The 72089-nt window shown below is 41.9% G+C and overlaps 1 protein-coding gene and 2 long non-coding RNA genes across 4 annotated transcripts; 1 reads left to right on the top strand and 2 right to left on the bottom strand.

Annotated features, from left to right (window-relative positions):
- Positions 1–23098: 23098 nt before the first annotated feature.
- Positions 23099–46102, bottom strand: LOC119656904 (gametocyte-specific factor 1-like). Of its 2 annotated transcripts, none has more exons than XM_038063598.1 (2): positions 45857–46102; positions 23099–23540 (listed from the first exon to the last, which is right to left on the bottom strand). In XM_038063598.1, exon 2 carries the CDS (start codon positions 23532–23534, stop codon positions 23292–23294), a length of 243 nt encoding a protein of 80 aa, XP_037919526.1. In that variant the 5' UTR covers positions 23535–23540; positions 45857–46102; the 3' UTR covers positions 23099–23291. The 2 variants fall into 2 exon arrangements, with proteins under 2 accessions (XP_037919526.1, XP_037919517.1); XM_038063589.1 differs by having other exon boundaries at positions 45853–46046.
- Positions 46103–47073: 971 nt separating this feature from the next.
- On the top strand, positions 47074–48274 carry LOC119656836. The gene is made up of 2 exons (XR_005250105.1): positions 47074–48051; positions 48115–48274. It is a non-coding gene; the product is annotated as an uncharacterized LOC119656836 (long non-coding RNA).
- A 20073-nt stretch (positions 48275–68347) lies between these two features.
- LOC119647036 lies at positions 68348–69161 on the bottom strand. The gene is made up of 3 exons (XR_005248796.1): positions 69039–69161; positions 68850–68949; positions 68348–68793 (listed from the first exon to the last, which is right to left on the bottom strand). It is a non-coding gene; the product is annotated as an uncharacterized LOC119647036 (long non-coding RNA).
- Between the last annotated feature and the right edge of the window lie 2928 nt (positions 69162–72089).

The raw sequence follows: 72089 nt of genomic DNA, 5'->3' as shown, positions 1-72089 counted from the left end.
GTAAAGGAGACGCGGAGCTCCCGTCTGCATACCGACCGCTGTGTATGCTTGATACGGCCGGAAAAGTGTTCGAGAAGCTCATCAGGGGTAGACTCGCTGAAGCTATCCGTGCTGCCGGGGACTTATCCGCAAGGCAGTTCGGGTTTAGAACAGGGAAATCTACAGTGGATGCTGTTATGGAGGTCGTAGATACGTTTAATCGAGCCGGGGCACACAGCCGCCGATCTCGACGGATAGTGCTCCTCATAACGCTTGATGTCAGAAATGCCTTCAATTCCGTAAGATGGACAGATATGCTAGGTACAGTAGAGAACTCCTTTCACGTGCCAAGCTATCTCTTGCGGATACTGAGGGATTATCTGAAAGACCGCTCCCTGTTCTATGAGACGCTAGAGGGGCAGAGGAGGATGGAAATCACGTCGGGAGTAGCACAGGGATCCATCCTATGGCCGGAACTCTGGAACACTTCCTACGATAGCCTGCTGAGACTCGATATGTCCGAAGAGTCGCGCCGGTCGGTTATGCAGACGACGTTGCGGCACTTGTTGCCGGACGCACTGTTGAACAGGCGCAAAGCAGACTTGGCATATTGATGCGACGGGTAAGCGGATGGATGACTGCTCACGGTTTCAACCTTGCGCTGGAAAAACCGAAGTAGTCACCAGAAGGAGAATCCCGACCTTGTGTCCCATATCGATCGGCGAGTTGAATATAGGGTCAAAACCAGCGGTTAAATACCTTGGTTTAATGCTCGACTCGAAGATGAGCTTCTTCGGGCAAATCAAAGCAGCCGCGGACAGGGCTGCAGCAGGAGTCGCGGCCTTGAGTCGGCTAATGGCGAATGTCGGCGGCCCTATATCAACTAGGAGACGTTTCCTCATGGGAGCAACGCAGTCCATCCTTCTCTATGGTGCGGAGGTATGGGCTGATGCCCTTGACAAGGAGGTGCCTCGTAAACGCCTCGCGCAAGTGCAGAGGCGGGGAGCTTTGCGAGTGGCGTCTGCTTATCGCACCGTCTCCGAACCGGCTGTGATGGTGATTGCGGGAGTGATCCCCATTGCCCTCCTTGCCAAGAAGCGCAAAGCTATCTATCGCTGTAAGGGCGAAAACTTAAGAGAAGTGGTTGCCCGTGAAGAACGTCAACGCACCCTTAACGAGTGGCAACTTTCTTGGCAAAATGAGCCAAGGGGCAAGTGGACTGCGCGGCTCATCGAAAAATTAGACCCATGGTTGAATAGAAAGCAGGGTGAGATTGATTACTTCCTTACCCAACTTCTAAGTGGGCATGGAGGTTTTCAGTCTTACCTGCACAGGGTTGGGAAGGCGCGATCTCCTGATTGTGTGTTCTGCAATAGAGTGGCGGATGACGCTGAACACCCCTTTTTCTCTTGTGAGAGGTGGGACGGCCTCCGCCAGCAGCTTTATGCAGACACAGGGGAGCTCTTTCCAGACAACATTATCAGAGAGATGCTGAAGAGCGCTGGCAGCTGGAATCGTATTGCGCATTATGTTCGGGCTCTTCTTTCTACGAAGAAGATTGAACTCGACCGGCAGAGGGATCGGACGGTAAGGGGTTCCCTGAACTAACAACTCCCTTCCTCCCCTCCCCTCGCGTTGGTGAAAGGAATTCCCTGACTTGAAGCCTCCCAAAGCCGGGAGAGCGGGAGGGCTAGCCCGAAGTAATGTGTCAAACGGTTCCAGGCTAGTTCTCTGATGACAGGGAGGTGTTTAGTTGGTAGTCCGCCAGCGTACTGTTGCGGGAGTCCAACACTCTGTGCGTAAACGCATTCACCTACCCTACTCCCAAAAAAGACCTGCGTGTAGCCTTCCATATTTCGCGCTCTCAATGATCCTTCTTAGAGTTCGTTGACGGTCTAGCAAAATCTGAATTTCCAACTGCGCTAATAAAAAGAGCTCGATTACATCACTCCGTCACTCCTCGAAGTTCACCGCACTCGCTGTCGAATTCAAAGCTGCTGCTAAAGATGCATAGAGCAACACGATTCGCTTTCGTTCTTTTGCTTCCTGCCCCCTCGTCTCGTTATATAATTCGTAATTGCACTTCATCACGCTCACTTGTTCCTCCAGTAAATGGAAAGTCCGATTCTCCTTGGCATCCAACTCCGCCAGCCTGTCATTAATTTGCTTCTCATCTGTGGAATCCATAGTACCAAAGAGAGTCTTGCTAAGCCTCCCAATACCATCAAAGAAAGATCGCCTTCCACGCCGAGGGGTTTCTGTTACCACGTGGAGAAGCTGTCTCCTTTCGCTTTCCCCTTCATCCAGCCAGCGATGTAGGGTTGCTGCCAGAACTCCACACCTCGCGTCAATTCCATTCAGCTGTGCACATAGCCTGTCTGCATTCTTAGAGATGTCTGCCACCATTTTCCACGATTCGCTCGTATCTCCTAGTTGGATTTTCGTCAAGATAGACCATCGGGACGCGAAAAAATGCAAACGCCCTATCTCCTCAAACAGGGCTCCTGTAGACTCGACCTGCTTCACCTGTAGCATTCCGCCGCAAACCAATGCCCACCACCACGAAACTAGCAGCAATGTGCATGTGGCCTTATTTCTAACAGTTGTTATTCCTAATTTTACAAATTTCATATTCTTCCTCACTACCATCTACCACTAACTATTATACAATATTTTTTTTCTTTTCTTTTCCCTACTTATCTACTACTAACTACTGAAAATCTTACACTAATGGTGGGAGTAGCAGCAGCTGATGCCTGCAAAGAGAGAAAGAAACTCAATTCGGTCGTCTAAAGAGGGATTTATACAAATGAGAAACGATTATATCATACTTATTCACCGCAATTACAGCACCCGTCGCCAGTCCGCTTGCTTGCCAAGTTGAGAAAACTGTCTGTTAGTCATAGTCGACGAAGCAGATGCCAACCATCTGCGACCACCATCAAACAATTCAATAGATAACAATGTCTGTAGTCCTTCCTGGAATAATATCACATTAGCTAAATAAATCCCCGACCTTCCTGGAATAATATCACATTAGGTAAATAAATCCCCGACCTTCCTGGAACATTATCACCATGGGTAATAAAAGTCTTAACCCAAATAGTAATCACAGGTCATAGGGAAACATGTTTTGTATAGTTTCCCTGTGTTAAAGATAAGAACCATGGGTCATAAGGAAATATGTGTTGTATGTTTCCCTGTCGATTCATTAGTAAATAAGACGTAGTATTTAAGGAGGTGTAGAAACGGAGATCAGTAGCTCCTCGAGTACTACCAAAGCGTAAGCACTCTGGCCCTCGTGAATGAATAAAAAAGTATAAAACAAATATCGTTTTATTTGTTAACTCGTCCACCTAGTCAAGAAAACAACATTACTCATTTCACCTTCTAGGCATTAAAAATTCTAACTCTGTTCACGTGAACTCTTTGCAACTTCCCATTCACTAGAATGGATATACTTTCAGGAGAATGGACATTGACAACCTGGAATAATATCACATTAGGTAAATAAATCCCCGACCTTCCTGGAATAATATCACATTAGGTAAATAAATCCCCGACCTTCCTGAAACATTATCACCATGGGTAATAAAAGTCTTAACCCATATAGTAATAAAGATCACAGGCCATAGGGAAACATGTTTTGTATAGTTTCCCTGTGTTAAAGATAAGAACCATGGGTTATAAGGAAATATGTGTTGTATATTCCCCTGTCGATTCATTAGTAAATAAGACGTAGTATTTAAGGAGGTGTAGAAACGGAGATCAGTAGTTCCTCAAGTACTACCAGAGTGTAAGCACTCTGGCCCTCGTGAATGAATAAAAAAGTATAAAACAAATATCGTTTTATTTGTTAACTGGCGCCCAACAAAGGATTTGAACCTATCCTATTCCTTGATTAATTTTTTCACGGCAAAGTTATAGCCGGTATAAGAGAGAGTGTATAGTACATGTAATAATCGCATCGAGTTGCACGGTGTTATAGCAGTGATAAGTGGCATTCTGGCGAGTAATTAGAGACAGTTAAGTGTTAGTTATAGTTACCTGTGAAAATATGTCGATGTTAATCCTGTAAGTAAATTTTTTTTTGTAAAACCTTGTAGCTAATATTATCTACTTTGCTCTTATTTCTCTATTCTCTTTTGAAATTTCGTAAACTTCGAAAAAATGTCACTGAGCGCAGATGCCATTACTGACCTTATAACCCGAATCACTACGGAGATTGTATCTAAAATGCAACTCGAAGTGCAAGGGCAAATCAATGCATTAGCCATTGAAAGTCAAAAGATTTCAGCGGAAGCAGATGCCGCTTTAGAAACGCGATTTCAGTATGCATTCCAAACGCAAAAAAATGAATTATCTTCCCAATTTCATTCTGCTATTCCTTCTAAAGAAGTAAACAAGTCGGGAAACCGGAAGCTGGACGCTTCAGGTACGAAGGGTTTTGTGTATTTCTTAGTACGTAGCACGTAATATATCCATATATTATGTGAGAGCATCCACTTTCGGGTGATATTGACATTCATAGTCTTCAATTTTCAAAGAAGCAACAAATTTGAGGTATTACAACTTTGTTAGCAATAGTGCAATTTTCACCATACTTACACATGCTCTATATTATAGCCTATATCACTGCAAAATTTCATGGTACTAGGATGAACTTAAGGTGGGTTTCTAACCAATTACAAAAAATTGTAGGAATATACTATTATTAACTTTATTTAAACAGATATCGGCATGGAAGGTATTTCGGAGCCCAGGCACCATATAGTGGCAGCCTCCTGATTTTTTTCAGATTTTTCGGTTTGGTAGTTTCTGAGAATGGCCCCCTTAAAGAAGTGATCACTTTCAACCCCCGGCGCTCCCCACCCTTCCAACGAATGTCAAAACTAAGATCGGCTTTGAAAAGTACTAATCGAGACCTTTAATTTGATACCCCACATGACTATATTTGATGAAAAAAAATTTTACACCCCCCTTTTCCATGTATGGGAACCCCCCCTTAAATTCGACGTAAAAGGATGTAATTCACTGTATGCGTGAGCGTTCACAGTTGCCACCTTTCTACCAAATTTGGTGTCAATCGCTATAACCGTCTCCGAGAAAAATGCGTGTGACGGACAGACAGACAGACGGACAGACAGACAGACACACAGACAGACGGTAAACCGATTTTAATAAGGTTTTGTGTTTACACAAAACCTTAAAAAGTACGAAGATGTACAAATTAATGACGCTATTCCATGCGAAATTTCGCTGGACGTTGTAAAAACCGTGCCAGAATTTTCAGGAATAACTGAGAAATACCCCTCTTGGCGACAATCGGCCAAAGCGGCTATTAAGCCTTATAAGAGGTACGTTGGATCAAATCGATATTATCATTCGATTGCAATTCTTCGTAATAAAATTACGGGAGCAGCCGACAATGTCTTGTCTTCCTTTGGCACTCCTTTGAATTTTGAAGCTATTCTAGTTAGACTTGATCATACGTATTGTGATAAAAGACCATTGCATCTCGTAGAGCAGGAACTTTCAACTCTTCGGCAGGGTAAATTATCTATAGTAAAGTATTACGATACCGTGGAAAAACAGCTCACTCTCATAACAAACAAAGCGTTAATGCAATATTCCGAGAACCAGGAAGCATTGCAATTGCTGAATGAAAAATACAGGAGCGACGCACTGCGTGTATTTGTATCTGGATTGAATCGCGCAATAAGCGATATACTGTTTTCCAGCAGACCCGTAGATCTTCCTAGTGCTTTAGCGTTGGCTCAAGAATTGGAAATGAACCAAGAAAGGTCAGCTTTTGCTAGTGCATTTGCTGAACGAAAAACTTTCAATCCAATGCCTCGCAAACATTTTCCACAGTACAAGGTAGAGTCCCAAACAAAGAAACAGATTTCACCTCCTCCCGAGCCTATGGATATAGATCCATCATTTTCGAGATTCAATAATGTATCAAATTCTAAAAGAACTCAGAACAGGTATTCGACGACTCACCAACCAAATTTTAATACAAGTGGACCAAATAGAGTGTTCCACCATAACCAAGTGACAATTTTTTCCCGACAAGGCAAACCTAAGAATAAAGAATCCGGTAAAGACCATAAGAGATCACAACGTGCCAATTATATTAGTGCACAGAAATATGGATCAAAGTCAGCTCAGATTTATCCTAATGTTTCAGATGATAAACAACATTCAAATGTTACTGACCAACTTCATTTATTGAACACTAGCTCTCGACTACCTTTTATTGTGAAAACAGCAACTAATGGAAAAAAATTGATGGTACTTATTGATACTGGAGCTGCAAAAAATTACATCAAGGAACTTTCATTTTTGAAATCTATTAGACCAGTACAGAATCCATTTTATGTCTCATCAATTAATGGGTCAACCAAAAATTTCAAAAAAATGCACCATTTACATTCTAGGACAGGAATCCGAATTTTTCATTCTACCGAACCTGGTTGACTTTGACGGAATATTGGGTTATGACTTCCTTAAGGAAATCAGCGCTACTGTTGATACAGGTTCAAGCTGTATCAGACACCAAAATGGCGTGGAACATCTTTCCTTTATGGAGTGTGCTCAGGTAAATACCTTGAGGATGGATTATAGTAAAATTCCTGAAAAGGTTCGTTCGGAATTCAGATCAATCTTGAGATGTAATTCTAACGTTTTTGCTGATCCAAACGAAGCTCTACCATACAATGCGGCAGTAGTGGCTACCATTAGAACTATGATTAGTGAACATACCCATATCAAATGTCCACAAAACAATTTGTTGAGAACGAAATTGACTCCACGTTACAAGCTGGTATCATACGCAAAAGCCTATAACAGCCCTGTATGGGTAGTGAATAAAAAAGGTCTCGACGAATCAGGAAATCAGAAACAACGGTTAGTTATCGACTTTCGTAAGCTGAACGATAAAACTATTTCTGATCGATACCCAATACCAGATATTTCAGTAATTCTAGCTAACCTTGGAAAGGCTAAATATTTCACTACTGTAGATTTGAAATCTGGATTTCATCAAATACTCTTAGCAGAGAAAGATCGTGAGAAAACAGCTTTTTCAGTCAATAATGGGAAGTATGAATTTTGCCGACTTCCATTTGGATTGAAAAATGCTCCTGCAATATTCCAAAGTGCAATTGATGATATGATATGAAATAGGCGTACGTTGTCACGTTTATATCGATGATGTTATAATCTTCTCGGAAAATGCGGAAAAACACATTGAAGATATTGAAATTAAATTAAAAAAATTGCTTAACGCTAATATGAAAATCGCAGTGAAAAATCAACATTCTTTAAAAGCAGTATAGAGTTTCTTGGTTTCACAGTATCTCAGGACGGATTGAAAACATCTGTTGATAAAGTTCAAGCAATTCTTCAGTATGAGGAGCCAACCACTTTGCGATCCTTAAGATCGTTTTTAGGTCTGTCCGGCTACTATAGACGATTTATAAAAAACTACGCTTCAATTGCCAAACCGTTAACGGAAATATTACGAGGCGATAATGGAAATATTGGCACCAACCAATCCAAAAATAGAAAAATAGCGTTGTCCTCAACGGCTAGAGAAGCTTTCAATAAATTAAAAAAAAATCTTGGTATCTGAAGATGTAATTTTCCTTTTCCCGGATTTTAGAAAGCCATTCGAACTGACTACTGACGCATCTTCAGTAGTTATAGGCGCAGTTCTTTCACAGAACAGAAAACCAATTACTTTCATATCTCGCACCCTTAGTACTACTGAAGAAAATTATGCAACTAATGAACGGGAAATGTTGGCTATAGTATGGGCACTTCAAACGTTACGGAACTACTTATATGGCGTTAGTGATCTCACAATATTTACCGATCACCAACCGCTTACATTCTCCATTTCCGACCGTAATCCAAACACAAAACTTAAACGTTGGAGAAGTTTCATTGAGGAATTTTCACCAAAATTTTTTTACAAACCTGGCAATAGTAATGTCGTAGCAGACGCTCTATCTCGTCAGTACATTCAACACCTCAGCAACGATAATTCCACTGGGAGAACTTGCACAAACAGTGAAGTATCTTTTACTCAGTAGATACGAACCGTGTATGAACCGATAAATAGTTTCAGAAACCAAATATTTTTATCACTGGCAGAATCAACCGAAATAAAAACGACAGCACCGTTCGCCGGCTATCTCCGACACGAAATTCAATTTAAGGATTTTCATTCATTATATATGGTTCTTAAAAATGTAATTAACTATAATATTGTAAACGGAATTTATTGTCCGCTTGATGTGCTCGGAAAAACCCAAAACGAATTAGTGGAACTATTTCCATCAGTCCGATTTAGGCACACTACTAAATTCGTTATTGATCTTCTCAATAGTAACGATCAAGTGGAAACCATAGCTACAGAGCATGAAAGAGCACACCGTTCAGCAAACGAGAACTACCAGCAAATTTTAGATAACTATTTCTTTCCCAAGCTTAGGCAGAAAATTAAGGCTTTCGTGGGAAAATCTGCTGTTTGTGCGCAAGGGAAGTATGCAAGACATCCGAAGAAAGAGATGTTGACTCCTACTCCAATCCCCAACTACCCTGGTGAGATCTTGCACGTGGATATTTTTACCACAAATGGTCTTTACTTTATCACATGTATCGACAAGTTCTCTAAGTTTGCCATTGTAGAACGTATAGCCTCTCGATGCATAGTCGATACAAAGAATGTTCTACTCAAGATTGTTGGATTTTTTAGGAAACCAAGAATACTGGTTACTGACAATGAACCTTCATTCTGTTCTCAAACTATCGAATCTCTGATTAAAAACAAGTTCAACTTATCTCACTATACCGTACCTGCAATGCATAGCGTAAGTAATGGTCAAATATATCCATTCCATATCCAGTCCATTCAACACTTGCTGAAATTTCGAGAACTTTGAATATGGAGAACCACACCGATGACACTGAGGAAATAATATTAACAGCCGCCATCAAATATAATGGTTCAATTCACCCCGTAATTAAAAGAAGACCTGTAGACATCTTATTCTCCCTACCTGAAAAGGAAATTAAGGAAGTAAGATATCTCCTCCAGAAAGCTCAAGAGAAACAATGTCAAATCCAGAATAAGAAACGGGTATCCCGTGAATTCCACGCCGGTCAAGAAATATAATATTTGTTAGAATAGACAAACGGCGAGGAACAAAACTGACTAGGAGATACGTAAAGAAGATTGTTCAAGAAGATTTAGGGACAACTGTATTAGTTGATGGCAAAAAGATTCACAAAGATAATATTCGATAAAAATCTTTTCGGATTACTAGTCTTCACCACAACCAACGCACAACTATTGGACTTCTCAACGGCTATGCATATACCTTTCCGGAAGGGTAACGTCGCGATTTACCAAGAATTTATTTATTTAATACACACCGTGAACCTAACCGAATTCGAAGTAATCGCAGAAAATATTCAGAACTTTGAAAAGCTATTTAAAGTTAAAGAAGAGAAAGCATCTCTTGAAGCTGATTTTAACGAAATTACGAAATTACTAAACTCCTTGCGATTCCACAAACAAAAAAGATCAATTGATTTCATAGGCTCTGCATTGAAATTTATTACTGGCACTCCTGATCATAGTGACTGGACAATACTTCAAGAAAAACAATCTAGATTGCTTATAGCGGAAAATCAACAAATTGAGATCAATACAGAACTAACTGCAAAAATTAACGAATTAACCACTCAAACTAATACGATTCAACGTAATTCCATTAGGGTGGAAAATTCTGCAATACAACCTATTTCAACTAATCTCAAAAAGAAATGGAAGAGCAATAGGTCTATTAGATAATGTCGTCTACTCGGTTACTTTTGCACGCTTAAACATTGTAAATCCTATTATTTTAGCAAATTATGAAATAAGAGATTTGATTAATTCAAACGTTACTATTAGTCTAAATGATTTAATGACAGCCTCACAAGTTAAAGCCTATTCCGACGAAAGCATATTAAAATATTTAATTAAAATTCCAAAACTTGAGGAAATCTGTCCATTAGTAAAAGTTTCTCCCGTAGTTCATAATAATACTATTCTAAATCTGCTTAATCAGCATATCTCTACGCGTGAGTCAGGAAACCAAGCATTAAGAAATTTCAAAGAAGCCTTAAGTTTATCTATCTGGCAGATTTTCAGTAACGCCACAGCCACGTGCAACACCACGACAGCCCACCACATTTCACCAATTGTACAAATCGACGAGAATACAATACTCATCAACGACAACAATGCAAGGATCATCGAGAACGGTAGGGAGATGGCTACTAACGGAACTTTCCTCCTTATTCACTCGAATGACGTACACATAAATAGCACGCTATATCCAGTGGCATCCAAGAAGCCGACAATGGAACCACAGACACCGGCGTTTTCAACCTATAGAATTTACAAAAGATCGATCAAATGACAGACCAGTTTGAAGCGAAAAAAAAACAAAAAAAAAAATTACTGGCTTGCAGCTGCTATTTTCGGATTTACAATATTGACAATGACGGGATCAGTGTGCTACTGCAGGTACAAGCGCCGCGAGAATCATGAGGTCATCATACCCCCAGTCCAATTCAACAACGACGAGAGAATGCAGCTCATCCTGAAAATCATCAATAGCAACTTGCAACAGATTCGGGACGAATCTGCTTAAGAGGGGAAGTAGTCATAGTCGACGAAGCAGATGCCAACCATCTGCGACCACCATCAAACAATTCAATAGATAACAATGTCTGTAGTCCTTCCTGGAATAATATCACATTAGCTAAATAAATCCCCGACCTTCCTGGAATAATATCACATTAGGTAAATAAATCCCCGACCTTCCTGGAACATTATCACCATGGGTAATAAAAGTCTTAACCCAAATAGTAATCACAGGTCATAGGGAAACATGTTTTGTATAGTTTCCCTGTGTTAAAGATAAGAACCATGGGTCATAAGGAAATATGTGTTGTATATTTCCCTGTCGATTTATTAGTAAATAAGACGTAGTATTTAAGGAGGTGTAGAAACGGAGATCAGTAGCTCCTCGAGTACTACCAGAGCGTAAGCACTCTGGCCCTCGTGAATGAATAAAAAAGTATAAAACAAATATCGTTTTATTTGTTAACTCGTTCACCTAGTCAAGAAAACAACATTACTCATTTGACCTTCTAGGCATCAAAAATTCTAACTCTGTTCACATGAACTCTTCGCAACTTCCCATTCACTAGAATGGATATATTTTCAGGAGAATGGACATTGACAACCTGGTACGGGCCTCGGAAGATAGAATCCAGTTTACTAGATCTTCGCGTATCTTTCAGAAGGACACTATCACCAATGTGTACCTGAATAGAATTCATTTTCCTGTCGTACCCCCTCTTAGATACCCCCTTAGCGTTCATCAAATTTTCTTTCGCATGCTTGAAAGCAACTTGCAGTTTCCTACGCAGCTGCTTATGGTACAGCTGGTCATTGTAAACCGTCTCAGGGGTTCTCTTTAGACTACTCGGTATATCTCACACAAACCCGAAAAGAGTTTCCATCGGATACAGCCCCGTTCCAGAGTGGGGCGTGTTATTGTAGGCGTGAGCCGCCGTCCTGAGGTATTCGTCCCAATCTCCAGGTGCATCATCCAGGAAACATCTCGAATAGTTCCCCAAGGTCGAATACTGCCTTTCTACAGCATTAGACTGCGGATCATATGACGTCGTTTGCAACTTCTTCGCATTCAAAAGTTTACATAAAGACTTGAAAACCTCACCTGTGAAATTTGCCCCTTGATCCGTCACAATGGACCGTGGTAAAGAATAGCGACTAATTATTTCATTAAATAACACCTTGGCCACTGTATTAGCTTCCTGGTCAGGCAGTGCAACGAAATCCACAAACCTTGTCAAGTCGTCCACCATCGACAGAATGTATTTGTGACCCCTCGGGGTCTCAGGCAACGGTCCCACCAAATCGATATATATCTTATCGAATGGCCTACCCGATACCGAAGTAACCACCAACGGCATCCTCGTTTGACGATGATTCTTGTTCTTCTGGCATTTGAGACACTTGGCCACATGTCGCTGGACGTCTTTTTTCATCCCCTTCCACCTGAAAAACCTTCTGACTCTAGCGAAAATTTCACTGGCCCCAAAGTGGCCTCCGAACCGTGCATCATGATAGTCTCTAAGGACTAGCCGTACTTCCTCTGGACTCCTTATTTCCTGCACGTCTTGCCTCTCTCGGACCTTAAGCTGCCCTAACTCCTCCTTACCAGTGCGCTTTTCATCTTCTAATCTTCTACTTGCATCTGTCCTCTTGATCGCGTTACCACTAAGCAATCAGACCCCGGCTCTGCTGAGGCTTCTCGCTGTACCACCCTACTCAAAGCATCTGCATTCCCCATATTACGGCCCGGCTTATATAACAATTCGTAATCATACTCACACAACTTCTGTTGAAGCCGATGCATCCGGCTAGTGGTGTCTCTAGCCTTAGCATTCCCTTCAACGGCTTGTGATCCGTGAACAATTTAAATGGCCTCCCCAGGAGGTAACAACGGTAATTTTTTGTCGCCCATGTCAGTGCCAAAAGTTCTCGCTCAGAAGTTGAGTAATTCCTCTCCGCTGGGTTCAGTATACGACTCGCATACCCCACTGGCCGTCCCTCCTGTTCCAGTACCGCACCCAGAGCTTCTCCACTAGCATCTGTCACCAATGTAAATTCCTTATCGAATTGCGGATACGTCAAGACGGGCGGTGAGACTAGTTCTTTCTTCAATCTCTCAAAAGCCTTCTCGCACCCTTCATCCCATTCAAACTTCACATTTTTCCTCACCAGGCGATTAATAGGCGCGGCAATATTCGCAAAACCGGGTACAAATCTTCTATAGTAATTGGCCAACCCAAGGAAGGATTTTATCTGCTTGGGGGTTTTTGGCAGTGGGAAATCCCTGACTTTCTCTGTTAGTTTGGAATCGGGTCTAATTCCATCTTCTGAGCAAACGTGCCCGAAGTAAGTTATCTCCTTTCGCAGGAATTGATATTTCGCTGGCTGAAGCCTCAGCCTCGCTTCACGGAATCGTTGGAATATCTCTCTCAATTTTCGGTTGTGCTCGTCCAGGTTTTTGGCAAACACGACTACATCATCCAGATATACAAAGCATTTTATACCCTGTAAGCCTGACAAAACCTGGTTCAGCAAAGACTGGAAAAATGCAGGAGCAGTTTTAATACCAAAAGGTACCCTCTTAAACTGCAGGTGCTGGTACAAGAAACTGAATGCAGTTTTACACCTATCCTCCTCATCGATAAGCACTTGGTGGTACCCTTGCGCCAAATCGAGTGTAGAGAAGTATCTTGAGTTCCCAAGTTCATCCAAGATATCCTCAATCCGTGGCAATGAATATGACATAGGTACCACTTTAGTGTTAAGATCACGGAAATCTACACATAGGCGAAAAGTTTTTTCCCCGCCCTTTAACTGCTTCTTCGGTACCAGAATGAATGGGGAGTTGTACGGACTATCACTTGGCTCAATTATATCGTCCTCCAAAACTTTATTTATCTGCCGATTACATTCATCCCGATGAGCCTGCGTTGTCCGATACTGTGGCTTATTTGCAGGCACCACGCCCGGCAACAGGGGTATCGAAAAAGTCTTTACTTCCGTGTACGGCAACTTATCCCCAGGGAGTAGGAATATATCTCCATACTCCAGGCACAACTGAGTAATGCTATCCCTTTCTTCCTGATTAAGATTGTCCGATAACTCCAGTATCCCCTTTAACTGCTTAAGTCTATCCGTGTTCAGAAGTCGGCTCGGTCCTTCCTCCGACCGCCAGAGTTTATAGTCAGACAAATACCCGAACTCAGGCCTAAGATTCCTAAGCTTCACTTCCTTCTCATTCACGTTGATGAGCCCAATGAAAACCGTCCCATTCCGAGGTTTCATTACGGCATTACTTATAAATACACCCGGCACTACTTCCTGACGAAGACAAATTCGGGTCTCTTCAAACTCTACGGGTAACTCAACGATCCTTTCTTCCCTAGGACCTACCCTAACATTTTTTAGCTCTGCTTCCTCTCGTGTGGAACCTTCCCAGTTTTCAAGCTCCGACGCTACGCTGTTGCTGCTTTTTTCCGCCCTCTGCAGCTCTTCCATTGTTATTCCTGTATCCTCCGTCACAGCTTCCGCACTCCTACCGTGCAGCTGCTTCGAGCCTACTTGAACGTCCTTATTTCGCCTCTTTGTACCGACGCAAAATTCCTTTCACAGTCTTCATCCAACAATGACCGAAATACTCTCCCCTCCAGTTCGCCCTCGTCAGTTTCCTCAGTATCTGAGAAGAATCATGTACTCCACGATGCGTATTAACCTGTCCGTAAGCCTTCCTGGATACCGCTAAAATTCCTGAAATACAATCAATGATGACGCGCCCTCCTCAAAATTCCATCATATAGGAGGGACTCCTGGTTCTCAACCACATTGAAATCACAAATGTGCCATTCCGAACCCAGTTTCACCCGACCTTTACATCTGCCAAGTGTTTTCCTTTCTTCCCCAAACAGTCCACTAATCCTAATTTGCTCGGTTATATCTAAACCTACTCCTTTTTTATTAAGTTACACGCCGCCCATGTGTCTACAAGTAATAATAGTTTTGTTCTAATTCCTATATCAACGGGGACTTCAATCACTCCATCACAGTACACTTCAACTTCTGAAAATTCCCCTTCCTGTACCTCACTCTTCGTCTCATCTCCCCCAAGGACGGCTTCTACTCGTTTTTTGATTGGTTCTGTTCCGCCAGGTGCTTGCGCAAGCAATTCGAAGGGTCGTGATCCCGCGTAGCGCAAAAGTCGCAATACTGTGGCAACCCCTGCTCGCTAATATGTTGCGCCCCCTCATCATCCTGTAATCCTACAAAGTTTACGCTACGTCGACCCTGCTGGGAAGACCGGGGAGATTTCTGTCGAGAGCATTGTCCCGAGGTATGTCCGTATTTCCGGCAGTGAACGCAAAAAGGCTCAACCTGTCTCATTCCACACTCCCTTGCCCGAATTTCCCACAATTGAAACAATCTACAATTTTCCCTTTCCTGCCAAGGGGTGGTCCTGAACTCGACGAAGGACATTGCCGGGGATCCTGTCCAGCCGAGGAGGAAGAAGTGTTATTGTGACTGCTGACATTATTAGAGACCGGCGGGTACTGTGCAGATTCTAAAGGTGGCTTGTAGTTTCCCCCGGTCGTATATGACATACTCCCGAAAGGAACCCTGCTGGTAGCCTCAAAGCTACTTCCCCCATTTAGTCCCACCCTCAGGACTCCACAACGGCACCATAACCTGCGTGCAACACTTCAACGGCACAATAAATTTAACATCACACTAACTTTAATGGCACACTAACTTCCCCACTCAGTATTCACTCAATTATTCAATTATATAAATTATAATTTATGTAAAATTAGGAATGTAAAAACACTTACCTAATACCGGCTGCGCCAAATGTCGTGATCTCCACTTTCACTGTTCACTTCTTTTTTTACACTCAAACTCTTTAGTTCCGTTTCTAATCAAATTTTATTAATTATACTTAAATTACACTTACACTTACGTTTTCGTTACTCTACACTACTTAAACTTCCCCTACCTTTCGGGTTCGCTTTTACAAATCGACTAGTGCTTATATTTCCTTATGCTTGTTCTAGACCTACCTTAACCTACTTTCTTATTCTCATTTGCCGACCCACGATTACCTCAAAACATGATTAAGAGGTCAATGCTGTTATGCAAATACTCAGCATTTTACAACACAATACTGATCGACAAGTATGTTCCGCATATTTTAATACAAAGCTTGCACTTTCTATCACAATATCGATTACATACTTCTAGGTTGCGCCCAATGAGTCACCTCACTGTAATGATATGTATAAACGTGTTGTCTTTTCCCATATACTTTGCAGCCTTGCTTCGATGGACACTGTTTCGCTTCATGTAGATTGCATAGGCAATCGAAACATAATCTAAACGTTTTTGTAGATTGTTTAAATTTTGCGCAATTAAACAGTCAATGCTCTTCCTTTCACATTGGACATTGTGGGTCTTTACGTACTGAAAAGATTACCAACGTTGTTCACCTTTCTGCTAGTTTTTCCACCGACGTCATTATTGCTTCTAGCATAAGCGGTTCTTCAGAAATGTGAGAAGTTTTCGTAGTGTTGAAACTGCCTTTGACTGTCCGATTTGCTTCTACCAGTCTTTCGATGCTTCCTCATCAAATTTTTGGTTGAGGATAACAGCAGCTAATAGGGGATTGACTTTCAGTGTTGACAGAGTGGTCACCAACGGATTGGTTATGTCGTCGGTAGTCCCCAAATCTGTTGCACCATTTCATTGGAGATTGCCCTGTCGCTATCATATCGTTCAAAGAGCAGATCCCATGATGGCTGATAAATAGCTTCTGTAATGGTAACATGCCGAGCTAGCTGCCTCATTGCTAAGTGAATTACGCAAATGTTGTAGTTTTTGCACTGCATTCAGCGTCTCATTGTCATGTACCATGCATCTATATAGGTCCAAAATGGGCACCAGGACAAGTATTTGCCATCAAATGCCGAAATTTTGATTCGTTCGAGATCTCGTGCACTGGCGCCGATAGATTTCCTCCTGTCGATTGTTTTCACAGTCCTTAATCTTTTCTAAGAAAAGGGTGGCATAGTCCAGCACTATGTTCTCCAGTGTTTAAAATTCCTTCAAGTAAGTGATTCGACGATGATGAGTTGTTTGGTGTTTCGATGCTATCTGGTTCGGAGAACCAATGTTCTGATGAGATCAACACAAGCACGGAAAGTATTACAAAACTTGTTGCATTGTTTGGCAAAGACTGCTTTCTTGAGACTGTGTGTATAAAGCACTTAAATCTAAATATGAGAATGAAGTGTTTTACGCTGATGCGACAACACCTGCATATATGATTTTGGGACAAAATATGCTCTTGACGTAAATTCTTCATGGAAACGATAATATGCAATTTTTGTTGTCATGTTACACTAGCTTTCTAGTTTAGCATTTAATTTTGTGGAAATATGTGCAAGTGATGCATTTTATCGTGTGAACGTTAAAAGTACGTTAATTGAATAAAGTTAATTCTAATATGTGCGAACACCCATTGACTCCGCCGCTCATATAATTTCAGTACACTAAATTTACGTGAAATGCAAAATTTTGACCTTCTATAACTTTGTTGAACCATAACTTAAGTTTAAACTTCGTATAGTATATTACTGTCTATATTGTTGCCAAATGCATGAACTTAAGAGGGGTTTTCGGTTAAATTTGTAAAATATGGTAATATACTAGTATTATATTTTTGTGCAGATATCGAAGCGGGATGTATTTTGAGGCCTAGATTACATATATGTAGATGTATGATTGTGAATTTTGCTTATTTTTCGGTTGGATAGATTCTGAGAACGAGACCTGTTTCACATTTTCGGGTACATTTTTTGAGCCTACCTGCCTTTCAACCAATATCACAAATAAGATGAGTTTCGACATGACCATATTCTGTGAAAAAAAATTGCATTCTCCGTTCGCATGTATGGGGAGCCCCTTTCAAACTTAATGCAAAATGACGCCAATTACTATATGTAAATTGACTTACAGGACACACCTTTTCACTAAATATTATATTATAACAAGAGACAGAGAGGCATTGAATCGATTTTCCACAAGAGTCGATGGTAACTTTGGAGATTTTGTGCAGTTTCTTTCTTCATTTGTGTGTTTGAGGATGCACTCTAGAATATTGCAGTCAATAAGCACTTCCTATGCTTCGAGTGGTGTTTTCACTGTTTTTGCATTTCCTTTCGGGCCAGGGTAAATCAAAAATCAAATCTACAGTTTTGGTTCTTACCTCGTCTTGGTGGATCTGCAGCACCTGTACCCCTACTTTCCATAGAGATAATTATGATTTCTCTTCTGGCTCTTTTTTGAACTAGAATTTTCTTCAGAGTTTTCACTACCTTCTTCATCATCACAACATTCACTATCTACAATTTTAATATTTTCCACGGCACTTTCAGAATCAGTAAGGCGATACAAAGTTAATTAGTTTATTCATACAGTTAACTGTTGGTTATTGTTAAAAATAAAATAACTATAAAACTGAACGTCATAAGCTTTACGTGTACACTGCTCCACTGTCTGTGGGAATCTGACGGTGACTGCCTTAAAGCCAGACAAACACTAAAGACAACGGTTCATATTTCTTGAGGGAAAAAATAATTCACAGAAACATTTAAATTGCTGTCTGGGAGACCCGAGGGTAAAGTCTGAGAGTCCCAGATTAGATAATATATTAAAGAAATCTCCACATTTACGTATTGCAGTCCCTCGTGGTGACTGGTGTCTCCTTTCACAAGTATTGCAGATTTTCTTCCATTTTATGGGCTATGATGTCTTGCGTAATATGAACAAAAACTCCGATTTTAGGAACTGGTGGCTTTCGAAAAGCGCCTTCCTGAAATACGGCACATATATCCCTTTTTATTATTTTGAAGATTTTCAACTCTTACAAATTCTGCTGTAATTATGATTTTTAGGTCATTTGTCATCTTATTTCCTTAGTATAGTTTGTGTTGGTGGTCAAAGGGTAGTATAGGTCCCAGGGCGAAACGTGGATTGGTACCCACGATGGAGCATAAAACCTGGGAAATGCCTGCTGAACCAACACCAACAGCTCTACTTCCAAACCCTATCTCCACCTCCACGTGGTGACCGCTGGGAGCTCTTTCTTAACGAAAAGCTGCAGACGGAGAAGGATGAAGGCGAGTCTCCCGCGTCTAAAAACGGGACAAATTGTACCAACTGGTCCTCCAGGTTGGGGGTTGGGTAGGGCTGACAACCCTACACGGAAAACAACTTGTTACGAAGCCACAACAGGAGCCTCGGAAAGGACGGATTTTAAAACGACGGACCCGGCAACGAACACGGAATAACGATTTGCGCATTTTCTCATGGAACGTGCGCTCCCTGTACAGAGATGAAGCTGACGAGCAGCTAGCCCTAGTTAGCCAAAAAATGAAACCTGCTGTTATCGGCTTTGAAAACATAAGCGAACGGCTATGCACTCTGCGCTTGCGAGGCAAGTTTAGAAATATAAGCCTCATAAACGTTCATGCCCCTACAGAGGAGACTGCAGAGTCGGAGAAGGATACCTTCTACGAGGCAGTAGAACGAACCCTCGAAGCCTGTCCCAGATATGATATCAAAATCATACTTGGGGATTTTACCAGCCAAGTAGGAACCCGTATTCAGGCGATACGTTGGCTCCCATAGCTTCCACGAAAAAACAAATGATAACGGACTGCGGACTATTCAATTAGCAGGGTCACATGAAATGGTTGTTGGAAGTACCTGGTTTGCGCGGAAAGCGGTCCACAAACATACGTGGGCCTCTCCAGACGGGGCCACTTTCAATCAAATTGACCACGTGTTGATCGAACGCCGCCACCTCTCAGCTTTGATGAATGTCAGAACATATAGGGGGCCCAATATAGACTCGGATCACTACCTCGTTGGGATGGTGCTCCGAGCTCGAATAACAATACCACCTAGAATCCCCTCTGACAATCAGGTGAGAGTGAACACTGAAGCCATCCACAACACAACCCTTCGCGACAGCTAAAAGAGGGAAATGGATGCCGCAATAACCGCAGTCAACAGAGGACCTGGAGATGAAGCATCAACTAATGATCTTCACAACCACCTGAAGAACGTTATCATGGATACGGCCACAAATATACTTGGCCCCAGCCGCAAAAGGAGTCGGAACGGCTGATTTGACGATGAATGTAAGCTAGCAACGGAACGGAAGAATGCCGCATACCGAGAACGCGGGCACGCGCAGAGACTTATCACGAACTCCGTCGAGTGGAGAAGCGACTTCACAGACGGAAAAAGGAAGCCTGGGAGAACCAACAAGTCTATGAACTAGAAAAGTACAGGGAGAAACCACACTAGGCGCGGAAGTTTTACCAACAAGTCAGCAGGAAGAAGCCTTATACACCTCGATGCTCATCCTAACGAGACAAAGAGGGAAATCTGATTTCCGACAGAATGGGCATATTAGAGCGATGGGTTGAGTACTTTGATGAGCTACTGAACAACCAGAACATCGGCGAGTTGGAGGTCCCACCAACTGAAGACGACGGACAAATACTGCCACCACCAAGTTAAGGAGAAACAGTCCGTGCAATTCATCGGCTAAAAAATCATAAATTGCCAGGAGCCGATGGAATTACAGCCGAATTGGTTAAATATGGAGGCGACCAGTTGCACCAAGTGGTTCATCAACTTGTGCTGAAGGTATGGGACAGCGAATCAATGCCTGACGATTGGCAACGAGGCATTATCTGTCTCATACATAAAAATGGAGATATCACACAGTGCAGCAATTATAGAGGTATCACGTTGCTGAGTATCATCTATAAGATATTCTCCACTATCTTGCTAGGCCGGATAGCCCCATACGCCCAGAACATCATTGGCCCATACCAAAGAGGCTTCACTCCAGGCAAATCAGCAACAGATCAGATTTTCTCTCTGCGGCAAGCGATGGAGAAACTGTTGGAATATGGACAACAGTTGCACCATCTGTTCATCGACTTTAAAGCCGCCTATGATAGCATAGCCAGGGTAAAACTGTACACGGCCATGAGAGAATTTGGTATCCCGACGAAATTAATAAGACTGACTAGGCTGACCCTGACCAATGTGCGAGGCCAGATAAAAGCAGCAGGATCACTCTCAAGACCATTCGACATCAACAAGGGTCTACGACAAGGGGATGCCCTATCATGCGTCCTCTTTAACCTGGCCCTCGAGAAAGTGATCCGTGATGCCGAGGTAAATGCAAGAGGTACGATCCTCTTCAAGTCCACCCAACTACTGACCTATGCTGACGATATCGATATCATGGGAACAACGACCCGAGATGTACAAACTGCCTTCATCCAGATCGAGCAGGCGGCAATCGGCGCGAGATCTTGGGCTGCACTTCAATGAAGGCAAGACAAAATATATGGTGGCAACGTCAGCACCGAAGACGAATCAACCAACAACATCAAACCGCACTGGTCAAACAAAACACGAAGAAGAATAAGGATAGGAGAATACAACTTTGAGACCGTTGACAATTTCTCCTATCTAGGGTCAAAAATCACAACCGATAACAACTACGATGATGAAATCCGCGCACGGTTGTTGTTAGCCAACAGAGCCTATTTCAGCTTACAAAGACTGTTCCGCTCGAAACGTCTCACCATAGGGTCAAAGCTCTTACTGTACAAGACAATGATCTTGCCAGTCCTCATGTATTCCTCGGAGACTTGGGTTCTTAGCAAGAAAAATTGCGAACTCTTGGCCGCGTTCGAGAGAAGAATCCTCCGAAGAATTTTTGGCCCCCTACATGAGGATGGACGATTCCGTAGCCTACACAATGACGAAATCTATGAGCGATACCATGACCGTCCGGTTGTGGATAAAATCCGGCTCAATACCGGGATGTCTGGAGTTCCTTATTAAGGCAGGCCTAGACCGGATACCGGTTGTTGCGCCGTTGATGATGATGATAGTTTGTCTACATATTTAAAATATATAGTCTATCTAAAATAGTCTTGAGTATTAGATTATCATCGTCATTATTTTTGGTTAGCCCGCCATATTTCACTAGCTGCGGGTATTTGATTTTATTGATTTTATAATTACAAGCGCAATGACTAAGCTGTCTTTTTTCAGTGAAATGTTAGACTCTCTTTTGAAGGTTTTCGTTTCCTAGCTGAAGCTCTTTATTTAATAGCTAAGATTGAACATGAGTTTCTCCAGCTGGTTGAGATTTTCTCAAAGCAGTTCGCGTCCTTTTTCTCCAGCATCCTGAACTCTTCTCAAAGTTCCATAGGCCCAGATGGTCTACCATCTGGGGTATTCATTCCATTGCATGTGGCTGGAATTTATACCTGTTGCAACGTTCAGCAGTCTTCATATTGAAGTGCATGTTGTCACCTCGGATAAATTTCATATTCTTCAGGCATTAGCGCAACCTGGATGAAGTGGCGTTCTACAACTGGTATTGTTTGTGATCGATGTATCAACGAACGTCTCAAATCTAAAATCTACCGCAATGTCGTCCGTCCTGTCGCTCTCTATGTGTCTGAGTGTTGCCCGACTATAAAAGCCAATGAACGACGTCTTGTATTAAGGGGCAGAACATCCAGAAATCCGCCTTCGTTATTTTCTCCAACACCTGAAAATACAGTCATCGCAGCAGCATCTAGCTGAAGCTGTTCCGTGCGAAGATTCCCTCTCTGCTGCTATATTAGAGTAGCACATGCGGTGTTCACACTTTAAAGGAGGACGAAAACTTCTTTTGGGGGTATGCCCACTATCTCAAGCTGGCCGATGGATCGGCCACCCAGAGTCACACGGTAAAGGAATACAAGCTTCTCAGAAATTCGTGGAAACACTGAAGAACATTATTAGGAACCAATAGCGATGGCGCATAGGTGTATTTACTGTGTTATATCCCACGAAAGTAAGTAAGTAAATAAATGTTTAGGATAATTGAGGGATCCTAAGTCTACATCCACTTGATGTTGGACCGGACCAAATGGAGAGCAACTTACTCTCATATCTTTTTGGTCCACGGATCCCTCCTATATTTTTTGCTTGGGCGCCATGCCCCAAATGAGGGATCCGTGGACCAAAAAGATGTGAGAGTAACTTGCTCTCCATTTGGTCCGGTCCAACATCAAGTGGATGTGGACTTAGGATCCCTGACTTATCGTAAACAATAATTTAGCTTTAGCCTAGCTTAGGCTCAAACTATTGGCGGTTTCACTTGGATATAATTCCCACCCTTGGCGTGTTTTTCCGAATATATAAAGGAGCGTTTTCCACCTGTTGCCACTCATGGTCACGCTGCTCCCAGGGCAGAGGTGAGGCAGCGTCTGACGAGTTGCCTCTGCCCTGGACGAAAACGTTTGTCCCTATAAGTAAATAAGTTTCATTGACTGAGTTGTTATACAAGGATTACTTTATTCAGATATCTCATAACATCGGCACTATGAAATAACGTATGTTTGTAGCATTAATTTGGAAACATATATGTATGTATGGATACGGTGTGGAGTTTGCCCCAATCAATCCACATTTGAAAAATAAATATCGAGAACTAACTTTATTATTGCATTGCATGTATTGCTAGCTAAATGCCATCACTAGATGTGGCCGCGTAGAACTTCTCCATTTTAGCAGTTAGATAATCGTCACATATTTCTAAATGTTTTGCCATTCTATCGGGTCGAATCAAATGTGTAGCGTTGAATGGGCATGTTTGTAGAGGTTCGCCTTGGTAGTACTTTTTACATTTTATAAGGTGAGCGGGCATACGGAATCGAAGAACCCGATGTGTTTGATTGTATGGGCAAATTAAAAATTCGGAATCCATTATCAGCTGAAAAGAAGTTATTGCATTATATTTATGAATATTGCGTCAGACAATAACTAACTACATTTACAATTAGTTGACCAAAATGAAAAACACTTGCTACCAAGAGAGAATATTCTTATAATAAAAGAAACGTAAATGTAATGTTAATTTCTTATACAGTTTATAGCGACATCAAACATTGCGACGGGACTTTATAGCAAAGGAGCTCGCGACCGCGACAACCTAAGGAACCATCAAATTATGACAAGTGCGTAAACTTATACACTCAAAAATCAGTATTGAGATTATCCAAGAAAAAAAACTTCAAACGAAATAGAAAACTACTAAAAACTAAAAATCAATACTTAGTATGTAAGCCCTTCGCTTTGATTACAGCAGCCAAGCGTCTCGGCATCGAAGAAACTAGGGTTTTCATGTAGACATTCGGAATGTTGGTGAGTTTTACTGGTAATTGGCGTTCCCCGAATTTTCCTGTCTAAGTAGTCCTATACATTTTCTAAGGGATTGCAGTCCGGTGACTGAGGGGGGGGGGGGGGGGGGGGTCTGGAGGACTTTCGGGCAGTTATATAAGAGCCATTCTTTTGTGTTTTGTCATTATCTTGATAAAATTTGAATGTTGAAAGAATCCACAATGTTCCTGCACTGGAGTGTAGATTTTTTCTTAAAATTTCTATGTACGAGTCCACTGTCATGTTGCCATCGATAAAAACCAAACTACCTGCTCCTGACGCCACGAAACACCCCCACAACATTACGTTACCGCCGCCGTCCTTTCCAATAGTTACATTTTTCTGATACAGTGCCGTATTTGTTTATCGCCATACTTTTTGTTTCCTGTCACCACCAAAAAAGTAGAATTTCGACTTGCCCGTGAATCTGACGTTACTCAAAAATTCTTTTGGCATATCAGCGTACTTCAATGCAAATTGTAACCGTTTCTTTTTATTTACCTCACTTATGAATGATTTTCTCGCAGCAGTACGGGAGTTAAACTCAGCATTTTTCAGCTCCGGCCTTATTGTTTGGCTCGAAATGTTTTGCTTAATTCTCTCCGTTACGTACGTTGCGTCCTGGTGCGCTTATTTTTGGGTGTTTTTCGAGTCACTAAGTATGATAAATGCGTCCTCTTTAACCTGGCCCTCGAGAAAGTGATCCGTGATGCCGAGGTAAAGGCAAGAGGTACGATCCTCTTCAAGTCCTCCCAACTACTGGCCTATGCTGACGATATCGACATCATGGGAAGAACCACCCGAGATATACAAACTGCCTTCATCCAGATCGAGCAGGCGGCAATCGGCGCGAGATCTTGGTCTGCACATCAATGAAGGCAAGACAAAATATATGGGGGCACGTCAGCACCGAAGACGAACAACAACATCAAACCGCACTGGTCAAACACAAACACGAAGAAGAATAAGGATAGGAGAATACAACTTTGAGACCGTTGACAATTTCTCCTATCTAGGGTCGAAAATCACAACCGATAACAACTACGATGATGAAATCCGCGCACGGTTGTTGTCAGCCAACAGAGCCTATTTCAGCTTACAAAGACTGTTCCGCTCGAAACGTCTCACCTTAGGGTCAAAGCTCTTACTGTACAAGACTATGATCTTGCGAGTCCTCATGTATTCCTCGAAGAATAAGGACAGGAGAACTTGGGTTCTTGGCAAGAAAAATTTCGAACTCTTGGCCGCGTTCGAGAGAAGAATCCTCCGAAGAATTTTTGGCCCCCTACATGAGGATGAACGATTCCGTAGCCTACACAATGACGAAATCTATGAGCGATACCATGACCGTCCGGTTGTGGATAAAATCCAGCTCAATAGGTTACGGTGGGCGGGTCACTTAATCCGTATGGATGAGGATGATCCCACCCGGAAAGTCTATAAGGGCAATATCTATGGTAGAAAAAGAAGACGGGGCAGACCCTGCCTAAGATGGAACGATTGCGTGGGTCAGGACGCCAGACAGCTTTTAGGGATATCGAATTGGTGGACCTCGGCGCAAAACCGGGATGTCTGGAGTTCCTTATTAAGGCAGACCTAGACCGGATACCGGTTGTTGCGCCGTTGATGATGATGATGAAATATGATAAATCGCTTGTCATTTGCTGACAGTTTTGATGGTCGTCCAGGTGGCTTTACACAATCAATGCGATCTTCGTCTCTAAATTGTTTTAAAATTCGAAAAACGATAGCCCCCGCCATATGCAATGTGGACATTATTTCGGGGAACGAGATTTACTCTTTTCAGCAAAAAAATCACCAATTGCCGTTTTTCAGTATAAGTATAATATTACGCACAGCTCCCGGCATTTTAATTTCGCAAACAGATAAACCACTGGTTGAATACGAATTTTATATGCAAACTGATGCGACGAAAACATATACTGTACGTATGTGTTCAATGCACCCATGTCCATGGCCTTGTCTGATTTATCGATCAGTAATACCCATCACAAAGGTATGAATGCATGTCAGTCAATATTTGTGTTGTGTATATTATATTATTAGGACCTATGAAATATTTTTTGGAGTATTTTTTTTTATTTTCCGTTATTTTTCCAACTTTTTTGGGGACTTGTGATTAGTAATGCCCTTTCTTTTATCCTTATCACTTTCGCCACCTTTCCCTGATTTTTTACCCCTTTTAACGCCTTCAATTTATTATTATTCAAAAGACACGTGTACAAATTTGACAGCTCCCGGATAATTAGTTCGCGGGATAGAGCATTTTGAGTGAAGAAACTTTGTTGCTTTGAAAAAAGTGGATAAAAAGAAATTTCATGTGTTAATAAAGCATTGCTTTCTGGCGAAAAAAAATACTGCGGTTGTTACCGACGAAAACATCAAAGAAGTCCATAAAATAATTCTGGATGATCGCAGAGTGAAGTTGATCGAGATAACTGAGGCTCTAAAATTATCAGAGGAACTTGTTGGACATATTGTGCATGAGTGCACGGGTAGGCGAAAATTTTGTTCAAAGTGGGTGCCACGCGAGCTCACAATCAAACAGAACGAGTTGATAATTCTGAGCAGTGTTTAAAGCTCTTCCTCCATAAGAAAGCGCAATTTTTGCATCGATATGTGATAATAGACAAAACAAGGCTTCATTATTTCACACAACGAAGAATCAAAACGATCGTCATCTGAGTGGACTACACGTGTTGAAACGACAGAAAAGCGTACAAAGACGTAACAATCAGCTGACAAGGCTATGGCATCAGTATTTTGGGATGCGCATTGTATAATATGTTCATCGACTACTTTAAGAGGGGAAAAACTTATGAAGATTGGAATGGATGTGCTCAAATCTAAGATAGGATACAAAGACGAAGGAATGTTCAACACAGATGAAGGCTAATGCACAATGAGCGACTTGTGCTTCGGCTCGCTCACAACACCCAGAAATTATATTCAATGTCGTAGGGATGTACGCAGCCAAAGATCTGCGAGCATATTTTCTGTTAAGAACGTAGTAAAAATAAATTGCACTAAGTGTCCCTAAGTCAGAGTAGAATTCAATTATTATATATGAAATCGGCGAAACTAGCGTAGGTGAATTAACTATTTAGTACTTGCCACTTAAATAGTATCAACCTCAGTCATCAAAGTCAATTCATACAAATTTAATAAATTTAAAAAAACTAACTGCCGAAAGGGAAAAGCGCGATCAAATTACGAATGTTATGAACTGTCCACAAACTGCCATCTATTTTGTCTACGCAGAAATTCAATTTTCTCCGAAGGAGAAGGAGCTAGCGAGCGAGTCAGTGTTCATACGTGCATTTAATTAACTTCATTTGGTAGTTAGTTCGTGTTGATTGTGTATTGGTTGCTGAAAAGATATTCACATCGACGAAAAAGGTGTCCCGCAAAAGTCATCAAAGCTTGAATTTGTATACCTCAACGCACAATAGGCAATTGCGATAACTGTAAAAATGATCGGAATGAAAACGATGCACTTAACCTACCAAATTGAAGAATATTGAGAAAGTTTTGATAGAATTGAATAAGAACTTGAAAAGATAAAGGATATCGATTTACTCAAGGATGCAGGGTTGTTCATTCAGATGAAAATCGTTGCTTTATATAGTGCAGGTTGGTGGTCTTCGAAAAGACACAATAGGTAGTTCAGCACGCGAGAACGAAAGTTGAACTAAAATCTAAAATTACTTATTCGTGAGATGTGCTCGAAAATACAAATTTGTTGAGTTTGTGCTTTTTTATTGGATTCGCCAAAATTGAAATTCAAGATAATATAATATAATCCGTATTTCCCGCTGATTCCTCCAAATTTGCCAGCAACAGAGTTAATTTTCTTTATTTTGCACTCCCGATAATTGGTAATCCTGATATTTTGTACCAACTCGTCGAATTATCGGGATTCTACTTGTATATAACTTCCTTAGGGCGAGATGAAATGTGAATCTTTTCCTTTTACCTTTGTCGCATTCACAAACGGCATCGGCTCGTGTTGATCGGTTTCTCCATTTGCTTCTATCAAATGCCTGATCTGGATGCAATCGCGAGGCTTTGATAACCCCATACCATTGAAGATACGTCCCTCACAATTTTTCCACGACCGGTGCAGCTCCATATCGATTGCGGATATCCTCATTTCGAATATGGAAAAAAGGTGTCACGCCACTCATCATCATCATCAACGGCGCAACAACCAGTATCCGGTCTAGGTCTGCCTTAATCAGGAACTCCAGACACCCCGGATGCGCGGCGAGGTCCACCAATTCGATGTCCCTAAAAGCTGTCTGGCGTCCTGACCTACGCCAGCGCTCCATCTCATCCAGGGTCTAACTCGTCTTCTTTTTCTACAATAGACCCATAGACCCTTATGGACTTTCCGGGCTGAACCATCCCCATCCATACGGATTAAGTGACCCGCCCACCGTAACCTATTGAGCCGGATTTTATCCACAACCTGACGGTCGTGGTATCACTCATAGATTTCCTCATTATGTAGGCTACCGAATCGTCCATCCTCATGTAGGGAGCCACAAAATCTTCGGAGGATTCTTCTCTCGAACGCGGCGAAAAGTTCGCATTTTTCATGCTAAGAACCCAAGTCTCTGAGGAGTACATAAGGACTGGCAAGATCGTTGTCTTGTACAGTAAGAGCTTTGACCCTATGGTGAGACGTTTCGAGCAGAACTGTTTTTGTAAGCTGAAATAGGCTCTATTTGCTGCCAACAACCGTGAGCGGATTTCATCATCGCAGCTGTTATCGGTTGTGACTTTCGACCCTAGATAGGAGAAATTATCAACGGTCTCAAAGTTGTAATCTTCCATCTTTATTCTTCCCGTTTGACCAGTGCGGTTCGATGTTGTTGATTGGTTGGTTTTTGGTGCTGACGTTGCCACCATATACTTGCCTTCATTGATGTGCAACCCAAGATCTCGTGCCGCCTGCTCGATCTGGATGAAGGCAGTTTGTACGTCTCGCGTCGTTCTTCCCATGATGTGGATATCGTCAGCATAGGCCAGTAGTTGGGTGGACTTAAAAAGGATTGTACCTCTTGCAATGATCTCAGCATCACGGATCACTTGCTCGAGGGCAGGTTAAAGAGGACGCATGATAGGGCATCCCCTTGTCTTAGACTGCTGTTGATGTCGGTTGGTCTTGAGAGTGATCCTGCCGCTTTTATCTGGCCTCGCACATTGATCAGGGTCAGCCTAGTCAGTGTTCTCAATTTCGTAGGGATACTGAATTCTCTCATGGCCGTGTATAGTTTACCCTGACTATGCTATCATAGGCGGCTTTAAAGTCGATGAAGAAACGGTGCAACTGTTGTCCATATTCCAACAGTTTTTCCATCGCTTGCCGCAGAGAGAAAATCTGATCTGTTGCTGATTTGCCTGGAGTGAAGCCTCTTTGGTATGGGCCAATGATGTTCTGGGCGTATTGGGCTATCCGACCTAGCAAGGTAGAGGAGAATATCTTTTTGATGGTACTCAGCAACGTGATAACTCTATAACTGATGCACCGCCTGGTATCTCCCTTTTTATGTATGAGACAGATAATGCCTCTTTGCCAGTCGTCAGGCATTGATTCGCTGTCCCACACCGTCAGCACAAGTTTATGAACCACTTGGTGTAATTGGTCGCGTCCATATTTAACCAATTCGGCTGTAAATCCATCGGCTCCTAGCGACTTATGATTTTTATGCTAATGAATTACACGGACTATTTCTTCTATACTTGGTGCTGGCAGTATTTGTCCGTCTTCAGTTGGCGAAACCTCCAACTCGCCGAAGTTCTGGTTGTTGAGTAGTTCATCAAAGTACTCAACCCATCGCTCCAATATGTCCATTCTGTCGGAAATCAGATTTAACTTTGTCTCGGCAAGATGAACATCGAGGTGCGTAAGGCTTCATTAAGCTGACTTATCGGTAAAACTTCCGCGCCTGGTACGGTTGCTCCCTGTACTTTTCGAGTTCACAGACCTGTTGGTTCTCCCAGGCTTCCTTTTCCGTTTGTGAAATCGCTTCTCCGTATTTATGATAACGTTCTTCAGGTGATTGTGAAGACCATTTGTTGATCCTTCATCTTCGGGATCTCTCCTGACTGCGGTTATTGCGGCATCCATTGTAGGTGTTGCAGAGGGCTGTGTTGGGGATGGCTTTAGTAGTAACTCTCAGCTGATTGTCCCACTAGTCCAACATAATACCTCCGCCTTTTATAGTCGGTCAACACTCAGAACCATAGAGATAGCCCTCAGATCAGGCAGTCGATAGAGCCAAATTACGAAACCGATCACGACAAGCCGACCCCGCTTGTGAACAGGACAAAGTCTGACGGAAAAGAAGAGAACACTCAGAACCACAGAGAGCAACAGGACGGACGAGATTGCGGTAAATTTTAAATCTGAGACGTTCGTTGAACGTCAACCACAAAGAACAGTTGTGGAACGCCACTTCATCCAGGTTACGTTAATGCGTGAAGCAATTTCATAACGCAGTTCTCCATTGGCTGATAGCATTGACCCGAGATATTTAAATCGCCCAGTTCTGGGCAGATCACTGTCGCTGACAGTGATTGGACCTGTTTCATGGGGATCGCACATAAAAAATTCAGTTTTGTTTATAATAGATTCAATCTGAGACCGTGTTGCATGAGGCGATCATTCCATTTTTGGACAAGTTGCTCGAGATCATTTTTGCTATCAGATGCTAGGAAAACATCATCTGCATAAAGCATGTGTAGAGCGCAGGACGTTGGATGTTCCGTGTAACGGTGTCCATAACAAGAACAGTGTATAGGGCGCTGGACTTTGGATGTCCCGTGTAACGGTGTCCATAACAAGAACAAGGATGAGTGGTGAGAGAGCGGTTTTGATACACCCGCCACACTTCGAACTTTACTATTCGGATCATTGTAGAACAAGAATCCAGCACACGGGTTCCTCTGGTACTAAGTGTTGCCGTAGAACGTACCATATGAGTTCGTGTAGCACAGGATAGAACGTCTTCTGTAAATCTATAAATCCAATGTAAAGAGGGCGATGCTCTCACGGTATGGTTCCATGAGCAACTGCATGTATTGTGTCAGCAGTTCCGCAGCTCTTAACGAACCCGGCTAGATTCGCGGTTATTTGAACGATGTCGCAAATACAGTTGTGAAGAATGCTTTCTAAAATATCCATGGTATGGAACAGCAACAGGAGCCGACGATAATTTGAACATTCTGCAGGACCACCTTTCTTTTTCCATATTGAAACTGTGGCATTTTCTCTTCAGTCAGATGGTGTTCTGCCTTTCTGAATAGCCCGATTAAAGAATTCACTGAGCCAGAGTGTTGGGACCCAGCTCTTCGCTTTCCGGACCTCAGATGCGATGTCATCAGGTTCTGTTGCTTTCTCCGATTTCACTCGTTTTATTGCTTCCTCGACGGCCGGTAAGTAAAGTACCGTTCTTGTCATTCGTGTTCATGTCGGCCTCTGGAAGTCGATAAAGATCTCTTTCGCTATCCCGAGTGTCCAGTTTATCGTAAAAATTTTTGTAATGGACCGCTCGAGTGACAGCGATCGCTTTCTTATAAATTTGCCAATTGGCGTGCGGTTTATCGTTGACAAACTTTCATTTCAACATCGTCATTTCAAAGCCAATCATATCGGTTTATGTGCCGCTTGCCTGGCTTGGGTGGCCCCGAGGTTTGCAAGCGCCGTTTTGTGGACGGTGTCTTTAATTTGGTTCCACGATTCTCTCACATTCGTAATGGTTGGTAATCGCCTGATCGGCTTTGCAATCAGTGACGGTGACAAAATGTCGGCGTCTTATGAGAATTTAGTCGATTTGCGTTTTAATATTTCCACTATAAAATGTAGAAAGATAAGATAATCGTTTGATGAACCATGTATTCATAAGTACAACGTCATGAGTGTCCGCAAAATCGATTATACGCTCGCCAATTCCAATGCGCGCTCCAAACCCCTTTCCCCCATGGCTCCTATTAGCGTGTGCCTTTTCACCCACATGACGAACACAGAATTTGTTAGCGCTGATGAAGGGAACAGGTGGTTCCCGAAATATCGGTATTTGCAAGAATAAATATCCACACCAACGAAAAGGAAACAACAAGTTTTTTATTATTTCAATGAAGTCATGTTCAAGGCAGAACGAGGGTAGTTTCATTATTCCGCAAAACTCTCTATAAAGTTCCTGTCGATTACTGGTAATTTCCCTTTTAGGCCATTAATGAATAAAATAAAAATATTATAAACTGGCGGTGCTGTCTGGCTCCACGGGCAACACCTTCTCATTCTTTTATTGAAAATTCATGATCACCTTCTCCATCTTTTATTGAAAATTCCTGAACATTTCTGATTCTCCTTTTACAGGGTATGGAAAAAGCGTTTTTCTTTAGTAACTTTTCACGGCGAACAAATTTGAGGAGCCTACGGCCCAACGCAGACTAAAAGCGTAGCGGAACGCAACAGGTATTATTCAATGAAAACTTAAGGGCGAATTGGTACATTGAGAACGTATCGTAGCCCAGCATGATGATAATACGTGCGTATACTCAATAGTAGCAAGCTTTATGATGTCTGCAAAAATATGCCGTTTATTTTTGTTAGAAAATACTCTCCTTAAAAAGACAGTTGTTCAAGCGATTTCACCGGATTTTCTCCAGCAGCCGCATCTTTGGAGCTAGCCCCATGAAACCCAGTCTGCCTGCGCATTTAACCTCTTCCGTCCTTACATCACATGCTATGCAAATGGCCTGTTTGGACATCACGAGATTCTTTTCCGCCTTTGCATCAGCATGTTACTTACCAAATGGTATATTTGGCCTCGACATGACTTTCTTCCGTGTCAGCAATTCGCAGCGCAACAGCAGGTGTCGATTTGCCGCCGACAACCAAATTTATAATAATAAAGAAGTGTTATTGTGTTGTGTACAAGAACACTTTCAAAGCAATGTGTAAACACGGCAGGGTCAAACATAGGTGATTTTAAGAATAACGTTACTTTTAATTTTGAGTAGTTAAAAAGCCTCTGAACAGAGCTAAAGGGTTCTATCCGAGAACACTTTATTTCGCGCGGGAATTACTTTAACTCGCTTTTGAGATTAATTAAGTAAAAATTATTAATAAGAAAGAAATAGAATATTGTGCTTAGAAAATAAAAGGTTTGTTGAAGTGGAGTCGCGAGTGTTTTCTTTTACTTAAGCCAAGCCAATCAAGTAAGTATTATTCCTAACCCTTTTAGCGTTTTCTGTTTCAGTAGTGTTTGATTACCCCATCGTTCCGAAGTTAAGTTTCGGCAACCCGGAACGAGAGCAACCACGGTCCTCTAGTTAAACATCCAGGAGCTAGTGCGAGAGCTTGGCCAACGCCTAAGCAGGGTAGTTCACTGGAAGAGGCCGTTTAGGAGAATGCTGAAACACAGTGTTTGTCAAAAAGAAGAGAGTCGACGTATATCAAATTAATGAATTACGTAAAAATGTGGGGAATTTTCATTTGTATCCACAACTTCGAAGTTAATAATAATCAATTTGATGAATATGCCAGAATATATCCTGAAACTTTTGATTTCATACTAGCGAACATTTAAGGAGATATTAGAAAGCAGAAAGCAAACTTCCGTGAACCGATTCCACCAGAAGAAAGATTGATTGTGATTTTAAGGTGGCTTAGTCCTATGAACTGACAAAATTTGAAGGATGTGGAATTAAGAATTAATCAACTGTATCGGTAAATGTAAAGGATCGGGAAAAGGTCCTTTATGTTCTCTTGAAATATTCAGCTGATTGTGGTGTCGAACGAAAGTGGGATACACATTTCTGGGATTACAAAGTACCGTTATACAAAATGCTACTGTTATTGGTTTTCCCAGCTAATCGGAAGAACATTCCAACACATGGAAAAATATTATTTGCTAGAATTCTGACGAATAATGTATGGAACAATTCTTTTGTGTCTGAAACGTCAAGTGCTGGACACGCCGCTGCCCCGTATGAATAAAGCCTAATAGCGGCTACAGACGCGCGACCAAGTTGGTTACCAAGTTACGGTTCGTTTGCCACACACGCAGGAACCGATCCTGCAACTTCATTTCGTTGGGAAATCTTGAGGATTGCACATCGTCACGTCGTGAGGGTCATTACGATGCGAGATGTCGAAGAGTGCAAATCATTGCGTCATGAGCTTCGCTGTTGTGCGCTCTTTTATAGTGTGGCGTCGAATTACACACGTGCGTAGTCCTCCAGGGGGGTTTTAGGAAGTAGCAATGATTGGGAACATTTAAACTGAAATGATGAATTTTATTTTCAGTTTGAAAGCCATTAATTGACTACTTAGTTTCAATTCCAACGAAAAAGTCACAAGTCTAACGTGAGAGATTTAACTAATCTAAGCTAATCTTATCTTTAGTTCCGATAAGCAATGCATTCTTATTGGAATTCGGCATTAGTTTATTGGAACTGATATGTTACATTATTTGTGCATTCCAACATCTTATTTACTCTCCTAAATCTTATTGAGTGTTTGTGTTAGTTTCCGTAGCCCTATGTAACACTATAGCGTCGTGAGCATGTAAATACAAGTTTCGTAAATAAACTTATTATATATTTCCTATTTGAAAGTTACCAATTAATTAAAAATTTCACTTTTCAATATCTTGCGTTAGGCTTTTTACAAATTACCGCGCTTAATGCATTTTCCAGCTTAAGCGTAAATATTCCTCCGGTTTTTAAGGTTTCGTGTAAAACAAAACCTTACTTCTAATTGCCGACATACCTTGGGTTATCAGCAATTGTTGTGGCACCGTCGTTTTTGATACCAAATGCTTGTAAAGTAATAAAACCACCTTTATGAAAGAATTCATACGGCTTAGGAAGGTAATAATGCAGATATAAATATATGTGTCATCTTTCACCAATAGGTTAATTAGAATTTAGTGAATCAACTTCTTATTTTTATGTGCACATAATTTAATTTAATGTTAATAAAAATAAAGGAATTAACGGCATATTGACCCACTTGCTAATTATCCTATTTTAAATTGATTGTTGATATCGTGTTGCATCTTAGTTAAGTACTCTGAACTCCGCCATGCTATTAACATAGTATGCTGGTCCCGAGCCCAGGTAAAGGAGGAGGGTTTGAGGCAACGTACTCTATACTATCCTCAGTAAAATAAAAATAAAATGCTGAGATCAGGGAAAGAGATAAATAGAGTATAGTTGGAGATATTCTACTATGCTAAATCCTACCTGATCTCTCTTGGTGACAGGCCCCGCGACAGGTCGACCAAGAAAATGCATAGAATGTCGTTACAAACATGATGATCGGATTAAGTCACAGGCCTCGGAGAAATGCTAGGGCGTCCACCTCAGTCGACGCGGCAGGACAGGCCCCCGTCCTGTCGAGAAATGGGCAAGGGTTCTTGACGCATGGACGGCGTCAGGACGTAAGCAAGTTAGTCCGCACACAACGAACAAAACAAATACGTGTCTGCACGCTAAATGTTGGTACCCTAACTGGAAAGACCGAGGAACTCGCAAGAGCTCTTCGGAAAAGGTGCATTGACATCTGCGCTCTGCAAGAAACCCGATGGTCTGGTTCCAAAAGCTGCGACATTGAACGCGAACGCAGTAAAAATGGCTACAAACTTCTCTATTTTGGTCACCTACACACTCAATATGGTGTTGGCATTGCCATCTCAGAGGGTTTCCGTGATGCCATTAAAGAAGTCGAACGATTTGATGATCGGCTGATGAAGCTCACCATTATATCAGCTGATCACACTATTCACTTCTTCACCGCGTATGCACCACAGACCGGCCGACCTGATGCCGAGAAAGATGCCTTCTGGCAACTTCTCGATGAAAAGACTTGTCACGTGCCTGCTGACGATTACATAATCATTGCCGGCGACCTTAATGGTCATGTGCCATGGGGGAAAGGGGTTCGGAGCGCGCAACGAAGGTGGCGAGCGTGTAATCGATTTTGCGGACACCCATAACCTTGTGCTTATGAATACATGGTTCATCAAACGATTGTCTCATCTTCCCACATTTTATAGTGGGAACAATAAAACGCAAATCGACTATATTCTCATAAGACGCCAACATTTTACCACTGTCACTGATTGCAAAGTCGTTCCCTATGAGACCATCGCACCTCAACATCGGCCGTTGATTGCTGTCTTGCGAATTAAGCCACCGATAAAACGGCGTGAGGAACGCACTGGCCCGCCGCGCATTAAATGGTGCCGATTTGGTGAGAAGAACGAAGAAACGGTCTCACTCATACGATTGCCAACCATTACGAATGTGGAAGAATCATGGAACCAAATGAAAGACACGATCCACAAAGCGGCCTCTGCAACCCTCGGGGTCACCAAACCGGGTAAGCGGTACATCAACCGAGATACTTGGCTTTGGAATGATGATGTTGAAATGAAGGTCCGTGAAAAGAAACGTCTCTACCACAAATTTCTCGACGATAAAAAATCACCCAATTGGCAAATTTATAAGAATGCCAACTGGGAAACAAAGAAAGCAGTCGCTGTCACCCGGGCGAACCATTACAAAAGCCTTTACGATAAACTGGACACTCGGGATGGCGAGAGAGATCTGTATCGACTTGCTAAAAGCCGTGATGAACGCACACAGGATATCGAACACTTCTGTTGTGTTAATGACAAGAACGGTACTTTGCTTACCAACCGTCGAGCCGCAACGGATAGATGGCGAGAATACTTCGAGCAGATTTCAACTGAAGAATTTGCTCATCCTCCACTTCCACAATCATTGCCGACATTTGGAACAGTTCCACCAGTCAGCGCAACTGAAGTCGAGGAGGCAATAAAACAAATGAAATCGGGGAAAGCAACAGGACCTGACGACATCGCATCTGAGCTCTGGAAAGCGAAGAGCTGGGACCCAACACTGTGGCTCCGTGAATTCTTTAACCGGGTTATTCAGGAAGGAAGAACACCATCTGACTGGCAAGAAAGTACCACTGTTCCAATATGGAAAAAGAAAGATAGCCCAGCAGAATGTTCAAATTACCGTCCGATCCGGTTACTTTCCCATACCATGAAGATTTTTGAACGCATTCTTGACAACCGTATTCGCGAAATCGTTGAAATAACCGTGAATCAAGCCGGATTTGTCAAGAACTGCGGAACTACTGACGCAATACACGCTGCGCGGTTACTCATGGAGAAACACCGTGAGAAGCATCGCCCTCTTTACATTGCCTTTCTGGATCTAGAGAAAGCGTTTGACCGTGTACCACACGAACTCATCTGGTATGCTTTACGACAACACTTGGTGCCAGAAGAACTCGTGCGCTGGGTTCAATTGCTCTATCACGATCCGAAAAGTAAAGTTCGAAGTATGGCGGGTGTATCAAAACCGCTTCGTGTCTCTGTTGGAGTTCATCAAGGAAGTGCCCTCTCACCACTCCTCTTTGTCCTTGTTATGGACACCGTTACACGGGATATCCAACGTCCAGCGCCAGCGCCCCATCTGCTTTATGCAGATGATGATGTTTTCCTAGCATCTGATAGCAAAAATGATCTCGAGCAACTTGTTCAAAAATGGAATGATCGCCTCATGCAACACGGTCTCAGATTGAATCTAAAGAAAACTGAATTTTTGACGACCGATCCCCATGAAACAGGCACAATCACTGTCAGCGGCAGTGATCTGCCCAGATCTGAGCGATTTAAATACCTCGGGTCAACGCTATCAGCCAATGGAGAGCTGCGTTATGAAATTGCTTCACGCATTAACGCAACCTGGATGAAGTGGCGTTCCACAACTGGTGTCCTTTGTGATCGACGTATCAACGAACGTCTCAAATCTAAAATTTACCGCAATGTCGTCCGTCCAGTCGCTCTCTATGGTTCTGAGTGTTGGCCGACCATAAAAGACAATGAACGGCGTCTTGCGGTAATGGAGACGAAGATGCTACGTTGGACTAGTGGCGTCACACGTTTAGATCACATCCGAAATGAGGATATTCGCGATCGTTATGGGGTTGCACCGATCGTGGAAAAGTTGCGAGAGAGACGTCTTCGATGGTATGGTCACGCAATTCGTGCAAACGAGAATTCATTCGATAGAGCCAAATGGCGAAACCGATCACGACGAGCCGACCCCGCTTGTGAACGGGACAAAGGCTGAAGAAAAACAAGATCTTAGTTAAGTACTCAATTTCAAGAGGAAGCAAAGTACCAGTGTCACTATAATTTTTCATTTTCGGAAAATCCAAGGCAACGTTACAGGGTCCAGGTACATCGCAAACCCATTTTTTTAAATAAACGAAATTCCTATTTGAGCAACACCCAAACGCGGTAATTAGGTTTCGTTATTAGAGAACATACCACATATACCACACGGGAATTCCATCTGCACGGACATGCGTTGCTTCCTTGCCATTAAATAACCCAATAAAAAGATAAGGTAGACCAGGGGAATCACGGTTCTTTCAGGTAAAATTCCTTCAAAATTAAGGAAGCATTAACGTAAACGTGTATTCACGTAAACATCCTTTCTTTAAGAGTTAATACAAACATGTACAACTAATTAACGGTGGGAATAAGCCGTACGAAAGAACAATTCCCTTTCTTTTATAAAAAAGTACATCTATTATAAATCGGTTATTGTTGCTCAACTCATAGAATCTATTTCTGGAACAAATAAACAAATGGTTACATACATCTCCGAAACCGAAAATAAACGCTTTGAAATGGCCTTCTAAGCTTTGAATAAACGATAGGAGATCCTATTGAGGTACTAGCAATTCTCACATCTTAATTTAAATATATGTAGTTATGTCGCCACATTCCCTCGGTACGAATATAGTATACGACGGTGCCACAACAATGGTTTTCTACATATTGATAATTATAGCCGTAGGCAATATGAACTGGTATAGTATTGAGAATTTTTATTGCCAATGTAATTAAGTAATAACCGAAGTCACATTTGCACTTAAGGGGGTCATCCCGTGTGTCGGGTTTGAAAAATCGATTTTTTTTTTGTTGCATGAATTGTATCTATATATAGTGGAGAATATGTGGGCAAAGGGATTTTCCGATATTCCGAGTCCTTCAGAAATTACAGGGTTAAACAGGTAAGGAGTTTGCAGCCGCGGCTAGAGTACTCGATGAGAAAGAGCATCGAATCTTTTTTTGACCTGTTAGTTTTTTACCTGAGCCTTATAAATTTGAACACAGGTATAAATACAGTCGAACCTGGATATAAGGAATTGCAAGGGAAACTCACTTAAATTCCTTATAAACAAGTTTTCCATTTATCCAGTTTTCCTTATACAGAGGCTTTCAGCAAAAAATTCCTTTTATCCAGGTTTTTAAAATCACCTGGTGTATTTAGTATTACAGCAACTTTGAGTTTTCATTTAAATACAAATAAATAATCCGCATGATAAATAAAATTAAAAAGAGTATATCAATATCAAAGATTCTTTATTTCATAAGTCGTCACTGTAATCAGTCGAATACATAAATGGAATGAGTGTCTATCTCATAGATATTAAGTTTTGAAAAAATCAAATATTTTTGTTTGTTTATCAGTGACCACATTTTCAACGTTTCTTTCAAGAGCGATAATATTTTCGAATATCTTTGGTTCGGTTTCACGCTGTTCAAAAAATTTTGTTAAAGTATGCAGTGCCTCTAACGCTTCCCTCTTCTTTACAAGTTTTATTTCAAGAGTATCGCCGTGATCTTCATCACTATCGTTTTCATTGGTGTCACACATTTGGAGGGTGCTCACAATGTCGTCGACTGTTTGCTCTCCTGTAACCTCGATATTTTCATCGACGTTTACATAATCTTCGAAGCTAGGTACCCTCTCACCGGCATTGGAAGTTAATTCAGACCACTCTTGGAATGAAGGCCGTAACTCCTCATGTGAAGAGTCCCATTCGGAATATTGGGGCTCTTGTAAACCATTTATCCTGAACCCTGCTTTCCTAAAACAGTTAGCTATAGTGGTCTGGGTTACAGATAACCATGCTTTTTTCACAAATCTCATTGCGATGAGAACGTTTATTTCCAAGCTACCGTTGCTTTCGAGATTTGTTAAAATATGGCGAACAACCTCCCGACGATAATTAATTTTAAAATTTTGAATCACTCCCTGATCTAGGGGCTGCAGCTTGCTGGTGGAGTTTGGAGGTAGGTAGACAACTTTTATGTGTTGTAGTTCATCTGAGCTGTAATGGGCAGTACAATTATCGATAAAAAGTAAAATTTTCCTATTTTCGAGGCGCATCTGAATATCGATTTTCTTAAGCCATTCCGAAAAAAGTGCTGCAGTCATCCATGCTTTGCTATTGTTTTTGTATTCAACAGGAAGAGTTATCACGCCTAAAACAGAAAAAAATCTATAGTATTTTAACTATCGACTCATAACCTTTATTCTGTTAATGTCATTTATACAGTAACAGCGAACGAAGAATCTTTTACTCACCTGCAAAACATCTGGGTTTCCTTGACTTGCCGATAAGAAAAACGGGTAATTTCTCAGTGCCAGTCATGTTCGCACATAAAAGAATAGTGACACGTTCCTTGCTGTACTTCCCACCATGACACGAAATTCCCTTAAAGGTAAAGGTCTTATCTGGCAAGCATTTAAAAAAGAGCCCTGTTTCGTCTGCATTGAAAATGTCGTTAGGAGAATAATCTCCCAGCAAAGCGGGAAGATCGTTTATCCACTGGCTACATGCGTTGATGTCTACAGCACCACTTTCACCAGAAATTTTTTTAAAAATAAGATCATTTCTTTTTTTAAAGCCATCCAACCAACCGTTGCTGGCGCAAAAACCTCCAATCGTCAACTTCCTAGCAAATTCTTCAGCTTTTTCTTTCAAAATCGGTCCATTTACAGGTACATTCTTGCTTTGGCACTGTTTCAACCACTCCACTAAACACTGTTCCAGATTCGGATATTCCGAATTACGATTTCTTTTTATTTTGCCATGTCCTTCAGAACACTCTTGTTTGATTTTGTCGCTTTCTTTTAAAATACGACACAATGTCGACAGCGGCACGAAATATTCCGCGGATATTGCATTCCGAGTTTTTCCGTTTTCAAACTCCTTTATCAATTTCAATTTCTCACTTAAACTTAAATTTTTTCTCTTGTTTTCGGACATGACAGCCTTTTATTATTAAAAGAAACAAAAGTTATAGCGGCAAAGGAACAGTAAAAGGTTTAATTTGCAAGTGAAAGAATCGTCACCACTATCACCGAGTTTCAAATTAAACTTTGAATAAACAAAAAATTTCAAAACGTGTCACAATAGAAAATTGCACGATTCTAAGAAAAAAAAAAGACCTTCCCTTTTTGTCGTTCAGGGGAAAATTCCATATATAGAGGTCATGACAACTGAATAACATAAAAATTTCCATTTATAGAGGCTCCGGAAAAAAAATGAATTCCTTATAAAGAGGTTTTCTATTCCATATATAGAAGTTCGAAAAATTGAAAAATGTTATTTTTTCTTTGAAAATTGAAGGTGCACGAAAAAATGTTCCATTTAAAGAAGTTTTCCTTATATCCAAGTTCCTTATATCCAGGTTCGACTGTATAAAAAGATGAAAAACCAATCCATTGTCTAAACTTATTTACTGTTTGGAATAAAAAGGATAATCCAGTCTAGAGTGAGCACTGAAAGGCGTTCAAGTTATACTCAGTTATATTTTGTTGTAAGCATTGTGCTGTTTGTGTGTTCAGTGATTTTTTTAAATGGATCGTACGAAGGGAGATCGCTTTAACTTTCAACGTCATGCTCGCACTAAAAAACGAGTATTTCATGGGAATCGATAGGTATCAGAGAAGAAACAGGACTTCGCATCAACATCAGCAAAGAAACTTTTAGCAAGCATGAACATGGATGTTCCAATTGCGACAAGTTTTGTATATTGGATTTTGGTGGAGTTTTCTCCGGTATTTCTGCAAATTTCTGTAAATAATAAAATATATGTAGTAGTAAAAAAGGAATACGTAGGACATGTCGAGAAAAGAATGGGAACGCGGCTTAGAAATGCAAAGAAGAATCACAAAGGCATTGGTGGAAAAGGGGCTGGAAAACTTACTGATAAGGACCTCACTATAATTTCTGGGCTAGCTATTCGTCGATATGGGAATTCGATAGAAGGAATGAAGCAAGAAATTTGAGAAACCTTCTTCCATAAATGTTCTACAGACGAAAATCCTCAGCATTAAAATTGTCCAGCAGGCGAGGACAGTTGGTGCAAACGGCGCAAAGCGGAAGCTAAAGGAGAGCTGGATAGTTTTCACCACGAGAAGGCAGCTTTGACTGAAGAAGTTCAAACAGTCATCAAACCAATCTACGAAGATTTGTCACGAGATGATTTCTTGAACAGATGCTTAGGAGCAGAGACCCGGAATAACAATGAGTCGTTAAATGCATTGACCTGAACTTTCGCTCCTAAACACCATCATTCTGGGGCCAAGGTCGTAGAAATAGTCACTTTTCTGGCTGTAATTATTTTCAATGAAGGATTCAATGGCATTCTCAAAATCCTAGTGACAATGGAATGACAAGTTGGTCACATATGTCAGGTTTATGCCGACCGCCGTAATGAAGCGTGAATTTGGCGGTCCGAACGACGATCGACTTACCTCGCTAAAAGAGCCACAATTGACACCAGAGAGCAACAAGCGGCCTTACAAAACTTTTTTGAAGATACGGAGGATGCTCTCTATGGACCTGGTATAGCAGATTAATGGTGATAATCACATTTAAATTTTCAAATGCGTTTTTCTCGAAACTGCATCTTGAAAATCGGCTGCCACCATAGCTCAAAATCTATCCAACCAAATTCTTTGAAATTTTCACGGCTTCTTTAATACATATTTCTACGGTCCGCAAACTAGGATAATTGCAATCGGACGGGTAGTTTTTTTTTTATTCATAAAAAAAGGCGTAAAAAAACACCAAAATCCAAAAAATTAAGTTTAAAAGACCACCAAAAATTTACCTTTTAATATTTTCTAATTATCCTAGTTTGCGGACCGTAGAATATTGTCCACATTAAAATGCCGTTTAGTTTTTTTCCCTTAGATGAACACAGCGCCCTCCAGCGTGGCAGCAGAAAAACACCTTTTTTTGGAGATGGGTGCATAAATTAACACCTACTCCAAAAATTAGCTATGAAATCAAGCTGAAAAATTTATCACATATACTAGAGATATCAATAAACATATGGTGAAAAAATCACGCTTCTATCTTTATCCAGTCCTTCAAAATAATTTTTCAAAAAAAGGCAAAAAAAACGGCCTTCACACGGGATGACCCCCTTAAGCAACAAAATGCATTAAGTGCCCTAATTTATAAGAGTATAGCCTAGGACAAAATATTGTTAGTATAAATAGAAACAAGTCGGGAAACCGGAAGCTGGGTGCTTCAGGTATGAAAGGTTTTGTTTGCTTCTTGTGTGAGTATATTTGAGTGTCGAATTACCCCATTAGTACGAAGCCCGTTAAGAATATGCATTTAGCATGTCAGATTTAGTACTTCCGGTTGTAAATGTACACGGTAAAGACAAATTTGAGCTACTGTAACTTTGGTACTAATAGTATGATTTTGATCAAACTTGGAGATAATATACTTCATGAGATAAACTTAAGGGGGCTTTTAATCAATTTTTCCAAAAATATGGTAATATACTATTATTACCTTAATTTGAATAGATATCGATATGGAGAATATTTTGAGGCCTGGGCAACATATAGAGGCAGCTTCATGATTTTTTTCAGATTTTTCGGTTGGGTAGTTTCTGAGAATGGGTCCGTTAAAGAAATCATCACTTTCCACCCCTCCCACTCCCCGCCTTTCGAACAAATGTCAAAACTAAGTACTAATCGAGACCTTTCATATGATACCCCACATGATTATATTTGGTGAAAAAAAATTTTACACCCCCCTTTTATATGTATGAGGACCCCCACTAAATCTCAACGTAGAAGGATATCAATTGCTGCATGTCTAGGGGTCCACAGGTCCCACCTTCTCACCAAATTTCGTTTCGACTGGTATAGCCATTTCTGAGAAGTGCCTGTGACAGACAGACGGACGGACAGGCAGACACAGACATTAAACCGATTTTGCAAACAAAACCTTAAAAAAGAGTCAAATATGTAGTCAGTTGGTAAGTGCTAACTCAAAATCACAGTAAATAAATATATATGATATATGAGCGTTCGCAGCATATTAAACTCGCTCGGAAGCTTTTCAAATGATCAAGCACACACCGAACCGATTCACATTTAGAGGCCACGCCCACAAAATATCAAAACATTTTGATGTTCTTGCAACCGTTGCCGTAACCTGAGTTTGTATGGGGAATTTCTCCGCAGACGTGCAACCGCACTGTAACCCGGAACTTGGTTCGTCGTCTGTGGCCGCTAAAAGAGGACCGAGGCTCTCTACGACCCACCAGCAGCCATGGGCCTTCGTGTGCTAAATGCAGTCAGAAAGGACGCCACATTAGACAAAAAAGACGCGAATGACTTTCCGAGCAGGCCGCCTGGCTGCGTTAAGGTCGAAACACAACAGTGGAATAAGGCGCGCGCGGAGTGAGAGCTGCCAAATGAAGTTCATTACACGTACCACAGTAGATCTACTATAGGCAGTACCCTTACAAAAATGATCCCACTTGCAAATGCGCTTGCAGAAGCTTATCTGTACACATCAGAGACGCTAAACAAGGAAAAGGCACAATCTTGGTCAAATCGTATTGGTAAGAGAGAGATCGGTGAGCTTTTGCTATTCTGGTACTACGGCGTGCTCATCCATATAGCAAAAAGTTGTTTCCCGTATTCACTTATACATAAGCAAAAACTTGCCTATCTCACCAATACATTGGCAAGTCCGGGCGGTATGTCAAACACAGCTGATCGGGTTTTCGATACATCTCGCTCATCCTCAAGGGCAAAACAATTTGAAATCGTGTGTACTCGCACTGATTTCCCCCCTTGAGGGGCAAGGGGGAGTGAGGTAGCTGTCTAGTATCTAACTGTGACACGTACAATAGGCTCGAACAGGGGAGTGACTGCGCGTACCTTAGTAAGAGAGCTGTCAAATGAAGTTATTATACCGACTCCTATGAGGCAACATACAGCAAGTCCGATGCGCAATGCGGCACGCAGAAAAGTTCGTAAAATTGAACTTTTGCGAAGCATGAGAGGGAGTTTGTTGCGTAATTTGCAATATGTCGGTGCTTTCATTTTCGACAGTTATTGTTGAATGTATTTATTTTGAGAACTGCGGGAGGGACACTTGCGTTGCAAGTGCTAATTGCATTAGTTTCGCAGCTTCCATTCATAAAAAATAAATTTAAGCCAGATATATGTGCACTTTTAGCTTAATTTAATAGTATGAATTTCAGAATATAAAATTTAAGATTCACACGTTAATTGTAGAAACTTGGAGATTATGTGAACCTTCATTGTACATTGAAACCACAGTACAAAAAAATGTTATATTAGATATACTGTGAAGCTACGTGCGGTCCGCAGCTTCTCTCCACCGCATTTGCACGCGGCATAATTGTATTTCCCGCTTGATTAATACACCTGGATTCACACTGGAGTAATAACAAAAAGTAAACGATACCAAACAGCGCATCTTAATTTCCCCCAAATCGCAAATTTGAAAAGTTCGAGGAGTACCGATTTCCCTGCATTCACCTGTGGTATGAACGGTATATATCAATGTAGCGCTCATACCACGGGTGAAGCCCACACTCAGACCAAACTCAACTGAATAATGTTGGAAGTGTACTTACCTACATAAATTCAGTTAATCGCCTTGTGGAGAACGAGATCTATAACAACTATATTAAAAACACGAACGTCTTTTCAAATCTACCGGTTAACATTGGATGCCCGCTACAAACAGAACAGACGCGAAAATCCGATATTCCGACGGACCAGAAGACCGTCAATCTTAAAGCTGTCAAAATTTAAAGGTTATAAAAATTGTACTAGATTTGCCAGTATTTTCACGAGGCGTATTGAATCCTCGCGCCTAGGGCACAGTTAGATACAGCTACAGCTACCACACTCCCCCTTGCCCCTCAAGGGTGGAAATCAATGTTTTGCCATAGTAGATCTACTATAGGCAGTACTCTTACAAAAATGACCCCACTTGCAAATGTGCTTGCAGAAGCTTATCTGTACACATTAGAGACGCTAAACAAGGAAAAGGCACAATCTTGGTCAAATCGTATTGGTAAGAGAGAGATCGGTGAGCTTTTGCTATTCTGGTACTACGGCGTGCTCATCCATATAGCAAAAAGTTGTTTCCCGTATTCACTTATACATAAGCAAAAACTTGCCAATCTCACCAATCCATTGGCAAGTCCGGGCGGTATGTCAAACACAGCTGATCGGGTTTTCGGTACATCTCGCTCATGCTCAAGGGCAAAACAATTTGAAATCGTGTGTACTCGCACTGATTTCCCCCTTGAGGGGCAAGGGGGAGTGAAGTAGCTGTCTAGTATCTAACTGTGGTTTTGCCCTTGAGCATGAACGAGATGTAAGGAAAATCCGATCATGTGTTTGACATAACGCCCGGACTTGCCAATGAATTGGTCACAGTTAGATATTAGCCCTTGAGCATGAGCGAGATGTAACGAAAATCCGGTCAGCTGTGTTTGACATACCGCCCGGACTTGTCAATGGATTGGTGACATTGGCAAGTTTTTGCTTATATACAAGTGAATACGTGAAGCAATTTTTTGCTATATGGGTGAGCCCGCCGTAGTACCAGAATAGCAAAAGCTTACCGATCTCTCTCTTACCAATACGATTTGACGAAGATTATGCCTTTTCCTTGTTTAGCATGTGTACAGATGAGCTTCTGCAAGCGCATTCGCACGTGGGATCATTTTAGTAAGGGTACTGCCTATAGTAGATCTACTGTGGAATTGGTGAGCTCCGCAAGTTTTTGCTATGTGTAAGTGAATACGTCAAACAACTTTTTTGATAGATGGGTGAACACGGCAGTATTACTAGATTTGCAAAAGCTCACCGATCTCTCTTTTACCAATACGATTTGAGGAAGATTATGCCTTTTCTTTGTTTAGTGTCTCTGATGTGCAGTGCATTCGCAAGTCGGGTCATTTTAGTGTGGGTACTGCCTATAGTAGATCTCTGTGCCTAGGGTATAATTGATGCAAATGGATGGGTCGACATTCCATCCACAATGTCGCTCGCATCGTTAATTACAATCAAAATGTCACTTTGACACGGTTCGTTCTGATATCAGATCGTCTCCTTCGGAATTAAGCGTTTTAGTTTTAGTTTTCTGCAGATAGCAGGTTGTGGGCTGGGATACGATCAACCCTTCTTCGTGGCGGATTTTTTTTAAATAATTAGTTTCCTTCCAAGTTGGTACATGAATGGGTGTATTATACAAGTTTCGAATATGTTTCAAAAACGAAAGGTGATTTCGATGATTTTTTTTTTATTTTAGTCTTATCTTGGGCCATTGTACCGTTATCCGTCATCAAATCGCGGGGCATCGAAGACCGCGTTCCCCCCCAATTATTAGCTTAATAATTTTTAATTTTGCAAGTCCCTACCACATCAGGGCAAAATCAAAAATGCCTGCTGTAAAGGAAGGGATTTTCAGTGAGATATCATATACGGTGATCGCAGGCAACGTATTCATAAACATATGTAAAACGGGAAATTTACTTGTTTAAGCGAATATCGTAAACCTCGGTAAACTGCGGCATCGTTTATTACTGACCCTTGTCACCAAGTGTGGAAAAGCTAGGGATTGCGGGACTTCTACTTCCAACCTCAATTGTAAATATCTGCCCAAAGTCCTGATTTGAACCCTATCGAACATGCTTGGGACCACTTGGAGAGAAAGTTGCATTCTATCCGCCTCACAGACAAAACCCAATCGAAACAGCGGCTGATGTTAGAATGAAATGCAATTTCCACCAAATATATTGACAAATAGATTATGGAAAGTAATTAGGATGAAGAAATACACAACGAAATATTCAATAAAATATATTTTCTTCAAATTTCAGGGGAATATTTTACATTCATTTGTTTATCTAACCTTGCATTCAATTTATTGGAACCAGTTTGGGGCCAGCGAAAAGAATTTTGAGAATATCTTTCAATATACTAACACCATACATATGATTTTCAACTGAATCAACAAAACAATATAAGTATAATCGATTATCGTTGTTTGTATTTTTATTCATTATTGGGTATAAATTTGGCAGATGTTTCAATGTTTTTTTTCCACCTCGGTGTACTGACTTTATTATAGAAGTATATATATTGTTAAATAATAATGAGAATAACACAAACACAGTTAAGTTTGAAAACCTGGTGTGAGTATAATTTTCCGTAGAATGCTGTCCACGCACACGCTGCGTAAGTTGAGGTATCGTCGTCTATTCCTTCTCTTCGACCCCAGTGTGTCTAGAAGGGGGATTCGAGCTTCTGACGGACTCAGTTTAACCTAAGATACCTTTAGAATATTTTTGTCTATTTTTCACGGAAGATTTTTACAAATAACTCATTGATGATATTAATGATTATGCGAGTTATATTTTATTTGAGTCGTTAGGTGCTCATTCAAGAATGAACAAGATGAGATGAAAACTTCATTGATTAATCCAATCCATCCAGTCAATAGGATGAATGACTGTTAAAAGAAATATTATCTTTTCAATCTATTGTTCCACAAGTTTATGAGGCTTGGTTATACTACGCTGCTCTCACTTCCAAAAAGAAAGGAGTTCAAGTTAAGCAAACTTTAAAATTCGACCTATGATGGATTGTTTCAATCACAAAATGGACGAAATATGTTACCCATCTCGCGAGCTCACCATTCAGAAGAGCATAGTTCTGTGGAGGAGTCAACTGGCATTGAGGCAATTCCTTAAAGAAAAACGCCATAAATATGGTATCAAATAAGGAAATAAGGAATCTGAAAAGTTTGCATTTAGTGCCTACGGCGAAGTTAGCCAGAGAGGAAAGTACGGAAACTCTCAAATTGGGAGAAACTGGAAATCCGACTACGGCCGGCCCGTCCGCGATGCTTTATTGTGCTCCGCACCAGGGCTTACATCCACGCGTCTCGCGGGGATTAGGACCGGTGTGCCGGGAGGTGATCAAATCAACGAGAGAGATCTCAATGAAGCTGGTCCCTCCCACAGGAATACGAACACGAAGGCGGGAAGGAAGAGGACGTATGCGCAAGCTGCGGCCTCTGTTCTGACTGCTGCCGTGGGAGTTTGCTCCAAGGATGGCATAATGTCAGAGGGACAATTTACCATCCTCCAGGAATGCCTGTGGAAGAAAATGATGGAGCCTGGAACGAAGCCACGATTTAACGATCAAGGTTTTCGTGATGGGCTTCTACATTTGGAGTGCATTGACGAGGCTGCCTTAAAGTGGCTCCAGCAGGTAATCCCAACTTTGAGTTCCGGCGGTCGGCCCAAGTTCACTATTGTGAACACTGAGCTACGCAGGACAGAACATGTCGGATGTTGGCTACCGAGCCCTCGAAGGAAGGCAGAGGACATCATCCGCTTGCTGGATGAACCGAACCCGGGCATGGACTTTGGGCACTGGAGGGTAAAGTTCATGAATGCCAGGAAGGACCAATCTACAAACGTGGAGGGCTTCAACTTGGTATTCGAACTGGACCAACAGAGTCTGAATGTGCTCAGGGGAAGTCACCATATGGTGCTCCACTTTTCCTATATAGACTGAAATTCAGTCATATCAGGAAACTGTAGGGCATCATCTCCATTTTGAGAGCGAAGAACAATGATGGTCTTCGCCTCACACAACATAGAGCAAATTGCAGCATCTTCGGTGCGCTCTGGATAGTGCATACAGGGGCGGAACCCCCGTATGGGGGCTCGCACTGGGGAAGGGACTACAGAGTGAATCCTACCTGCTAGTAACTTCTACACTTTCCAAGGAACAGGCGGAAGCAAGGAAAGCCAGAGACGTGAACGAAACTGACTTGATGCCAGTTCGAGTGATCGAATCTATGCAACCCGGACACCGCAAACCAAGTAAGGTGCTAAGTAGAAAACAGACGAATTCTCTGCGGGATGAGGTGAGATCTTTCGTGGATGAGAACATGGGAATTGCGGTACTCCCAAGTACGGCTTTTCTCAGAGAAATCAATCACGAGGGGATCGAGTCTCTGACGGTACGGTGTGGGGGAAACCCCGTCATACGCGGACTGCCGCATACGCTTCTGTTTTCCATAAGACAATAGACTAAGTTTATGTCGAAAAACATAAAGATTGGTCAAATCAACCTGCAGCATGCCAAAGCTCCCTCCTACTTGTTGGCAGCGAGAATGACAAAGCTACAGGATTTCCCCTATATCTTTCTGGTGCAAGAACCGTGGGTTCGATTTAACAGAATCTGTGGTATTGTATCAGTAAAGGGGGCTAGGATCTTCTACGACGAGAGATCCATAAGACCGAGAGCTTGCGTCCTGATGTCAAGACGGTTAGAGGCAACTATGCTGAGACAATATTGTTCCCAGGACTTAGCTACAGTCATCATACAATACCAGATAAATGGCGAGAGGAAAAACATCATAGTTGCCTCAGCTTATTTACCCTATGATTCTTTGTATCCTCCACCGACGCAAGAACTTGGGGATCTGGTGGCGTATGCAGAATCAAGTGGCCTCGAACTCTTAATAGGTTGCGATGCGAATGCTCAACATATTTGTTGGGGCAGTAGGAAATGCAATCCAAGAGGAGAGAAGCTATTTGATTTCATCATTTCAGCTGGTCTTATCACTGCAAACGTGGGGTGCGCCCCTACGTTCGTGGGAGCGAGAAGAAGCGAAGTAATTGACCTAACAATCTGTACCCCAAAATTGTTAGAGTGCTGGCGAGTGCTAGACGAGGTCTCACTCTCAGATCACCGATATCTAGAATTCAATCTGACTATTGCGGGCGAACAGTCTGCAGTACGAAGACGGAACCCTAGGAAAACGGATTGGGCAAAGTTCAATGAACTTCTTGGCAATAAAGTACAGTTCCCTAGGCGACTAAGGACTCCTTTGGTGCTGGAAGATGAATTGAAAACTCTGAACTACACACTTTTAGAGTGTTATGAAGAGGCTTGTCCTATTTCCCGAGGCCAAAGCGGTAAAACGGTTCCTTGGTGGAATCGAGAACTGCAAAAACTCAGGAAATCAACCAGGCGACTTCTAAATCGTGCTTGCAAAAGTAACAAGAACGAAGACTGGTTAAATTTCAGGAACTCACAACGTGAATATAAGAGGCTCGTGAGGTGCTCGAAACGAGACTCCTTTAGAGCGTACTGTGAGGAACTGGAAGGCGAAAGGGAGACTTCAAGGTTGTGCAGAGTCCTCAAAAGGGATGAGTCGGCTAAGTTGGATTCTCTTAGAAAACCCGACGGTACTTTCGCGAGCTCCAGACTGGACTCAGTGCAGACCCTCCTGGAAGTACACCACCCTGGCGAACAGGTGAGAGAAGTGGTAGGGGGAGAGTTGACGGTTCTTGCAACCCCTTCAACACGCAAGCGTTGCAAGGGGAACTGGAACACTGCGAAAGCGGTTGTTACCCATGAAAAGGTGACAGCTGCCATACTGTCCTTTGAACATTTCAAAGCACTTGGCATGGATGGTATCTATCCGGCAATGCTAAAGGAGGGTATGGAGCATTTAGAGCGACCTCTAAGAAATATATTTCGAGGATGTCTTACTCTGGGCTACGTGCCTTCTTCTTGGCAACAGGTTAAGGTAGTTTTCATACCGAAACCTGGGAAAGATGACTATTCTAATCCAAAGAACTTCAGACAGATCAGCTTGACTTCATTCTTGCTGAAAGGTTTGGAGAGACTGGTGGAGCGTCACATTCGTGGAAAAGCACTTAGGTCACACCCACTTAGTGAAAACCAATATGCTTACCAACGTGGAAAGTCCTGTGAGTCTGCTCTTCATTCTTTGGTCACAAAGATAGAGGATGCAACTTTGAATGGTGAGTACGAGATGGGAGTGTTCGTGGACATAGAAGGGGCTTTTGACTGTGCGCCTTTTCAAAAACTTTGTGATGCCGCCAGAGCGCATGGTGTTGATGATGCTTTAATTAAGTGGATCCATGCTATGCTAATGCAAAGATTGCTGTGCGCTGAGGTAGGGGTCGATCGCTACCTGACTACGGAGACAACGAAGGGCTGCCCGCAAGGAGGTGTGCTTTCGCCGCTTCTGTGGAGTATGCTGATCGACTCACTGCTATGCGAACTGCAAAACTTGCCAATACACGTTCAAGCTTATGCTGATGACGTGGCTGTACTTGCTGTTGAACGGGATCTTGGAACGGTGTGTAGGAATATACAGCGTGCCGTTAATTTGATAGACAGCTGGTGCCTTAGGCATGGTTTGTCAGTTAATCCAAATAAAACCACAACGGTTTTATTCACAAAAAGGAGAAAACTGGATGGATTTTGCCTCGCTGAGATGAGGGGTACTACCCTTCAACTCTCCGAAGAAGTGAAATACCTGGGGGTTACTCTAGATAAAAAGCTTCTTTGGAACAAACATGTAGATGTAAAGATGAAACGAGCTCTCACAGCTTATGGGCTGCGCAGACGGACCTTTGCCTCGACATGGGGACTCAGGCCTCATGTGGTAATGTGTATATACGTTGCCATCATTCGGCCGATGTTCGTATATGCATCCGTAGTGTGGTGGGTTAAGGTGAGACAAAAAGGTTTTCACCGTAAACTAGCCGCACTGCAAAGAACTGTTTGTCTGGGTATCACTGGTGCCATGAGCACGACATCCGGCGCAGCTCTGAATGCACTACTCAATTTGCAGCCACTGGATATATTTATTCAAAGCACTGCAATGAGAGCAGCTCATAGGCTAATTCGATTAGATCTATGGGAAAACAACGGATGTGGGGGGCACAGAGCATTGGAAGAGTTACTGGGAGGACTGAATCCAGTTCTTACAATGCCTTCCGATTCTCGTGTCCCCATACATCTGTTTGGTAGAAGATATGTAGTTACCCTGAAGCGTAGAGAGGACTGGGAAGACCCAGAGGAATGCGTGGAGGGATATACGGAAGTCTTCTATACCGATGGCTCAAAAACAGAAGAGGGTTCTGGAGCCGGAGTCTACCTCTCGAATAAAAACGAGAAGCGGGCTTTTCCTTTGGGACAATATGCAACGGTTTTTCAAGTCGAACTTTATGCGATCCTAAGGGTGGCAAACAGGGTGATTGACGAGCGGTTGAAGGGCAGGCGCATCGCAATCTGCAGTGACAGTCAAGCTGCACTGAGGGCATTGAGCAGTCCTTTGATCACCTCGAAAATCGTTCAGGAATGCAGAAACCGTTTGAACTCTATGTCTAGATTCAATACGGTGGAACTACTCTGGGTACCTGGTCACTGTGGCATAGAGGGAAATGAAATCTCGGACGCTTTAGCGAAAGAGGAGTCAATCTCCCCTATGCCGGGACCGGGCCAGCAATTGGGGTATCAGTAGCATTGGCTAAATCTGTTTTCAAAAACTGGGAACAAGTTTCCCATAATGACAGGTGGCAGAGCCTAAATGCTGCTCGACACACCAAACTTTTCCTGCCAGAACCCAACATACGTACCGCAAAGTTTATCCTGTCGAAAAGCAGGAGGACCTGCAGGTGTATTGTGGGCATTGTGACAGGCCATAATTCACTAGCTGGGCATATGTTCAGAATAGGAATTACCGAAGATGATACGTGTCCCTCCTGTAATGAGGAAGCGGGATCCACGGAGCATTTCCTATGTGAATGCCCTGCCTATGGACGCATCAGACATCAGATCTTTAGTGCCGATGTTCTCCAATTACGACGGGTAGCATCACATCCACTAACGGAAATCCTACGATACGTTAACGAATCCGGAATATTCCGTTAGACGGGGGACGCGAGTACAATGGGCCAACACGGCCTGAGTGCTCAGAAGCTGTAGCTTCTCCCCACCATACACACCCACACACACACACATGTGTGCTTGCTGAACCAAATAGTTTATTTAGTATACAAAATTCACGTATATGAAGGGTGGAAAAATATTGAGGTAAGTGGACTAGCACATGTTTCCAAAATTCTTGTTAAATTAATGGAAGGACTCGATGCCAAAGACACGCCTTGTACACAGACAGTTTTTTTTTAATATATATTGTACCGGGACTCGTAGGGCGAATAGAAACGGAAATCCTCCTGAAGTAGTAACAAAAAAGTTACCAAAATAGGAAACGGTTTGCATGTATACGAAATAAGGAATCTGTTGCTGTAAATGGAGAGACAAAAGAGATGTTTTGAACATCTCTAGCGAACATGGAGCCAAACTTATAAAAACGAGAAATAAAAGAAGCCAGGAAAAGCAAAAATCAGGAATTATGGTTGCATATAACAAGAACATGAAGGGAGTTGACTGACAGGATCAGATGTTATCCTATTATCCACTCATGCACAAAACGATGAGACATTACAAGAAACTTGGCATTCATATATTTCATGAAACGCTGAATAATGCATATTTCCTTTACAACAATCAACAAATATAGGGAGAAGTTGCTAGTTGCGAACGGGAGAAACTGCTTGAGAAGAGAAGTAACGAAACGATAGTAAACGAGAAATTATAAAAATATGAATAGTTTTAAAAGAGTTTAAAATAAAACACTAACGACAGTTTATTTGATTAAAGAATAGAGAAGAAACAAATAGAAAAACCTTTGCAGTGTGATTTTGCCAAATGTACATAAATGTACGTGTAAATACTTTAATTTAATACTGATTAGTAGGTATTTGAAACGTAATTTGCTTCTCCAGGATAGGTGGAAGTTATCACCACAAATTCGCTGAATCTTTTTTATCTATTTACAGAAACGAACTAAGAGAGAAGTTCGGTAAAATGGAAATGGAAAATGATAGCCTGCGAATAGAAAATAAAAAATTGAAAGAAGAGGTCCTGAAATGCAGCCAAGAAAAACATGACTTGGAGTAAGGTGAAAAAATATTTACCGATGGGCAAATAAAGAAATTATTTATTCGACTGGAGCAAGATCTTACAAGCTGCTCCTGAAAAGAAATTTCCCGTACCCATCGGTTAGAACGCTGTAAAGATGGGCCAAAAAATTAATATCCAGCCTGGAATATTGAAGCCGATTTTGAAAATGATGAAGAATGCCGCTTTACCTCTGGACAAAATTTGTACCCTTTCATTCGATGAAAAGAAAGTAAGAGGGGCGTATGGTTACAGCCAATCAGCGGATACATCTTTATGCCCAGCTGCCAATGTGCAAGTAGCAAAGTTTACATGTATTTTCGGTAATTGGAAGCAGCCTATATTTTCAACCGGAGGAGCTCCTCTCAGCTGCAGACGAAAAAGGGTATACATTCAGATAATAGTCAGCGATTTAAACGCGACTAATCAAGCCCTTCACAGAGAATTAGGGGTGACATTTGAAAAGCTTTCGTAAAATTCTTCCCATATACAATTTCACATATAACAAGATTTTGGTCTTTTAGAATTATCAACCCATCGCGCCCGGACAGCAAAATCTTCGTGTTCTTTGATGTTCCTCATCTAATAAAACCCCTGGGAAATCACTTCGTCGATCGAAGCTTCATTTTTCAAGGCGTGACAATCGGGGGCGATATTATAGAAAAGCTTTCATCCTTTACTTCAGATGAACTGAGCATCACATATAAGGTTTCCTTGGCAAATTTCAATGTGAAAGGGACACAGTGGCCAATAAGTTTTTCTCCTACACCATTACTATGGCTCTCTCTAGGGATGGAGCGCTTGATTGCCTTGATGGTAAACTGTGGTTGCAATGATCAACGTTTTTAAAATTGGTGTTGCTATATTTAACTTACTTCGAAGACTTCAATTGTTACAATAAACGGCTGGTTCGACGTTCTAAACGTAAGCGTTCCAAGTGGTGATTGCAAAGATAGAGCGTTCAACCTAACGAATCAAATGCAGGATAAAATCATAACGGACATGAACCGGACAATGCAAGACCTACGAGTAAAGGGAAAGACAATACTACTTCCTTTTCAAAAAGGTTTTATTTTGTAGAATCCTGTAAAGTAAATAAAAATAAAATAAAATGTTCAAATGTATCTTGCAAACGAACGATACACTTGTCGTCTGTTTAACTATTTGTTGAAGAGATTTCATTCAGTTTCAGTACGATGGACTCGAGTACTTGACGGGTTTCATTTGCCATAAAATGAAGACTTTAAGACTTTGCCATAAAATGAAGACTTTAAATTCGGAGTCCACTGAGGTGTTTTTTTTTTGATAGGGTAGGTAAATGTATTTACGCGCACACTGTTGGATTCCGGTTTCGGTACGTCGTTGAACTACCAACAACTGTCAGTTTAAGGAACCCCCTGTCATCCGGCGCCTCCATCGGTCGAGCTCTATCTTCTTAGCAACGAGAAGGACCCGAACTTTATAGGCAACACGGCTCCACCTGTCAGCATTCCTCAGCATCTCTTCGACAATGTTGTCTGGAGAGAGATCCTCTGTGTTTAAATAGAGTTGCTGACGAACCCCATCCTACGTTCCACAAGAAAAAAAAGTGTGATGAGCGTCGTCCACAACTCCATTGCAAAACACAAAATCCGGAGATCGCTCCTTTCCAATCTTGTGCAGGTAAGACTGAAAACCGCCATGTCCACTTAAAAATTGGGTAAGTTTCATCATGCTTCCGATTTAGCGATGCTTCTAAGTTGTCAATGAGCCTCTAGTTTCACGAGCAACAGCCTCTCTTGGCTCATTTCCCTTGCGCTTGTATATGGCCTGACGCTCCTTAGCAAAAAAAGCAACGGGAATCACTCCCGCGATCATTATCGCGGCCAGTTGAGAGACAGTGCGGCACGCAGACACCAACCGCAAAGCTCCCCGTCTCTGTACTTGCGCGAAACGTTTACGATATACCTCCTTGCCAAGAGCGTCATCCCATGCCTCTGCGTCATAGAGCAGGACAGACTGCGTTGAAGTCATCAGGAGACGTCCCGTCGCCTCCTAGAGGCAGGACCCCCATCAAGTTGCCGAGTCTGCTTTCCGCCTGTTCGACAGTGCGTCCAGCAAAAAGCGCCACGACATCATCTGCATAGCCGACTAAGTGCGACTTTTCTGGTATATCGAGTTTAAGCGGACTATCATAGGTAGCGTTCCCGAGGTCCGACCCTAGGATAACCCCGACGTGACCTCCATCCTCCTCTGACCCTCTAGTGTTTCATAGAGCAGGGAGCGGTTCCTCAGATAGCCCTCCAAACTCCGCAAGAGATAGTTCGGCAGCCTCGCCTCGCCACTTTCCAACGAGCAGGAGAAGTGCTCTCCTTCAGGCAAGCGTTGAATGCGCCGACCAGTAGATCTGACCGGTGTTGGAATACCAGTTTGTATACCTCTGCTGGAATACCATCGGGTCCTGGCGCCTTCTTGCTGTTCATAGGGAGAAGTGCTTGTTCCAATTCTTTTATAGAGAAAAGTGGACATAAAGGGTGCGCAGGGAATGGTGCCCTTACAATGCGATCCATCTGCTTGGCCTTAAGTGAAGAGGGTTTCCGCAGAGCCCCGATTTTTCGGGTTACCAGTTTGTAACCGAGTCTCCATTCATCTCGTCGATCAGATCCTGCCAGAGGGGAGCTTTGCTCTTGTTTATTGCGCTGCAGAGTCTCCTGACGCTGACCAATGTGCGAGGCCAGATAAAAGCAGCAGGGTCACTCTCAAGACGATTCTACATCAACAACGGTCTACGACAAGGGGATGCCCTATCATGCGTCCTCTTTAACCTGGCCCTCGAGAAAGTGATCCGTGATGCTGATGTAAATGCAAGAGGTACGATCCTCTTCAAGTCCATCCAACTACTGACCTATGCTGAAGATATCGACATCATGGGAAGAACAACCCGAGATGTACAAACTGCCTTCATCCAGATCGAGCAGGCGGTAATCGGCGCGAGATCTCGGGCTGCACATCAATGAAGGCAAGACAAAATATATGGTGGCAACGTCAGCACCGAAGACGAATCAACCAACAACATCAAACCGCACTGGTCAAACACAAACACGAAGAAGAATAAGGATAGGAGAATACAACTTTGAGACCGTTGACAATTTCTCCTACCTAGGGTCGAAAATCACAACCGATAACAGCTACGATGATGAATCCGCGCACGGTTGTTGTTAGCCAACAGAGCCTATTTCATCTTACAAAAACTGTTCCGCTCGAAACGTCTCACCATAGGGTCAAAGCTCTTACTGTACAAGCCTATGATCTTGCCAGTCCTCATATATTCCTCGGAGGCTTGGGTTCTTAGCAAGAAAAATTGCGAACTCTTGGCTGCGTTCGAGAGAAGAATCCTCCGAAGAATTTTTGGCCCCCTACATGAGGATGAACGATTCCGTAGCCTACACAATGACGAAATCTATGAGCGATACCGTCCGGTTGTAGATAAAATCCGGCTCAATAGGTCAAGATGGGCGGGTTACTCAATCCGTATGGAAAGTATATAAGGGCAATATCTATGGTAGAAAAAGAAGACGAGGTAGACCCTGTCTAAGTTGGAGCGATGGCGTAGGCCAGGATGCCAGACAGCTTTTAGGGATATCGAATTGGTGGACCTCGGCGCAAACCGGAGTCTGGAGCTTCTTATTAAGGCAGGCCTAGACCGGATACCGGTTCTTGCGCCGTTGAAGATGATGATGAGAGTCTCCTTTTGGCTGATTTGTACTCTGTAATCATGGTACATACCTCCTCCCGGTCGCTTAGACGTTGTGTTAAGCAAGGGGGCCCTTGACACTCCTTCCGGAGTTTCGCGATTTCCACCGTTCACCAATACATAGAAGGTTTGCCACGTCTCGATGCCCTCCTGGGCCTGGAGGCTTCGCAGGCCACCGTTATCTGGTTCATAACTGAATTTACGACAGTGTCGGTTGCAGCGCCACCGCCCCCAAGAGTACCTTCCAGGTCGGCCCCACGTGTTCCAAGAGTTTGGACAAACCTCCCGGTGTTCACTTTCACGACGTTCCATGCACAGAAAGAGCCCGTGAGCAGTTGCTCTCTGGTGCATATTGATTTGCAGGATGCGAATCATGTTGATCACGTCCTAGCTCTTTCTAATTCTGCTCTGAAAACTGGACACCGCCCCGAGCCCGCAGTGTGCGCAACGTTCTCTTCAGTCGCACCACGGTCCCTGCAGAGGATGCAGCTTTCCTTTTCATTGCAGGTGTTCGCTTTATGGCCTGCCTGACTGCATTTACGGCATATTACTCTTCTATCAGGTCCCCGACTGGTTGCAGCGGTGTGCCCATAATCCAAACATCTGTAACATTTTGTTCGGGCGGCCCGGATTCGTATCCTACACGCTGTTTGGAAGCTTCCTCGCGTATTGCTTTGTAACTTCCACCACAGCTAGTTTTTGGGCTCTGGAGTTCGCAGAGGTAATATCAATTCAGGCATAGGTTACCTACGAACATTCGCGTTTGATGGCCTCTTCTACCTCGTTCTTTTCTGTGAGGCAGTCAAGGTCTCGCCGCCCCGAGCCTGCAGTGTGCGCAAAGTTCTCATCAGTCGCGCCACGGTCCCTGCATAGAACGCAGCTTTCCTTTTCATTGCATGTGTTCGTTTTATGACCTGCCTGATCTGCCAGGTCCCCGGCAGGTTGCAGATGTGTGCCCATAATCCAAACATCTGTGACAATCCTTATTTTCTCGCTGTTAAGAAGCTTCCTCGCGTATTGCTCTGCAACTTCCACCACAGTGAGTTTTTGGCCTTAGGATTTTGCAGAGGTGATACCAATCCGGGAATAGGTCACCTCCGGACATTCGGGTATGATGGTCTCTTCTACCTCATTCTTTTCTGGGAGGCGGTCAAGGTCTCGGATTTCCGGAGAACACGTGGGTTCCGGGCTGGAAAGTTTTTTCTCCCAGAAGCCCCTTGACTGTTTCACAGAACATAACTTTATTTATTGTCTTCGGGACTAGTTCGACTAGGACTCCACCACCCTTCGTTTTACGAGTGGAAGATACTTCTGCTCCGTTATCTTCGAGTTTAATCTTGTAACGGATTTCACTAAGGACTTCCGCAAAAGTCTTGCCTTCCGTCGGCTTAATAAGCAGAGCTGGCGGTCTAGTCCTCCTTCGTCTCCCCACCTTTTTTTTTGTCCTCCGTCTTTCGTGTCTGCCTTAATTTTGAACAGATGTTTTTCTGATGGCGCGACATGCTGTTGTCTCTTCTTCCTCTTCGCCTTCTCTCAAAAGAAGAGAGTACCTGAATGAAGTCTCCTTCAGATGTCCCTTCCTCCTTTGGTTTTTTTTCGCAGTTTGCTCTGTAATGGGCTGTCAGCGATCCATTTGGTACTCGTAGTGTTTTCGCCGGTACGCGCGGTTCTTTCTGTTTCCATTTCCGCCTATAATACGAAATCCTGTCCAGGAGCTCCTCCAGTTCCATTAGCCCGTTTCACCCCTTTGCTAACGTGTTTCACAACTGCCGCGCATTTGTTAATAAGCCTTTACTCTTCAGTTTGTCCTAGAGTTGACAGCCCTCCCATTCGGTTTATATTCGAAACTATTTGGTTAGTTTCGGTAGTTTCCACTGGGCCTCTATCCGCAATTATCACTTTGCGTGTCCTCTCCGTCTGTGCGTCCCGATGCCTTGTCGGTTATTTTAGCCTTTGTTGTGTCCTTCGCTGGGTGCTGGGGCAAACGGCGCATTTTCTTGGTACGAATAAACGTAGCCAGCCCACTCCTCACTTCCACTATCTCCCCTCCAAATACCTTCCCTACCTTTGGAGGTAACCATGGGACATTGGTGCTCTGTTGCAGGGTTGACTGCCTCCCCAACACTCGTGGGAACAAAATTGGGGAAAATAATTCAAATTTTGTTGATGACACGGAGACAGTACCCAACACGGTCGAGAGTCGCTCAACAACACCAGAGCGGCTCTTCGCCCTTGGATGTTTTGGCGGTTATGCCGTCAACCACCAGGGACAAAGACCTAGGCGTCGTATGGTTTGGACAAATCAACTCAATGAATTTATCGTCCGCTCCCATTACGTACCACCGATTTGTAACGGAATCCACTAGGGTAAAGACATCGATCCCATGACGCGTTCATAACCCGTTTTCCGGAAGTAAATTATGTTCCCGAGCAGAACGCCGTCAATCAATACCGGGTGATAGTGAAAAATAAGGCAACAAATTTTCAACGAAGTTTCACTTGAGCTCGGTTTGGAGTCATCAATTTACCGGACTGAACAAAGGAGCAACTCGAATACTCCACCTTATACCCAGTAATCAGGAGGAACCTAGTAGCTCGGGCTGTCGACCCAATTCATAATGAAGCTTTGACCGCATTCCAGGCTCCTAAGGCTGTAAAGAACAGCTTATAATTGACACGGTAGCTGTAAAGCAGACTATCCCCCAAAACCGAAATATCTCGACAACGTACATCGATTATAAATGAGCCTTTGACTCCATATCGCATTCGTGGTTAATACAAGTGCTACGTTTTTACAAAATCAACTCGAATGTCGTTCTTCTCCTCAGAACAGTGATGAAGAATTGGAGCACGAAACTATTGGTATCCTCACAAACATTAGATTGATACCAACCAGACGTGCCTTCTTCCAAGGCGATTCTCTAAACCCGCTTTGATATTGTTTAGCTTTGAATCCGTTATCCCATATTCTGCATGAAAGTAACTACGGATTCCAAGTCAAACACGGCGTATTGTCGAAATGTATATTAAGTCATTTAATGTATATTGACGACACCAAATTGTATTCCAAAGGCGAAAACCAACTTCGCTCCTTGCTGGACGTCACCACCTAGTTCAGCAGGGATATTGCCATGCACTTGGATTTGGAGAAATGTCGCATAAAAACAATTGTTCGGGGAAAAAATGTCAACAGCGCCCACCGCAATTTGTTGAGCCGGATTTTATCCACAACCTGACGATGTAGTATCGCTCATAGATTTCGTCGTTATGTAGGATCCGGAATTGTCCATCTTCATGTAGGGGGCCAAAATTCTTTGGAGGATTTTTCTCTCGAACGCAGCCAAAAGCTCGCAGTTTTTTTTTTGCTAAGAACCCAAGTCTCCGAGGAATACATAAGGACTGGCAAGATCATAGTCTCGTACAATAAGAGCTCTGACGTTATGGTGAGACGTTTCTGAGCGGAACAGTTTTTGTAAGCTGAAATGGGCACTGTTGGCTGCCAACAACCGTACGCGGATTTCATCATCGTAGCTGTTATCGGTTGTGATTTTCGACCCTAGATAAGAGAAATTTTCAACGATCTCAAAGTTGTAGTCTCCTATCTTCATTGTTTTCGTTTGACCAGTGCGATTCGACGTTGCCACCATGTACTTCGTTCTGCCTTCATTAATGTGCAGACCAAGATCTCGCGCCGATTGCCGCCTGCTCGATCTGGATGAAGGTAGAATGTACATCTCGGGTTGTTCTTCCCATGATGTCGATATCGTCATAGGCCAGTAGTTGGGTGGACTTGCAGAGGATGGTGCCTCTCGCATTTACATCGGCATCGCGAATCACTTTCTCGAGGGCCAGGTTAAAGAGGACGCATGATAGGACATCCCCTTGTCTTAGACCGTTGTTGATGTTGAATGGTCTCGAGAATGATTCTGCTGCTTTTATCTGGCCTCACACATTGGCCAGGCTCTGCATAGTCAGTCTTATCAACTTCGTCGGGATACCGAATTCTCTCATGGCCGTGTACAGTTTTATCCTGGCTATGCTGCCATGCTGCTATGCTGGCTTTAAAGTGAATGAAAAGTTGGTGGAACTAATATCCATATTCCAAGAGTTTTTCCATCGCTTGCCACAGAGAGCAATAATAACATCCAAATTGAGGGTATGGATTCAGACGACGTCTACAAATATAAGATTAGAAAAGAACTAGGCGTTCAATGAGACGTTCACTTATAATCGAGCATGAAATAAAGACTACAACAGACAACCAGATAAATTCTAAATTATATCGATATCCTGCTAGACATGAGCAAAAAGTATGAAAACAAATTTTCAAATTGGAAATGCAGGGGATTATAATAAAAAGCAATTCAAGGTATTCAAGCTCTCTCATTGTTGTCTCTAAGTAAACGGATAATTCGGGTACGAAAAAGTACCGAATCATTATAGACTATCGTCGACTAAACGAGGTAACGGTAGACGATAAGTTTCCGTTACCCAACATAGACACTATCCTTGATAAATTGGGAATAGCGCAATATTTTTCAACGATTCATCAAGCCAAGGGGTACCACCAAACACTAGTAAAAAAAGAAGATAGGCATAAAACTACTTTTATAACTCCTCACGGGTTATATCAATTCATTTGAATGCCTTTCGATCTCAAGAATGCTCCCGCGATATTCCAGAGACTCATGAGCGACATCCTTAGGGAATTCATAAACAAAAATTGTGTAGTCTATCTGGACGATGTTTTAATATTTAGCACATCGTTACAGGAACATTTGAAAACCATAGCGAATATATTTAGAATTTTACAGGAGGGACTCAAAATGAGATTAAAAGTTTTCTAGGTCTTACGGGCTACTATCGCAAATTCATACGGGACTACGCGAAAGTAGCCCAACAAAATTCGAAATATAATACCTTCGTACACACCAGAAAGTAAACATAAATGTTCCAAATTTTGTAGAGATATTTGAAAAATTGAAATAGTTTTTAAGTTCTCATCCTATATTGCGATTCCCCGACTTTGACAGTCCATATCAGCTAACTACGGATGCCTCTAATTATGCATTCGGAGCTGTCCTACCACAAGGGACTACCTGGTATTTTCCACGCTAGAGAAGAGGAATAAGCAACAGCCTAAACGATTCACCCTGCGGAGGAAGAATTGTTGGACCATGTTCCCATTAAAGAGGAGATTGTTAATAAATATAAAATTCGGATAATCCTAACTAACAATAAAACTAAAGATGTAGAGATCATCAACAATAAAAAATTATTTATATAGCGGAACATGATTTTTCAAATCTGCATAAAATCTTGCGAAGATTCATAAACAACCCGACAAACCGGAACTTGGACGCTTCAGGTATGAAAAGTTTTGTGTATTTCTTTAAGGGGGGTTTACAGCCAATAACTAAAAATTATAGTAACATACTATTATTAACTTTATTTGAACAGATATCGATATGAAGGGTAATTCACCATATAATGGCCACCTCTTGATTTTTTTTTCAGATTTTTGGGTTTAGTAGTTTCTGAGAATGGGTCCGTTAAATAAATTATCACTTTCGACCCCCGCACTCCCCACCTTGCAAACAACTATATTTGATAACATATTATGTAACTCACTGTATAATTTGGTGTGAATCGCTACAACCATCTCTGAGAAAAATGCGTGTGACGGACAGGCAGACATACAGATGGACAGACAGAGAGTACTCAAATCGCCACAATACGAATACCAACGGAGGCAGCGTAGAAGTTGTTGGCGGCTGGAAAAGTTCGGATTGAGTGGGTTGTCTGCCGTTTAACAGAACAAACTTCACCAAAGAGGTGCTTTAAATGCCACATGTTTGGACACTTAGCGAAGGTATGAACCAGCAGCATTGATCGATCCGATCGATGCAGAAGATGTGGGGAGAAGGAAGTGTAATAATGACCCTAAATGCCTATTGTGCGAGGTGAAAGAGGGATAGGATAACCGGCATATTGCCGGAAGTAGTAAATGTCCGGAATTTAGGAAGCCGCTAACTGCAATGAGAAAATGAGATTTATTAAAATAAACCTCAATCATTGCTCAGGATTTACTTAAGCAGACCACGTTCGAATTTGAGATGGAAATTGCCATCATAAGTGAACCGTATAGAAACCATCATGGTGGCATATGGGTCGCAGATACGAAGGAGCGGTGATATGGGCTTGCGGTCAACAGGCCATATAATGCACTGCAAGTCAGGCAGACAGTGGGTTTGTATGGGGAAAAATAAGTGGTGTATATGTAACAGCTGCCACGCCTCACCAAGTCAGACATTGTCTGAATTCGAGGAAATGCTTGATAATCTTGTTCTGGACGTAAGAGTGACGGTGACGAAGGTGCTTTGACCACTTTTCAGAAAGGGGCGTCATGTTCGGTTGTAGACCTGACCTTTGTCAGCCCTGCACTGACGCGTGGTATGTCCGAAACCGAGAAAGATTTCAGGCTGGTCTGCAAAAACTTTTGATGAGCAGACCTTCATAGAGGTGTGGTTAGATCAACCTGATAAAGCAGGCACCTCTACGGAAAGAGCCGTCCATGTGGGCCAATGCATCGCCAAAGCATGTGACGCGTCCATGCCTAGGAGGTGCTCATTCCCCTGTAGAAGACCAAATTACTGGTGGAATGGTAAACTGGCTGGTCTTCGATCAGTCTGTCACCGAGCCAGAAGAGCACGTCAAAGGGCGGTAGGTAGAGTTGATCAGGGGAAAAAAAGAGGGCGCCTACAAGGCAGCCCGTAAAACTCTCAAGTTCGCCATCTAGCAAAGCAAGAGGAAATGCTTTAAAGAGCTCTGCTCAGAAACGGACGTAAACCCGTGGGGAGTGTCTACCCCTCCTACCCTCTTGATGAAAATCATCCAGGGGTTACTCTCCCAGCAAGTGTATACCTCCAGGTGAACCATCCTCATGCAGACCCATGCCCACCATGGACACTGTGGGGAAAATGATAGAGCGGGTAATCTGTAATAGATTACTCCCGGTTGTTGAGAGTCAAGGCGACCTTTCAGATTGGCATGGGTTCCGTAAAGCCATTGATGCAATCAAATTGGTTACTGACTTGGCCGTAATTCACGGAAAGGGTAGTACAAGCAAATATTGCGTGGTAGTAACACTGGATGTGAAAAATGAATTCAATTCGGCCAATTGGAATCTAATACGGAAATCCCTAGCGAAGGTTAGTATTCCCGCCTATCTCGCTGCTATCGTCGATAGTTATTTAACTGAAGGACGGTGTATGACATCGATGACGGACCCCAGGAGTACGTTGTTTTCGCGGGTGTCCCGCAGAGCTTCGTATTGGGTCCACTAATGTGGAACATCATGTACAATGATGCACTTAATCTTCCCCTTCCGAAGGAAGCCACAATGGTCGGTTACCTTGACGACATAGCCCTGGTTGTTGTCGCAAAGCATCTCGAAGATGCTGAGTTATACTCAAGCGAGGCAATCAGTGCTGTTAAAAGTTGGCTAAAGAGCTCTGGCCTGCCACTGGCAGAGGAAAAAACAGAAGCGGTCCTCATCACTAAGCGGCGGAAGAGAAATGATGCCTGTATTAGAATCGACCATCAAATACTTGGGGGTGGTGATAGACAGGAAGTTCAGCTATAAGCAACACGTGCAGTATGTTTGCGACAAATCATTAACTGCAAGTAAGGCCCTGGCAAGGATGATGGGAGGGCCACGGCATACCTCTAGGTTGCTTATAGCCGGTGTGGTGAACTCAATCATGCTCTATGCGACCCCAGTTTGGAGGGAGGTATTGCGGATGTCAGGTAACGCTAACAAACTGAGTGCAGTCTACAGGAGGGCAACCCTGAGGGTATGCTCTACTTCCAGGACTGTCTCAGATGATGCAGCAGAGATAAATAGATGGCAAGAGCAGTGGGAACGCTCGAGAAAGGGTCGTTGGACTCACTGACTCATTCCTGCCATCAAGGAGTGGTTAGAGAGACGACACGGTGAGATTAATTATAATCTCACCCAGTTTCTCACGGCGCACGGAGGATATTTAATTTGAAGACGTCATCCGACTGTCCAAATTGCGATGGAGTCCCAGAGGACCCAGAGCATGTATTCTTTCACTGTCCGAGATTTGTGGAAGAACGGAGGAATCTACAGGAGACTCTAGGAGAGGTGTTGGTACCAGAAAAGCTGTTAACGAAAATGCTAGCACATCAAGAGAATTGGGATGCTGTCAACTCCATGATCGCATCTATCCAAACCAAATTGCGAAAAGCAGAGGAGAGAAGCGGGGCCACGTGCGCTGTATACAGAAGAAAGGTGACTAAGCTAGAGTGAGCTGACTCCACCCCGTGATGTAATACCTTATGGTGGTTCCGCGGGCCAGGGAGGGAGTCGAGAGTGATTTTAGTGGGTATAAATCCCTCACGCTGGTATGCCGAGACCAGTGTCTTTAGAAGATTTCCGCCTCCTCAAAAAAAAGAAGAGATAATAAACCGATTTTAGTAAGGTTTCTGGAATTCCGGAATTAATTCAGATTGTCATAAATCATTCCGATATTTGCCAAGAAATAAAATATGATCGAAAACCTATTAAACTAAATTTTCAGTCCACTCAAACACCAACAGATATTAATTAAATTGTTCACATAGATATCTACACTATAATGAAATACATCGATCGACGATCATTGAGATATTAGAAGAACATTTCACAAGAGCAGGAAAACCTGACAAATTAGTGGCAGCTAATGGATTCAACGGAGTTCTTCTTAAAGACTTCCTACACAAAGATAACGTTGAAATTCATTTTACCAAAGTACATAGCCAAACAGGAACTGCAGATGTGGAAAGATTCCATGAAATCGTAGTTGAGAAATTCAGAATTTTAGCGCATCAAAAAACTAAAATTTCAACAAGGATTATCATCCAACAGTCAATGAGAAATTACAATGAAAGATTCCATTCAACCAATAAATGGTCCAACGCGAAAAGTAGATTTTGATAGGATACGAAAAAATTTATAGGAATCCAAAGAAAAATGGACAGTTAAACTCAATAAGGGGCGAGAAAATTACATTGAAATTAGAACTACAGGCTTTGTTAGGAACTATAAGGCAGTAAGACAAAAACATCTACCTAAATTCAGGAAATCTAAACTGGAAACATCCACCCAATAAATATCAAAAGATCACCCAAAAGTGGAAACCTTGGAAAAGAAGATAACATACATTCGGAAGAGGAGAATAAATTCCCAGAATTAACTCAAGACCAATTCAATCTTATAAGAAAAGCAACAGAAGGATCACAAAAAGAAGTACTAATTTCAAAGTTCAACTTATCAATAACCAGGAACGATATCCAAACTTTAATCGGTAATGCTTGGCTTAATAATAACATTATAAATTTCTATTTTAATCTCATTATTGAAAGAAGTGGAACGCAAGACCTTAAACTATTTGCTATGAATACATTTTTTGTACCAAGTTTATAAAAATTAGGTTATAATTTGGTTAGAAGATGGACGCGGAAAACATATATTTTCACATACAATATAATTTTAATACCTGTTCATATCAACGAATAACATTGGTGTTTAACCATAATCAACTTTGCGAATAAGACAATAAAATATTATGATTCAATGGGCACACCAAACCCAGAGGTACTCGATACCCTAGAGAAATATCTTCAAAAAGAATAGTTAGATAAACGGAACCAAACATTTGATACTTCAAATTTTAGAAAAGGAAGTGTCTCAAATATTACCCAACAGAAAAATATAGAATATGTTACAAGAAATAGTAAAATAACTTTCACTCATGGAAATAATTCAAGGACAGTTACTTTAATAACTTTACGCATTTTTCCGATCCTTTTTAAATTCTTACTGATCACGACTCCAGTAACAGGACTACTAAATATACACGAAATAACAGAAGAGTCACGGTTCACCGTGATCCACCTTAATAAAGTAGACATCGTTAATAAATCGAATTTAGTTATCCACATTATAAATACCATGGAAATTTTGATCGTAATAAACCAATTTAAAACCAACATAGCTTAGAAGGCGAAGCCGATCACGACGAGCCGACCCCGCTTGTGAACGGGACAAAGGCTGAAGAAAAAGAAGATAGCTTAATTAGAAGGAGAACATAAGGAACTTCTTTTGATAGAGTTAGAACATCTGAAAAACAAATTTAATACCTTTTTATCAATTTATTAGACAATGTACAGAAATGGTTATTCGGCACTTTAGACGAACAAGACAGGCAAAACATAGAGGACCACTTTTGGAACACTAACAACTGACAGCACTGATAATGCTATTTCTACTCTAAATCAACAAATAATAAATCTAAAGTTTAATGAAACATTTATTCGACTTAAAAATGTTATCTAGATAGACCGAGCAAATATCTTATCGAGACTAAATAGCTTAACAAGTAACTTGGTGGAAAATAATGTATATTACGATCAATTATTCAAAGTAAAAATTCTAAAAGATAAAATTGAACACATCCAAGATAACATAGCTTCAGCCATACCTGGAATCATACATTTAACGGATGAAGAAATCCAAAAATTTCAAATAGATTTTATAAAGTTGCAATATATCAAAGTAGGACTGACCAAATTTTTAGATACCTTGATAGTTTTTTCCATTAAAATTCTAAAAGAATATATTAATGTTCAATTAAAAATGATTATACCTATTCAAAATCAGCAACGAAAAGAAATTAAATCAGATAAAGAATTTTTGAACATAATGAAATCATTTATAATTATGAACCTTTAAAAACATTAAACGAATTAACAAAAAATAACCATTGCACATATAATGTAATGTAAATACAACTGACATATTATTCAAAAAATGATAGATGCTATAAAAATGCGAAAAATCTTACTATTGTCCAAAATTATGCTGAGAAAAAACTGTTAGTAAAGAAAAATGCTCTTATACATTTCACCAACTGTGAGATAAAAATATTAGACCATTATTTTTTAAAAGTAAAACAAGATTTTCTTATCCTTTCAGTCAACATTCCCAAAATTTCACAGATAAAGTTACCCTTGACGATATTATAATAGAAAGCACAAACAATTAGAGCAAAATTGAAGAATTGCAAATGCATAAAGGAATAACATATGAATTCAACATAATGTTATTAGTTGTTATAACAATTGTTATCCTTGTATTAATAATTTATTTGAAAAAACCAAAGGATTGTAAAATTAACATAAGTCCTGGAATTCAGGAGAATCCTATTCTTAAGGGGGGAGAACTCATGTATCAGTCTCTATATCCATATCCATACAATCCGAACCCAATACCTTCTACAAGTATCTGGCTCAGCACATTATTTCCAAAACATGTGAACCAGGTAAAACGATTGCATAAGCAAATTGTAAAAACATATATGATCTGGTACATGGCTTATCGCCCAGTCCGTCATGTCATCTACTTATATCCCCATTGTGGAATCAGAAGTAATAAAGTTTCTTTGTATAATAGTAACAACAAAGCGTCATTTTTCAGGTTTCGTGTAAAGCAAAGGCTTATTAAAATCGGTTTACTGTCCGTCTGTCTGTCTGTATGTCGCACGCAATTTTCTTGGAGACGGTTTTAGCTATTCACACCAAATTTGGTGGAAAGGTGGGAATTGTGAACGCGCACGCATACACTGAGTTATATAATTTTACGTTGGATTTAAGAGGGGTCCCCATATATGCAAAAGGGGGGTGTAAATTTTTTTTCCATCAAATATAAATGAAAGGAGTCGATTAGTACTTTCGGAAGACGGCGTTAGTTTTGTTTTTCGTTGGAAAGGTGGGGAGTACGGGGGGTCGGAAGTGATCATTTCTTTAACCGACCCATTCTCAGAAACTCCCCAACCGAAATATCCGAAAAAAACTCAAAACGCTGCCATTATATGATACCTAGGCTCCTAGGTAAATTCAAGAATTTGAATGTCAATATCACCTGAATGTGAATATTCTCACGTATACACGCATATATTACGTGCTGGGTACTAATGGGACAAATGCACACCCAAATGTCTTTATAAAAGAAATACACAGAACCTTTGATACCTGCTTCCGGTTTCCTCACTTGTTTTGGGTTGTGTGAGGCATATATTTTTTTCCAGATAGAGGTAAATCTCTATCTAACTAGCTACCACGGTATTCTTCTCCATAATCAACATCTTAGAGCGAATAACAGAGGTATGCGTGGGAGGACTTTACCTTTCTGGGTATTTCGGCTCAATAAAAGAGTCGAAAAGTTGAGAAAGGAGATTGCTCGTGCTATACAAGCACTTCTTGAAAATCCATCACCAAGAGTGCACAGATGCGTTGCGAACGTCATTGGAAATCTGCCCAATGATATGAGAATCGAAGAAATTCTCGAGGTGCTGAGGCAGAAACTTGCGGTATACTCCAATCGCAGCAGCGAAGGAAACACATCATCTTGTTCTTCCAAAACCAACGGAGATTCTATAAAAATCTCACAAACTAATGTCGCGAAAATAACCTCGATCTGGATCAGGCAGATGACTTTTAGAGAAGAGAGTTGAGGAGCAAAAAAGATGTGCAAAAGGCTCCCGAGGCTGTGAGGAACAGCTTATAATTGATACGGTTGATGTAAAGCACGTTGTCCACCAAAAACGAAATATCTTGGCAACCTACATCGATTATAAGTCAGCCTTGGACTCCATATCCGTTCGTGGTTACTAGAAGTGTTACGCTTGTACAAAATTAACCAGAATGTGGTTCTTCTCCTCAGAACAGTGATGAAGCTATGGGTATCCTCACAAACATCAGTAAAGATACCAATCAGGCGTGGCATCTTCCAAGGCGAATTTCTAAGCCCGCTGTGGGTTTGTCTGGCTTTGAATTCATTATCCCATCTGCTGCATGAAAGCAAATACCAGTTCCAAGTCAAAGATTGTCGAAATGTACATTAAGTAATTTAACGTGTCATCAAATTGTATGCCAAAGACGAGATCCAACTTCGTTCCTTGCTGGACATCACCATCCAGTTCAGCAGGGAAATCGGCATGCAGTTGGATTTGGATAAATGTCGCATAAATACAATTGTTCAAGGAAAACACACCGACGATGAAGGATGTAGCAAAAATAACATAATAAAATCATGACAATCAACACTTTCGCCACTTCCGTCGTTCTACATACTTTCGGTGTGATGCAGTGGAGTAATACGGATTTAGAATCTGTCAGTAACGGGTAAGGGTA

Source organism: Hermetia illucens, chromosome 1 (assembly GCF_905115235.1).
Source record: "Hermetia illucens chromosome 1, iHerIll2.2.curated.20191125, whole genome shotgun sequence".
In the NCBI taxonomy this organism is placed as follows: Eukaryota; Metazoa; Arthropoda; class Insecta; order Diptera; family Stratiomyidae; genus Hermetia; species Hermetia illucens.
The sequence above is the reverse complement of the archived record's forward strand: the minus strand, read 5'-3'. Positions and strand labels throughout refer to the sequence as shown.

What these genes read in the sequence shown, in the direction of transcription:
- LOC119656904 (XM_038063598.1), bottom strand. Translation starts at nt 23,534, where the DNA reads ATGGATTCCGAATTTTTAATTTGCCCATACAATCAAACACATCGGGTT.